The sequence below is a fragment of the Marmota monax genome, unplaced genomic scaffold (assembly GCF_021218885.2).
Source record: "Marmota monax isolate L192 unplaced genomic scaffold, Marmota_monax_Labrador192_F-V1.1 WCK01_AAM20220418_F8-fsc00017, whole genome shotgun sequence".
Classification (NCBI taxonomy): Eukaryota; Metazoa; Chordata; class Mammalia; order Rodentia; family Sciuridae; genus Marmota; species Marmota monax.
The window spans coordinates 8,293,185-8,352,678 of record NW_026695241.1 but is presented as its reverse complement, the minus strand read 5'-3'; the positions used below and the strand labels follow the sequence as shown (position 1 = coordinate 8,352,678).

Sequence of the window (59,494 nt, the reverse complement as noted above, 5' to 3'; positions counted from 1 at the left end):
TGAATCTTGAAGTTCAAGTATGCCCACTTATCTGTAAATTCTTGTATACTTTTATTAATGTATTACTTTTGTTGTTCTTAATGAAAGACCTACAAAGAAAGTATCAAAGACTCGTACATTCCTGATATACTCAATTAAGTCCAAGATGAATAATTGTGGTTGCATCACAAGATCACCTTTTCCTTCTCTGGGTAGAAAAGATCCTCCCAACAACCTTCAGTGTCCTCTTACACACAGAGACTCAGGGTGTGCTGATTCATGAAGCCAAAAATTCCCATCCCAGATTACGTCTGTCTGTATGATGTGATAGTCTCCCCTCCATTTCTAATAAAGGTTTATGAAGACAAGTTTCCAAAATGATGTCTAATGATATATATATATAAAAGAGGAAGTTCTAGGAAATAAGTAAACCATTTGTAAATTTGGCGGTAACTTTTAACTCATTACAGTACTACATGAGTTTCTATCATAACTATCTATATTAGTCTTAAACTATCTATGATCTTTCAAGGTTCATAAAATTATTTATTTACCCAAGACAGGAAGTTTAATTGGTTTTGAAAATCTCTGTTTTCTATTCTCAGAGGAGAGTTAAAAGACAATGAAATACTACACATATAAAACCATTAGCCCTAAAAAGAAAAAAAAAAAAAACTTTACAGAGTAGTCTGCCTTAGCCTCCCCAGGCTGCACCCCATCAGCTATTGAACCACGCTCTCCACCATCAAACACCCAACCCCCAGTCTCCTTCTTCTGTCTTGTTCCCCAGAACTTGATCACCCGCATCCACCTGCAGCATCATCTCTTATCTCACACTTTCCTGTTTATCATACCGTATCTGTACTTCTCCTTTACTAGGTGATAAGCTCCTAGTCATAGAGGGTCATAGACAGGTCTTATACGTCTCCCAGCACAGTGCCCTGAGAATAGCATAGAAATATGTACTGATGGAATGAATGAACGAGTGAAATATCTAGTGCATCTTCTATTAAGTAAAGATCTATAACATCAGTACATATTTGTAATTAGAATGCAAAGAGAAAAGTGAGTCATAAAAATTACACACAGTAAATGATAAAAACATGTTTTAGCATACTTAAGAGCTTGACTTTTTTTTTTAATTGTTCAAACTTGGACAATATAAACCTTCCCATTAAGATGCTGCTTCCTCATTGGTTTATGATGAAATGTGAGCTATGAGTGCAATTTCCTGTCCCCACTTCAAGAGTGGTGGTTTCTCTTCTCAATGCCAGATTTATCAGGCTCCTCAGTCGACAAAAGCATCACTCCAAGAAACAGGGTAAGTGTAAGATTACAAACAGAATAAGATTTTAAGCGAGATAACATACTTTGGCAGGATGGTCAGCAATGGTTGCAGCGTTTTATCTGGTTTAGGATGTATAAATGTAACAAGGCAGAGTATTGTAGAGAGACACAAAGAGGAAGACGCATGGTTTCCTCTGCTTTGAATATGGGTAAAGAGATGTCGAAATTTAAATTCATGAAGAGTTAAGTACAACTATGCATATACAAACAGGGAATGTAAGTGCTCCATTTCCTTTTCGGAAAGTGGTATATTGGAAAACTGCATTGTTTAGGAGGAAACCTATCAGCTCCTAGCTGTAGGACTACCTCACACCTTTCCTTAGCAAACAATGATCTAATGATATCTTTTATATTCATCAGAAATAACGTGAAGGGGCTGGAGTTGTGGCTCAGTGGAGTGCTTGCCTGGCATGTGTGAGACACTGAGTTGGATTCTCAGCACCACATATAAATAGATAGATAAAGTAAAGGTCCATAAACAACTAAAATATATATATATATGCATATATATATGCATATGTATATATATATGTGTGTGTGTGTGTATATATATGTATAAAATAATGTGAAGTTAGGAAATAACGTTTCTAAAATTAATAAGCATCAATTAATAACTATTTGTTAGTATGTGACTATCACAGTGTCTGGAACACAGTAGTCTTAATAAGCAGCTATTAAACTGATAACCGAACGTGAGCCTTCTTATAACACTACAGGAAAACAGTTTCCTTTTGGTAATTCTCATCAGTGATTCTTACTATTTTTAGAGCTGTTTAGAAATAGGTATACTTTAAGATACTATAGATTGTCTTTTGGCATTCAGTAAAGAGTAAAATAAAAATTCAAAACTCATCTAGATTTCTTAGTGGTTCTAAAAGCAATTTTCTCCAAATCTGATTAAAATAGACAAAATAACATTTGAAAAACGTATGAATAAGAGGACGTTTGTTTTCCACTAAAATTGTAGACTTGCATGCATTAAGTTAACAAGTTTATCTGCAAACCTTGGTATCATATGTGAAGCATTACCGTTCAAACCAGGCTGAGTTCCTCTGCTTCCTCTGCCATGCTCTGGCCAGGTGGTCAAAGTGAACTCCTTGTAAGAAACGTGGGGGACAGCACAGATGATAGCAGCATATTACCAATGTTGCCATTGAAACAACAGTGACAGTTAGCATAGAGAGAGGGCTTGTCATGTGCCAGGTTCTTTGCCTGGTGTCCATCCCGTTCAACCCTCACGACTACCCTGTGACTAATGGAACGCATGTGGAAATTAGAACTTAGGTCACAGATCCCCCAAAGACCATGGAGAGGCTTTCAAACTGTCTCCAGAGCCCACGCTCATAACCACAAGGGTTATAGGGCCTCTGTTGCCCAACAGAGAGGAGACCCAGTATCTGCTTCATCAAAACATCCTTTCTTGTGGTTATTTTCAGCAAGGAAGGAAACACTTCTACAGCTCAAGAAATTCATTCTATTGAGAACTTGATAAACTCTTCCAAAATCAGTTTGTCCATTTTATCCTTTTTTTTTAGAGAAAAAATGTATACTTATTGAGTAACATTGAGAAGGGGTACACACGGCCATCCTCCCACAGTTGTAGTCCCGGTCCCATGGGAGAATGTTTTCAGGATCCAGGTGTGTGAGCCTCGTGGGGAACACCATGTGGTCTCTTCTTCAGGTTGCATCTTTAATAGCTTCATCAATTCTTGGTGCTTCTCAGATTCCTCTCTGGTCCTTCAATTATATCCTATAGAAGCTGCTGAAGTGAGAAATTCAATGGGAGTAAATTTTCTCAGTGGTAGTTGGTCTTAAAATGTTCTTATTTTTCTCCAGTTCTAGCAATTTAGTTCTGTTGTGTACACCGTTATAGGTGACATATATTTTCTTAGCTGTTTAGGACTATTAATCCTCTGTCTACTATTATTGTTTTTATTAAATCCTTTGTCAGTCTAAATTTTATCCTCTGTCGGTAATCCATCTTTTCTCTCTGGCTATTTTTTATCAGTCTTTGGCGATCTGCAGTTTGATATAGATTTCCATTTCTGTTTGTTTTAATCCTATTTGGAATTTTTAAGTCTTCATAAATCCGAGGATTCCATATCCTTCATCAGTTCTAGAAAGTGCTGAAATATTATCTTTGCAAATATTGCCCCTTCCCTATTCTCTCTTCTCTACTTTTGTGCCACTTGAGTTACACACATGCTGACCATTATTTTCCATGTCTCTTTGGTGTTTTCTCATCTCTTTAACACTGATCATTTCATCTTCTTTCTTTAGTTCTGTCTTGCAAAATACTAATTCTCTCTTTAGCTATATCTAATCAATTCGTTGATTTGCAAATTTAAAGTATTATGTTTTTATGTCTAGACACTTTATTTCAATCTTTTAAAAATACATCTGGTCATTTTTATCTTCTCTTGCTCCTCACTTATGTGTTCCAATTCCTTCTTTCATTTCTTTAAACATATTAAACACACTTGTTTTTTGTTATATACTAATTTGCCTCTAAATCTTTGGTGGATCTAGTTCTTTCTTGTTTCTGCTCAGTCTCACACGTAGTGGCTTATTTCTGTGTGGGTGTGGGCGTGGGTGTGTACGCACATGTGTGTTTTAGTGAGGTCATAATTGTTAGAACCCTATCTATGGGATTTTTTTTTTTCTTTTTTGGTACCAGGGTTTGAACGCAAGGGCCTTAAACCACTGAACCACATCCCCACCCTTTTTTTGTATTTTATTTAGAGACAGGGTATTGCTGTGTTGCTTAGGGCCTCACTAAGTTGCTGAGGCTGGCTTTGAACTTCAGTCCTCCTACCTCAGTTTCCTGAGCCACTGGGATAACGTGTATGTACCTGGCTCTCTGGGCTTCTTTGAAGGGGATGTTAAGGAAGTTTTTCTCAAGGGAGGTTTTGTATTTACTTCTTCCAAATGCCTAGAATTTATTTATGTGTCATATAATAAATCTTTATCTTTGGTGAATTTATTTCTACAACTATTTAAATTATTTTTTGTTCTGTTTTAATTAATTTTTATGTTTTAAAAGAAGTAGAATTATATTTCCTAGGAAGGCATACATACTCCATCTGCATGTGCAATAGATGTTGTTTGTCAAGGTGCCTCACATCTCATCTCACACAGCTTTCCAATACCACTTTTTCAGGCAGAAAAAAAAAAAAAGCACATTTTCCAACCAAGCAGCCTGATAAATTTTTACACACTGGGCGTGGAAGAAGCACTATACCAAGAAACAGAACATCACCAAAATCTCAGAAGTTCCCATCATTCCCTCTTTGCATGGTATCTGGTTCCTTCCCAAATTCTAAATTCTAGCAGCATATATTAACCTTGCTTGGCTTTTATTAGCACATACTTTGCTGTCTTTGTCTTTCCTTTCACTCTGCATTCTTTTTGTGAGTTTCACCCATGTCATTAAGTGTAGCAATAATTTCTTCATTTTCATCATTATGTAGATTTCAATTGTATTAATATGCCACAATTTACTTTTCTAATCTACTGCTAATAGGCATTTAATTTGAAGGGTTTTAAACATAGTGCTACTGTGAATATTTTAATCTTGTGCACCGTTGTGGTAAACACATATGCACTCTTATATACCTAGAATTGCATGAATACTCAGGGAAGCATTCTTTTTTTATAGCTCCCCACAGAGACTAAGCTGAGATATGGAACTTGCCAACTTTTCTCTGCTGTCTGCAAAATGTCTGTGGAGTTTACTATTTTACTTTGTTTTCTGGCTCACCCTTCTGAGGGTGGAGGCTCCTGTTTACCAATGTGTGTGGGATGGTCGAGGACCTCCCTCCCTGCGTGGGTCCAAACTTAGTGTTTATCTGCTCCAAAGGCTTTAGCTATTTCCTCCAAAGCCACAGATGCCTTTAGATTCTCCAGAGCTTACCCTGCTCACTGACCTCCCTCATCTTAGCTCCAACTTTTATTTTTCTATCAGAAATATTTTTCTCTCTGGAAGAGACTGTTTTGATTTGAAAGGCTGTTTTTCACATTTCATTCATATTTGAGGTGTGATGAGACCGGAAGATCTCAGGAGTTTTTCTCCATTTTGTTTTGAGTGAGATATGTCATGTACTCTGGATATGGCTTGCTCTACAAGCAGGATCCTCATGCCTTATGAGGGCAGGTCCCTAGAGTGCTCAGGATCCATCGGCACTTGGAAGGCAAGAGATCTGATGCCCTGTCTGGTGTCCTCACAAAGCTTTTCTTTGAAGGCCTCCATCGGGTAAATCATCCAAACTACCAAGAGGCACCACTAACAGAGGAATACCAGAAGTATTTCTCCACCCCAGGATGGGGAGAAGGATGAATCCTTTACTCCTGTGTGAATCCATGACATCATAGCTTCACAAAGAAACTACCCTAATAAATAACCTGGGATAGCAGCAGAAATTGTTGATCACAAGATTTTACCTAGAACCCAGGACATTCTATCCTCTTGTTCATGGAAGTATAAAAGCCTTATGAAAGTTTCTCTTTCCCACTTGAATCAAAGTGTGAAATATGATATATCAAGAACTATGTAATGTTTTGAACAGCCAACAATAAAAAATTTAAAAAAAAAAGTTTCTCTTGATGGTGAAAGACAAAATGTAATAACTCACAAAGGAAGAAAAAGCTCAAAAACGTGGGCTCATCTATGTATTAAGGCTCAACAAACTGTTGTGTTTTAAAATTAAACTTTATTGTATTTCTTATGAAAATATTCGCTTGGCTAAAACGATTACTTTGAAAGTGCTTTACACCTAAATTGTATATGAAATGAAAAATGTAAAAGTGTGTAACCACAAAGTGTATCACACACTTGGAGGCATGTACTGATTGTAACCAAATAACTAAATTTTCTATTTTTAGCCACTTAAAATTGCCTGTTGGCTTTAGTGTGGGTTGTTATCTCATGTCTGGTGAGAAACATAATTCCCTTGGGTAATTCTTATTTGCAGTAAGTAAAATATCTCAGCTTGATTTTATTTACTAAAGCCTACTAAGTAATTTTCCCATTTAAGCACCTTCATTGTGATTTAAAGCATTTGCAAGATCTTCAATAATGAAATATAAGAATTCTTTAAAATCATGATTGTAAGGAGGTTATATATCTTGTAAACATCTAACCTATTCTAGTTCATCTTTCATTACAGACACAAAGCCATTTAAAAATAGATGTCAATCTCTGTGAAAATGAATTCTTTTTGCACCAATCTCTGTGAGATTCATGAAGAAAATTAAATTGAGACAATACTCCGTGGAAGTTGAAGGATATTCCAGTTGATCCTGGAGGGCTCTTTGCCAGCATTCTGTCCTTATGGACACATGGACTTCTCTTCATTGAATTTAGCTAACTGCCAGGAGTTTGGATTCTGACTTCCAGCAAGGCATCATCTGTAAAAACCGATCTGCACCCACCCTTTAAAAGCAGTGATGGATCAATTAGAACCTTAGAAACCAAAGGAAAATTGGAGGGGGCGGGGGTGCGCACAGTAAAAGAGAATTCAACGTTGAAAACAAACTACAAAAGACTAATTTTCCTGTTCTTACATCCCAAGAATTAATGTTATTGCCACCTGAAGAAGAAACAATGAACAGCACATGTATTGAAGAACAGCACGACCTGGAACACTATCTGTTTCCAACTGTTTACATCTTTGTGATTTTTGTCAGCATCCCAGCCAATATCGGGTCTCTGTGTGTGTCCTTTCTGCAAGCCAAGAAGGAGAACGAGCTGGGAATTTACCTCTTCAGCTTATCGCTGTCGGATTTGCTGTACGCCTTAACTCTCCCTCTGTGGATCGATTACACTTGGAATAAAGACAACTGGAGTTTCTCGCCTGCCTTGTGCAAAGGGAGCGCCTTCTGCATGTACATGAACTTCTACAGCAGCACGGGCTTCCTCACCTGCATTGCTGTTGATCGGTACTTAGCCGTCGTCTACCCTTTGAGATTCTCTTTTCTCAGGACCAGAAGATTCGCCTTCATGGTCAGCCTCTCTATCTGGGTGTTGGAATCTATCTTTAACGCTGTCATTTTGTGGGAAGATGAAACAACCATTGAATATTGTGACGCCAGACGGTCTAATTTCACCTTATGCTACGACAAATACCCTCTGGAGAAGTGGCAGATCAACCTCAACCTGTTCAGGACCTGCACGGGCTACGCGGTACCCTTGGTCATCATCGCCATTTGCAACCAGAAAGTCTATCAAGCTGTCAGGCACAATCAAGCCACAGAGAGCCGTGAAAAGACAAGGATCATTAAACTGCTGGTTAGCATCACCCTGACTTTCGTCCTCTGTTTCACTCCCTTTCATGTGATGCTGCTGGTCCGTTGCATCTTAGAGCGCAACATGAATCTGGAGGACAAGTCCGGGAGGCAGACGTACACCATGTACAGAATCTCCGTGGCCCTGACGAGTCTCAACTGTGTGGCCGACCCGATTCTGTACTGCTTTGTAACCGAAACAGGGAGGTCCGACATGTGGAGCATACTGAAACTCTGTACTGGGATCTGCAATAAATCCCAAAGGCAAAGGAACTGCACACTTTCCATGTCTACAAAAGACACTGTGGAGCTAGAGGTCCTGGAATAGAATGAGGGATGGGGGCACGGAGGGGAGGTCTGCGGCATCATTGCATCCAGATCACATTTTGTAAAGGGAATCGATCGCAGCCTGGGAGGCGACAGGTGTTCTCAGTGAAGATTTTAATCTGGTCCAATGGAAACGTTTAAAAGCACATTGTACATCTTCCTGCTCACCTTTTATTAAATGAGATGGATTAATAAAACCTAATATTTTCCCAATGAATTGGGATCATTATTGTTGATGATAATTTTTTTTTTTTTTGGCGGGGGACGCGTATCTGGGCTGTAATCCCTCAGAGGATAGTAAGATAGGTGCCTAGGACTGTTAGTCCTTTAAATTAGTGCCCTTTGTGTCTGTTTTTTCTTGTTGGTTTGTTTGTTTTGCTTGGTGCTAGAGATTGAACCCAAGGCTGCTTTACCACTGAGCTACATCCCCAGCCCTTTTTTTTAATGTTTTTATTTTGAAACAGGACCTCACTAAATTGCTGGCCTCCAACAACATGTGATCCTCCTCTCTCAGGCTCCCAAATCTTAGGGATTACATTTGTACACCACCACCAAACCAACCCATGAATGGATTTTATGGGTTTTCTTTCTTTGGATTTTGGGCCATCAACCATCAGATCTCTCGATTCTGTGACTGTCTCCCACAATCCCAAGTACTACTAACTACTGCTTCTTTTCTTCTCGTTTATTTACAAATATTTGTTGAACCTACTCTACCACTAGGTACTGGAGTCACAACAGAAACGATCTGGTGAAGCCTTCTGAGGTTTAGGTCAGTATGGAAACCTAGTCACTGAGCTTGTAAGGTTTTACAGGAAGCGGAAACAAGTGGACTCCCAGTTTTGATTTGATTCTTTTTCAGTCTACAGCTGAGTACGTGGTGGTTGAAATTACCAGAAGTTTATCTTTAGATAAATAGACAGTTATGTCAAATCTTCTACCCACAGTCTTCTTTGAGGACTTGGAATATTTGGAGTCTTGATAGATCAGTTTGAATCTTCATTGAGGAAATTGCTCTGCTCTAGAATTAGGTAGGCACTGAGTAAACATTTGTCCTAACCAAAGTGATTTTTTAAGACTCTTTATCCTACTCTTTCCTTTTCTCCTTTCCTGCCTTCTCTTTAACGCTGTCATTTTGTGGGAAGATGAAACAACCATTGAATATTGTGACGCCAGACGGTCTAATTTCACCTTATGCTATGACAACAGCTACTGTCCTGATACCATGTTGTGCCCTCACATTCCAAAACAATATCCTGATAATGAGATCAGTATTTTCTCAATAATGAATCAACATAAACTGACGGTGATACATGAGCACAATAGAAAACTGCCTGGTTTTGAGGCCCTATGAATCTTCTCTGTTCTTTGCATTTTTCTGGTTATAATGATGTTAGAGAATGAAGAGATTCTGGACAAGCACTCTGAGTGAGACACACTCACAACTGCTTAAGAGAGAAAGATTCAGCATTAAAACAAAGAATACAATAGTGTGAACTGCTTAATTATGAATACGTTATTGGCAACCTTTGAGTCAAACACATTTAAAGGTAAAAGATCCAGAAAGGACCACACAGTTGACTGATAGTGTTACTGCTGTTTACCGGCGACGAGTCCTTGCTTCCCTGAATGCTGGAGTCAAACACCAGAGAAGCAGCCGAGGCAAGTGGAGAGTGGAAAGTGGAAGCTTTATTAAAGGACAGCAGGAAAGACTTCTCCCCGGAGAAGAAGGGGACCCAAAAGGCAGAATCCGTGGAAGGGGGAGGTCTTCCCTTTTTTATATCTGAGGTTCTCTTCTAGTCCTCCCACATTCCTGTCCTTTGTTCCCCTCCGTCCTGCAGTGATAGAATGCAGGTGGGAAGGCCAGAAGGTCAGGGTCAGGGCCAGGCAAGAAGGGCCTGGGGTGGTTTGATTAACACCTCCCAGTTTGCTGAGAGCTACTTCATTAACAGTTCTTTAGGATGGATTTAGGGGCTTGGGACATTAACATTTCAATTTCCCCAGGTGCTGTTCTGGCTTCCTGGACTCCATTCCCAATAATGATCTCCACTCTCATTTTCCGTACTCTACATTAGACCTGATTTACCTAACTTCACTAACTACCTATCTTTAAATCTGGCTTCAAAAGCAGTGTCAGACCTTGAAGCCAAGGACCCTGAATTGCCTCCAGAGTAGATTTTCTCCCTTGAAAAAATTTTTAAAAATACTTCTCCCATTTCTTTCTCTAGGTGTGATGCAGACATATGCATAAAGAGTTGATCCGTGTCATTGTTGGGTTGAGGTCAGGATAAGGGGAAAGGGGAAAGTTAATCTCATTAATTATTACCTCTGAGAATATCATAAGTCTTATAGATAGTGATTAAAATGATCTGTTACAGAGACCTGATTGGGATTCTTCTTCAGTTGGTTATGCGAGGAGACTGGCAAATACAAATTTGTGCCACCCTTAATGAGAATGTCCTATTGAACAACTGATAGCAAAACACTGTTAAGATGTGGGATTAGCTCCCAAATGAGTCAAGCTGCCAAAATCTTCTCAGAGGAGGGCCAGTCAAGGAGAGATAAACTGGGAAGATGCTCAGGTGATTTAGGACAGAGGACCCTAGATACAATTATCTAAAATCTTCAACAGTGGAGAGTGAACCTTTTCGTTTCTAAAGACTTTTAGGTTCCAAAGTTCTCCATTAAGATGAAAATAATTCTGGAAGGGATAAGACCTTCCAGCTATTATTGCCTGGATCTTTGTCATCAGGAGACCCAGATTGGAATACCAGATCATCTACCGACTAGCTCTTTGAAAAACTTTCTTGAAATTATTATTATTTTTTGTCCCAAACTGCAGGGACAATTGTAACACTTGCTTTTTAACAAGTAGATTTGAAAATGCTTTATCCACTGTGGCGAGATAATTGTTCATTATTATGAGTTATTCCCATTTTATCAGGATATGGCCAACTACCTGAGAGAGAATTCCCTGGAAGGACCCTGGGCATAAGGACATAGTGATGTGGACTTGTAGGAGCTGGTTCCAGGACACTATTGTCATGGTCACTTTCTCTGGAGGGTTAAATACCTCTATTAAGGTAGTTCAGGAACCTTCATGGTTTATGGTTCTATAGGATATCCTCAGTGGCGCCTGCTCCTTGTCCATAATTCTGTGGAGACACACACTCGGCATTGTCAACATACAGGTTGACATCTATTTTAAATTTATTTACATTTTGAGTTTTTATTTTCTTATTCAAAGTGTCATTTTTTTTTTAATTTAAGTAACTCAAAATAGACATCTTGGATAGGCTGGAAATGAGACCAAGTTCAGGTCTGGGGAATCTTTATGGATGAAGAACTTAAACGACATAAAAAATAATCACCTCATTTCATCCAAATTACACAGCATTATCTCCCCGGGAGCATCCAGAGCAAATCTGCTTACCCACAATGATTATGCCTTTTCCTCTTCTCAAGCTGAGCTGACAGATCTCTCCAGGACATTAGATATCTATTCTTTAGAGTAATGATCAAATAAACAATTATTTATCAATCACCTCCATTGACTTCATTAACTTGTTTTTAGTTAGAGGCATTGATTTTAAAATAGCATTTGCAATACAGAGTGAGCAGGCATTTCTTTTTATAGTATATTTTCCGTTTTGCTCTGCCATCATTCTGTTATCTATGCAGGGCCTCTGTTCTTTTCCGGTTAAACCGGTCCATGGGTTGCCATGGAAACAACCGCTATAAAACCCCAACCCAATAAAGCTTTTGAGATAATAGACTTCTTTGTCGATGTCCATCCAGTGACCCTGCCAGGAACCAGAATTTCTCCAGCAGACACAAAAAGACTCAGACACACACAAACCACTTACTCCATCTCACAAAACTAAGAAAAAAAAAATCTCCCAAACCACTTGGTCCTTTGGCATGTGTTTGTACCATTTTGTAGGATGTCTAATGCCAACCAGGGGAACACCTGTTGTCTCCTGAACTTTTGAAAACCACCTGGGCTTTTTATTTTCGTGTTTACTATATCAGCAGCCAGGGGAGAGATTTTATTTACATTCTTTTTTTTTTCTCCCAGGAAGTGGCTGCCAAGGGAAATGAGGCAGGAAAACTTACATCTGTCTTTTTCATTGCCATACTGGTCTGAAAAAATCTAATTCTGATTGTGATGTTTATTTACATCTACTAAGTGGACACATCCTGGTGGGGGGGGTAATGAAAAATTAAACTTAAAATATAGCAATGTATGTTTCCAAATTTTCTTTATTCCTTAGCGTAAACCCCCTGACTCCATTCAAATAAAAAAGATATTTGAGCATTGTATCTCTTTTATTCTTTGAGGTTTATAACAGCTTTAAGATGTAACACACTGAGATTCTATTAGTGTAATTAGTTACATTTATTTAATGCACCTGGTTTGAGTTAATTAGCTGAAAATAACAAAAGCAGGTCAAATTGGAGGTGATGAGGGGTTGAAGATTCTTTTCCAGAGGTCCTATTCTTGCCACATCATTTATTGTTCATCTTACTCATGACCACTAGGTGGCAGTAATGCTCCATCATGGAACCTTGTAGTTCGCCGCTCCCTTTGTTGCTCTTGAAGAGCCAAGAGTAGGCCAGGCTGGCATTTTCCTATCCAAGAGACTGCTCCCTAGGAGCTGGAAATGAAGGCAGGGAGATGCTGCAATCCTCTGCACCATTTATTCCTCTGCACTCTGAAAAGCTCAGCAATGATCAGATGCTTTCTCTTGGTTTAAACTCCAAATGTCTTTTCAGTTTTTTTTTTCCCTAAGCTGGTTACATACAATTGGTCCGTTAAGGTGTAAGAAAACTTAGGCTAAATTGTGTAACTTCTGCAAGATTGTGGCTATAGCCTTGACAATTTGTCTTTGTTTAGTTTTCCTACCTATGTAAGAAAATACTAGCTACCTTTCAAATAAAAAGCAAAATTAAGCTTTAATCAGTTTGTCTTTTTGTCTACTATAAAATTAATATCTATGAAAGTCAAGAGGTAATTCAATATGTGTGGTTTTTGATTCTAATTTGATATTGTTAGATCTCTGCACCAAAAAAACCCCCCACAAAACCTTAACATCTGTTGTTTTGAATTGCTTAAAACCATTTTTCCCCAAAGAACAGTGATACAATCATGTTCTAATTTAATAGCATTTGCATATCATTAAACATATAATGTCCTGTAACCTATTTTTCTTCTGCTTATAATTTTCTGAAGCCCTTTATGCAGCACTAGTGGAATTTTACACGCTAAAAAAATACGTTGCGATTCCTCAAATGATGTTGCAATTAGGTGTTTAAAAAGCAAACTGTATACTCATCCAATAAGGGAATGAACTGGAGACTTCTCCATGTTGTTCAGAGTCAGTTATGGAATAGAAATCCAAATTTTATGTGTGCTTGGTTTCAAATCCAAACTGTGATCAAGAAACCCTAATCCACAGTGACTCGCCTAGCCTATGCTTGAAAATAATAACTTAGTCCTCTGCATTTCATTGAAAGTTCTTGGATAGTTGAATGGACTTGGAAATATTCTTTTCAGAAGTGTCCTAAAAGTTCTGGCCCTGCCTCCAAGACTCTTGACACTATTGAAACTCCAGCTTGAAAATTGGGTAACAACTATCATTCTGACCTGCAAAGTGTTTTTTTTTTTTTTTTTTTTTTTTTGTGTGTGTGTGTGTGTGTTGCTGGGGATTGAACCAGGGGTTGCTCTATCACTGAGCTATATCCCCCAAGACCTTTTTATTTTATTTTGAGACAGGGTCTCACCAAGTTGCCCAGGCCTCCAAATTGCAATCTGCCTGCCTCCTGAGTCACTGGGATTACAAGTATGGGCTACCACACTTGTTCCAGAAAGACTCAATTCTTATGGGTATTCTGTCTAGTAATTATAATTGTTTGTTGAATGAATAAACAAACAATATGTTGATTAATGAATAAACTAAGAAGTGCAATTTCAATGTCAGGGTTTGATTCTTGAAACCCTTGGAACTATTTTGTATTGGTGCTTGGAAATTTTAGGATTATATGGGAAAATATGATGAGCAAAAGAGAGAAAGAGTAAAACAATAGAAAAAGACACTATCGATGACCTTGTATTCACTGTCACTTGGCAGTTATAGGAGTTCTCATGTGGTTTCCTGATACCAACCCTTATGAGAAACATTTTTAGGATGTTTCACTCCTAAATTTTTGGTAAGATGTTCATAAATCGACTTAATTGTGTTACAGACTACACAGTGGCGTCAATCTCTGTTGACAGAGTCAGTGCTACCAAAAGTAGTGCTTCATTTTTCTTTGTCAACTTCATCTTAACTGCCAGCCCTCATGCCGACCAGCCACAGAGAATCCATCGCAATCGTGGCAGAACTTTCTTCCTCTTCTGGGTTCACCCCAGAATCAGGGAAGTTTACTTAATGCTATGAAAATCATGGAGAAATAGGAATTCAAATTTAAAAATTTTTTAAAAAATAATTTAAAATTTTTAAAAAAGGTGGAAGGTATCTCATAAAAATAGAAAGGAGACCCAAAGAGTAGAGGAAGGAGATCCTGAGGGAGGAGGGGAGGGCAGGGGGAAGTTTACAACTAAAACATAATGAATCCCACTGTTAAGTGTAATTATAATGCACCAACAAAATAAATTATGAAAATGAAAATAAAATGGGAGCGTGGAGGGACTTTTGATTGACGGTCTCTGACAGTCACCCACACCATCGGGTTGCCTAAGGTTTCAGTGGTCTTTGAATCATCACTGTGGTTCTATTCTCTTTGAATATTAGGGCACAGAGTTCATTGAGGAGACTGGGTAGGGACCCAGTTATTGACAGATTCCTGTACACTGGGTAGACATCACATCCTCCCGAGATGCCTCTTTGGAGAGATGCCTAACTTCCAGACTTGTGAGTTTTTTGGCTTTAGGAATGGAACATGTTCCTCATTAGCTAATTGAAACCATCAAAATGGTCTAATCCCCTGACCGCGGTGTAGGTTCAGTGGTGGGCATGTGACAACCTGCTTAGGTGCTGGTACAAAGGCTCTTTCTTGGCTCATGATGATGTGGTATGCAGATGAAGTGCCTGACTGCTTTGTGGGCCATTTTGTCATCATGAAATAGCCGACACATGGAAGAAAGGAATCGCAGAACTCTGGGGCTGTATCCTAGTGACATGGTGAGTCCCTGCATGTTGCAGTTACATGAACCAAGTAAACCTTCTTATGATTTACTTTAATCTGAACCAGATTTTTTTTTTTTTTTTTTTTTTTTTTGTCTCCTGAACACTAAAAGGTCCTAATTTGGACCTTTGGCGATGGGGTGATGTTACATTGTTGAGTAGGCAGAGATGGAGAGATCTAACAGAGAGGGCAAGGAGGGCATCTCTAGCTGGTGAAAGGAGCAGCTCTCATTAAACAATAGCAAAATGGTTCATTAAACCCCTTGGACTAAGACAATGTCTACCAAGACTCCATCAGAGAAATATTGGGGGGAAAAGTCAAGACATTAGAGTCTTTTGGTTTCTTCTTAGAGCTTTCTCTGTTTTCAAATCCAGAAGATACTGCTTCCCTGAGGGGCCTGGCCACTGGAGTAAGTGTCTTTTCATGCTTCAGGAAGAGGGTGAATTTTTGCTAGAAAATAGGAAGTCAACATTGTGAATCACTAGAGAGTGAAGTCTCAAAAATCAGTCATTGTGGAGAAAGAAAAGAATTTTGAATATCCTCCAGGCTCTGGTTTCATATGAAGAAGCAGGCCTGGGCTTAAACTGGAGTTTTCCGTCCATCAAAGGGAAATGAGGACCAACTATGATGTCCAAACTTGGATCACGCAGGAATCTGCCTGTGCTCCTGATCCAGTGCACTGTGGGGAAGACACAAGGAACAGCAGAAAAGAAGAGTCAGAGAGAAATGTTCACCTCATGGCCTTCAGAGTGGTAGGAATTTCTAGAGGGGGTGAGATAGTTAATGCTTTTGCAAGACTTTGGGAGAAACCTCATGTTCCATCTGATGCGCATCATTATGGTAAAAAATAGGGAGACGGATGAAGAGTTGTGCAGACTGAGCACAGCACAAAAAAAAAAAAGAAAAAGAAAACTACATCTATGGAAACATGATTCAGTTCAGACATTGTAAATTTTCACATTTACTGTGGCAGTTTTAAAGTATATGACAGTGATGTGTTTATTCTAAGAAAGTAAACATGACAATTTTCCAACAACTGAATAGAGAGTGTTATAAGGAACATGCACCTTTTCCTCTTTTGCACAGAATGCCATGTGAACAGCATAACCCCACCTGCCCCTGGCATCACAAGGTCATGTAAGTCTCTCCTACCCAGAGCCATCATGGGAGGAGCTGGCATAGTTGGAGTTTATCTGAAAGGCTCAAAATTTACCCCAAAGTAGTTGAGTTACCCTATAGAGATAGTTAAGGCAGGAAGAGGTGATAATGTCTTTAATTTACAAGTGAAATAATTTTTGACACCCTACTACCCAACAGGTTGGTAAGATAGGAGGAAGAAGAACAACAATAGAAATAAAGCTACTTTTTTGGTTTGTGCACAAGCGAGTTATAGTCTAACCACCGTCTCCCAGATGTCCAACCTTGGACTGGAGGTGGCCTGCTGGACACAGAGAGAGAAGAAAAGTTCCCTTCAACACTATCCCCCTCTAATCTACAATCCAGGTTGAGTACAGGTCCAATCATCAAGTAATGGGTCTCCAATTGGCTGTTTATAAGAATCACTGCAGAATCTCATTTCAAAGTTCTTAGCAATAATCTCAAGTGGAGCCTGACATTCTGCATTTCTAAATAATTTTCAGGCAAGGCCAGTGCTGCTGAGCCCAGGGTTCAAGCACTGAGTTGCATGGTTGAGAGTCTGAAGAGTGGGTCTCAGATTTTTGTGGTGGTCAGAATCCCCTGGGAGGCTTGTTAAAACTGAGTGCTGGATCTTGTCCCTAGAGAATCTGATTTGATAGACCTGAATTTGGACCTGAGAATTTGAATTTTTAAAATCTTTTTTTCTTTAAGTTGTAGATGGACACAATTTCTTTCTTTCTTTCTCTCTCTTTCTCTCTCTCTCTCTCTCTCTCTCTCTCTCTCTCTCTATCTCTCTCTCTCTCTCTTTGTGGTGCTGAGCATGGAACCCAGTGCCTTACACAAGCTAGGCAAGTTCTCTGCCACTGAGCCACAACCCCAGCCCCCGAATTTGTATTTTTGATGAGTCCTCTAACAACAGTGATGTTAATGGACTGTCTGATTCTAGGAGGAAACCATGAGAAGACAGGTTCCTGAGGTCAGATCAAGAGAGGTCAGCAAAGAAATCTAGAAGCAGAGAAGATCCATGCCCCATTTTGACTAAAGCTCGGGAAGAACATCACCTTTCAGTGACCCCCTGCACCAGAGTAGGAGAACTGAAACATAAGTGAGAAGAAGACATGGGGTACGCTGTGCTTAAGCAAAAGAAGATAGTTGAGAGAAGGCCAGCTCGTATGGGGCATTATCACACGCTCCCAGAGGTGGAAGGGTAAGAAATAGATGAGGGCCGGTGGGCTATCATGGATCATTGTGGAGAAACTTGGTTTAAATATCAAGGTAAAGGAGTATAACAAGAGGGGGGCACAGCAGACCCCCACCAGGCCACCAGATCATGAGTTATATTATTGTGGGCATCAAGAGGTTCTGACCAGTGAATAAGAAGGACATCTCAAAGGTCATAGAAGACCAGGATCAGCAGGTAGACATCACTCTTAACCTCACCACAAAATGTAAGATACCCTTTTCTCACCACCCAGGCGAAATCTAACGGAAGACTCTTTGTGGAAATTGTCTCTTGGGGAAGGCGCCATCTTGTGGATGTATAAGATGAGAAATATCTCTCAGAGGGACATGAACTTTAAAATTGCTTGATTATTTACCCATAAGATAGTAAGCAAGTCTTGATTACTTACCCAGAAGATAGTAAAATGATTGCTTTAGCCAACAGAGAATGAAATATTTTCCATGAACTAATTTAGATACTTTCCCACCATCATCAGGAATGGGGTTTTTAGGACAAGGTGACAAATAATGTCTTTCCCACATCTAAATGTGGTATGCAAATATGTGACCTCTCAACTCATGTTAGACAAATCACGCAAGACTATGCTGTTGCCTTTATCTTCCATAAGCCTAGTTATTTTAGCTAAATTTTCATTCACTGGAAAGCAGTAGCAAAATATATATAATTAAAGTAAAGAGCCCCCCAAAGCAATGCCCTGGCCATTGGGTAGTGGAAGAATGAATGGATGAACAATGAAGAGGATTAAGTACTGTTCAAAAATTTCCTTCATCTTTTTACTTCAAAACTCATTTGTTTCCCTGGCATTCATTTGATGAAAATGAATTCCGTCCCTTCCAAGGAGGATACACAAAAAGACAGGCTAATAAAATAATCACAGTACCTAGCACCTCATTTTACTTGGGTTATGCATTGAATATTTATTTGGTCATTTGACATGCTGAGTAGATTTGAGGAGGGAGATCATGAAAATTACATAGTGTACTTGGTTGGTTGAACTGACATGGAGAAGATGAGATGGGATCTCCTGGGAAGATCAATGGGACTAACAAGAGCAGGGTGTGGTCAGTGCTCACAGCAGCCTGTGTTGGATAGACAGCAGTGACTGACTGTCTGCTACGGTGAGTGTGCTGGGAATAGAGAAAGAGCTCACTCGGAAGCACGGCTTTTGCCTTAGTTCCAGCTGAGCTGGATGATTGGCCCCTGTTTTCCTTCTTCATATTCAGCCCAAGAAAGACATCTGAAGAACCTTCAATACAAAATTCTCATTTTGTACATGAAGCATGTGTGCCCCGAGAGGCAAAATAATTTGCCAAAAGTTACACGACTTCTAAGTAACAGACTGGGATAAACTTCACATCTGTCTCATCAGGAGTTTTTCCTTTATCGCAGATTCTTCTAGATGAAGATGACAGATCATACTGTCTATGAAAAAAATGGGGTTCCAGGGAAGAAAATTCCAGGTATGGCTAAATACTAATGTTCAACCTATGTTGCCAGGAAGAGATTTTTTTTAAATTTTTATTGTTGGTTGTTCAAAACATTACATAGTTCTTGATATATCATATTTCACACTTTGATTCAAGTGGGTTATGAACTCCCATTTTTACCCCGTATACAGAATGCAGAATCACATCAGTTACACATCCATTGATTTACATGTTGCCATACTAGTGTCTGTTGTATTCTGCTGCCTTTCCTATCCTCTACTATCCCCCCTCCCCTCCCCTCCCCTCCCCTCTTCTCTCTCTACCCCCTCTACTGTCATTCATTTGTCCCCCTTGTATTATTTTTCCCTTTCCCCTCACTTCCTCTTGTATGTAATTTTGTATAACCCTGAGGGTCTCCTTCCATTTCCATGCAATTTCCCTTCTCTCGCCCTTTCCCTCCCACCTCTCATCCCTGTTTAATGTTAATCTTCTTCTCATGCTCTTCGTCCCTACTCTGTTCTTAGTTACTGTCCTTATATCAAAGAAGACATTTGGCATTTGTTTTTTAGGGATTGGCTAGCTTCACTTAGCATAATCTGCTCTAATGCCATCCATTTCCCTGCAAATTCTATGATTTTGTCATTTTTTAATGCAGAGTAATACTCCATTGTGTATAAATGCCACATTTTTTTTTATCCATTCGTCTATTGAAGGGCATCTAGGTTGGTTCCACAGTCTTGCTATTGTGAAATGTGCTGCTATGAACATCGATGTAGCAGTGTCTCTGTAGCATGCTCTTTTTAGGTCTTTAGGGAATAGACCAAGAAGGGGAATAGCTGGGTCAAATGGTGGCTCCATTCCCAGCTTTCCAAGAAATCTCCATACTGCTTTCCAAATTGGCTGCACCAATTTGCAGTCCCACCAGCAATGTACAAGTGTACCCTTTTCCCCACATCCTCGCCAGCACTTTTTGTTGTTTGACTTCATAATGGCTGCCAATCGTACTGGAGTGAGATGGTGTCTTAGGGTGGTTTTGATTGCATTTCTCTGACTGCTAGAGATGGTGAGCATTTTTTCATGTACTTGTTGATTGGTTGTATGTCCTCCTCTGAGAAGTGTCTGTTCAGGTCCTTGGCCCATTTGTTGATTGGGTTATTTGTTATCTTATTGTCTAATTTTTTGAGTTCTTTATATACTCTGGATATTAGGGCTCTATCTGAAGTGTGAGGAGTAAAGATTTGTTCCCAGGGTGTAGGCTCCCTATTTACCTCTCTTATTATTTCTTTTGCTGAGAAAAAACTTTTTAGTTTGAGTAAGTCCCATTTGTTGATTCTAGTTATTAACTCTTGTGCTATGGGTGTCCTATTGAGAAAATTGGAGCCCGACCCCACAGTATGTAGATCATAGCCAACTTTTTCTTCTATCAGACGCCGTGTCTCTGATTTGATATCAAGCTCCTTGATCCATTTTGAGTTAACTTTTGTGCATGGCGAGAGGAGGGGATTCAGTTTCATTTTGTTGCATATGGATTTCCAGTTTTCCCAGCACCATTTGTTGAAGATGCTATCCTTCCTCCATTGCATGCTTTTAGCCCCTTTATCAAATATAAGATAGTTGTAGTTTTGTGGATTGGTTTCTGTGTCCTCTATTCTGTACCATTGGTCCACCCGCCTGTTTTGGTACCAGTACCATGCTGTTTTTGTTACTATTGCTCTGTAGTATAGTTTGAAGTCTGGTATCGCTATACTGCCTGATTCACACTTCCTGCTTAGCATTGTTTTTGCTATTCTGGGTCTTTTATTTTTCCATATGAATTTCATGATTGCTTTCTCTATTTCTACAAGAAATGCCGTTGGGATTTTGATTGGGATTGCATTAAACCTATAGAGAACTTTTGGTAATATTGCCATTTTGATGATGTTAGTTCTGCCTATCCATGAACAGGGTATTGTTGAGAGCCACAGCCGAAGGGGCCCCAGCAAACTTCCAGCTGCCAGCAAACTTCCAGCTGCCGGCTGATGATTGGCTCACAGCGGCCCCAGCAACATCTAGCTGATTGGCTCCTCTGCGGTGATGCTCATTGGGCTGTTTCCCTGCCCTTTCAGACCACGGAGCTGCTCATTGGGGGACTTTTTTGGCTCCGCCCACGTGACCCAGCCAATCGGCCTCAAGAGCAGGAGGATTGTGGGAGGTGGAGAGAAGCTTGTGTGGGAGAGAGAGGCTTGTGGAAAGCTGGTGGTGGCAGTTGGGGCTCTGAGGGTGTTTTCCTGAGAGGCTGTTTTGTTTGGTGTGTGTGGTTCTAAAAATAAAGTTAGTTTCTTTTGACAAGTGGCTCCTGATTGTGCCCAGCCAGACTGCGGCAGGGTATATTTTTCCATCTTCTAAGATCTTCTTCTATTTCTCTCTTTAGGGTTCTGTAGTTTTCATTGTATAAGTCTTTCACCTCTTTTGTTAGGTTGATTCCCAAGTATTTTATTTTTTTTTTGAGGATATTGTGAATGGAGTAGTTGTCCTCATTTCCATTTCAGAGGATTTGTCGCTGATATACAGGAATGCCTTTGATTTATGCGTGTTGATTTTATATCCTGCCACTTTGCTGAATTCATTTATTAGCTCTAATAGTTTCTTTGTAGACCCTTTTGGGTCTGCTAGGTATAGAATCATGTCACCTGCAAATAGTGATAATTTAAGTTCTTCTTTTCCTATTTTTATGCCTTTAATTTCTTTCGTCTGTCTAATTGCTCTGGCCAGTGTTTCGAGAACTATGTTGAACAGAAGTGGTGAGAGAGGGCATCCCTGTCTTGTTCCAGATTTTAGAGGGAATGCAGGAAGAGATTTTTGACACCTTCTGCTCTTTGACTTTAACATGATGTGAAGGAGGATTACCAGCATTTCCCAGTTTAGGTTCCACAGCTTAGAAAACCAGAGGGAAGAGGGAGGATCTTTTCTGGTGAAAGTCATGATTCTGGTTCACCTGCCCTATAGTTCACCGCAGCAACCGACTGACCCATTGATAGCTGGATAGACTGCCAGGAGGTGGTGCTGGAGGCTATGAGGTCAACCTAGTTGGAGGAAGTAGGTCACTGGGGGAATGACTTGGAAGAGTATTGCTTATCTCTGGCCCCTTTCTTGCACTAATGCTCTCTCTCCTGAGCAGCTTTCCTCCACCATGCCCTTCCATCATGATGTTCTGCCTTACCTCAGGCCCAAAAGCAATGAAGCTGGGTAACTGTGAACTGAAATATTTGAAATTGTGAGCCAAAGTAAAATGTTTCTCCTCTACGTCATTTCTCTCAGGTATTTGTCAGAGTGAGAAAAAAAGTTAACATCTGACCACAGCATTAGTGTGGTCCATTGGGGCTTCTTGATTTGGAGTTGTGAGGACATTGGTCCTCAAGATTAGTCACTAGTGTTCTTTCATTTCCAAGCCATGTGACCTTGAACAAATAAGATAACCACTTAGAAACTGTTTTCTCATCTTTAATATGAGGATGATACAATTCCCTCATGCACCTAATGATGTTATTCAGGGCAAATGAGATATGGAATATAAGTATTTCTAGTGATAAGGTATTAATTCTATATTGACAATTTCAACTTCAATATGTGAGCATAAGAAATAGAATAACCTGGTGTTTTTTTCATTTTTGTTTTTTTGCAATTTTTATGGCAGGAGAAGTTCTACAGACCATTTGGCTTCTTCCACATGTGAAAGCTGAAATGATTTAATGACAAATCGACCTCCAGTTAACTCCAAGCTTACATTAAGGACATGATTTACTACAATTCTGCTTATTGTGGAAAAACATTAATCAAGTTTTCTGTCTGACAGGTGAGTCACTGTGTTTATGTCTGTTTATGACTAGGCAAAAGCACAGAATGTCCCATGCATCCCAGTGAATTATGAAAGTCCTCTAGAAGATGTGCTTTGGCCATGGATCTTCCTGCTATCTCTCCCCTGCAGTAGACTGAGAATGTTTTTCCTGCTAGAACTAGGCTCATCACAGTTCATTTCTGCTTTGCTGGCTCCTAGGATGATCCCCATGAGTTCTGAACCCCAGATTGGAAGCTTTAGTTTAATAAAAAAAATACATTGGAGAAAATGGCCACACCTACTCCTTCCCATCTCACCTCTCCCAGTTCCTTGACGCTGCCACCCACCACCTTGTTTGTGCCGTGTTTTTAGGAATCCATCAGTGATCACTGCCATTTCTATACTGGAGTACACACATGGGCCAAGACCACCACATTTGATATTTAATTTTCCCCAAAATCTTATAAAGCAGATATTATTTTTCCCACTGTACATGAAGAGTATGAAGGTTAGAGAGACTAAAATCAGCATAAGAATTTGAGCTCAAATGTTTGAGTTGAGACCCTGTGAACTGAACACCAGACAGGTAGCCTACCTGTTTTCATGCTCTCTTATAGCACAGTGTGGCTAATCACTTTTGAGCAATAGATCCTACCTGGGTTGAAGTGAAGAGGGAGTTTTGCTCCTATAATTTCAGGAGATCCTTGGATACACATACTATTGCAAATAGATGGCATTTTATTAGGAAAGGGGTTATCAGGACTCCCTAGAGACCTCCCTTTAACAGCCAAGAAGGGGAACAGTCTTATTTGACTGCCATTTTCCATCAGTCACTATGAAATCTAAATTCTAATCATGATACCATACAAGGTTTAATGCCACCAGTGAGACAGATGTTTAAGAGCTCCGTGAGGCACTATTTGAGATTTTTAAAATACAAAACTATGGAAAGGGTAATAAATGGTTGTGAATCTATGTTTGAAACTTAACCTATTTTTCTGAAATTGCTGACTGCTGTGGTTTGAAAATGGTTTGTTTTCCCCAAAGGCTTATGAGCTGGAGGTTTGGTTCCCAATGTAACAGTGTTGAGGGGGTAGAACTTTTAAGAGGTGGGGCCCTGTGGGAGGTAATTAGGTCTTGGGAGCTCCACCTTCTTGAATGGATTAATGCTTTCTCTCTTGGAAGTGGACCAGATCCCACAGGGATGGATTAGTTTCCATGACAGTGGGTTTTCATGAAAAGAAGGAGCCTTGGCCAATCTGCCCCCCCCCCCACACACTCCTTTCTTGCTTCTTCATTCACACATGTATCCCTCTGCTCAAGGCCGGCTCCCTTTCTTCCTGTCATGTCCAGGGGACCCTTGCCAGGATTCTAGCACCATGTTGTCTGGGTCCTGCAGGCACTAGAATCATGAGTCAATAAAGCGCTTTACTTTTTAAAGTTCCTAGACTTAGGTATTTTGTTATCGCAACACAAAACAGGCAAAGATACTGATTGTAAGAGTTTAAGTCAAGTGATTTAAACTACCTCTGATAAAGTTTCCAGTCAATTTCATGTTGTTCATATACCATTTCATTTACTTCTTAAGTACATAGGAGACATACATGAGGGGAAAAAGTGCACTTATCTCTTTTAATGATACTATAAAAGATGGTGAAATATTTAATAGAAAGAAAAACACATGATTCATTTATTAACTATTTCAACAAACTTTTGTCAAGCATTTAATTTTTAAAACACACCAGTAGGATTGGAAAGCCTTCAGTCTGATAGGGGATCCAAAGATAAATGATACAAGAGAGTGAATATACCAGTTGGATAGAAGGATGAATGGAGATGGCCAGTGCTTGCTCAGTCTTGAAGAGTCAGGAAATGTCCCAGGACCCTAAAGGCAGCATAGGCCTTAACCAAGAGGGGAGAGCGTTTCCTGCCAAGGACTTGAACGTGCTGAGCCCTGGCTCCATTTTAAGGAAATGAAAGTAGTTCACTGCTATTGGAACTGACTATGAGGGAGGAAGTAGCAAACGACAAAGGCTGGAAATAAACAGAAGTTAATTTTTGGCAGAGATTCATAATTTGGACTTTTATGTTAAGGTCACCAAGTTGCCATGAAAAAGTGCTAAGCAGCGAATGACAACAGATTTGTCCATTATGAAGATGACTCTGGCTCAGTATCCAGGCGTGAAGGAAGGAGATGAGCTCTGGACACCGAGAGCTATAAGATGTTGGGAAGGAGAGCCATGGAAACAGTGAGGCAAGACTTGGTGCAGGCCTGAGTGAGGCGGTGGCATCTGGGATAGCAAGAAATGGACAGATGCAAGAGGTCTTAGGAGGACCTGTGGGTATTTGGGCTCAGCGGCATACGCATCAAAAGTGTAAGAAAGAAGAAAAATGATGTGGAAATAGTATCCAGACAGCCATCAGCCTTCATTTGACCACACTGCAATTATCCTTAGAAAACATCCACATTTCACTTAAGGTGCAATTAGAGGGACTGTTTGTTGTGACAGTCAAATCCCCAGAGGGCACACCATGTGGATCAGGTTGGGAGGTTAGAGACTATTCTAGCCTGAATGAGGTTGCGCCATCTCAGGTAGTGAGAGTGAGGAGCGAGGGAATGGAGGAGAGGAAGAGAGAGAGCAATATGACACCAGATCAGAGAGCTGACACTGTTTAGTGTGACAGATTGCTCCATCCCACTGATGACAGGTGGGTCTGCTGAGAAGGTGTATAATTTCAACATGAAGGAATAAAAAGGAAAAATTCAACCACTGCCTCCTGTCTCCTGGTGGCCAAAGCTTTATTTCATGGGGCACAAACCTCCCTGCGCTTCCATGATGGACATACGTGAGTACGATAGTTGTCATGTGGAGGTATCATAGGGTGGCCCCAGGCAGGAGGTGAAAAGTTGAAGTGCTGTCCAGTTGCACCTTCATGAAAGTAGTCAGAACATACCTCAAGAGTGGGACATCACAGTGGTGGCTTTGAAGGAAACAGGTGGAACAAAGAACAGAAAGTATCACATAAAAAGCACCAAACACAGTTGTGCCCCTTGTACTGTCCAGGTCCTCTTTGCCCCACTGTTATATCCAGCTCTCCAGGAGGACTGGAAAGCATTAGTCCAATCTGGCATGAGGTCCCCTTCAAGGTTAAGGTCAGTCAGTCTGGTTGAAGATAAGTAAAGCAAACTTCAGTCTATACAATTGTAGCTGGATTTGCAGTCATCATTAAGATTTATCTCCAATCTCTTCCAATAGCCTCTCCGTCCCTGACCATCATCCAGCACGTTAGCTGTATGGGTTAATGTCCTGGTAGGGCTGTATAGACCTTCAGTTTTAGGGGCTGGTGCCCTTATTTTCTTTGTTTTTAGTGGGCATCGTTGCAGCACAACTATATGTCAACTTGACAATATGCAACCATTGTCTCACTGGACATTGAATCACCAAGATGCACACATATTATGAAACCCTTGGGTTCCACACCTGCTTCTCCCCATCTCCATAAGGCACAGCAGACCTAGTTCTTCAGGGTAATCAGGGGCTATTACTTTCATAAGCAGAATATTTTTTTCTTAGCTGTTGCCTACAGGCATGCTGAATCCAACTGGCATCTCAGCTTCAAGTTCAGTAGATTTATACCTTTCTCCTGGTAGAATTGTTCTCTTCCCCATCCACCACTATCAAGACTTCTTATCCAATAGAGGCTAAGGTTGCAGGATAAGAAACACAAAACCTCTAACCATTCAATTCTTGGTCCTGTGAAACTGTGCTACTGAGGACTTGGAGCTTAATATTTATCTCCATATATGTCCATAGCACATCCTGGAAATCTGCATTCCATCCCTCCTAGGTGTTGTCCTCAAGCTGGCTTCTTAAGTGAGCTTTTAACAGGATTTCTACCACTCTATTAAAATGTCCACTTCTGAATGACAGGGTACAAGGAATAATTAGTGGATCCTGTGTGCAAATACCCACAGCTCTGCCTTTCCTACTAAAGAATATAACCTTCGGTGTGAGCAATGTTGTGTGAGACCTCATGTTGATAAATCAAGCATTGTCTAGAGCTTTGGATGTAACTTCAGACAGCAATGAAAACCCCTATTTTAAATTAAGGATTAAGTCCTATAAATACAAATTTTTATATACCCAATCCAGGATAAAAGATGTCTAATTGTAATCAACCCAATACCAAGAGACTGACTGATCTCTTCTGTCTGTGCTACTGACAGTTTGGGCATGCAAAAGTAACACAAGCTAGAGGAGAGGGATCCCATACAAGCCTCTATCCCTGCCAATGACCACCTTGTTTGGGGGCCTGCTGTCCAGCACAGGGGCAATCAATGACAGACATGGACTGAAATGTATGAGGCATGTCCTTCCTAACCAGTTGTTGATTGACCCTTCCTTCAGCAGCGCATGTTCGCATGTTCTCTGATAAGTAGTAATATCTATATATTTGGCCCATGGGCTATAGTTTGCCTGCCCCTGATATAGAAGAATGAATTCTCCAGTTCAGTAGCTGCATATGAAGAGCCAGAGACTGTGTTGATCTGCTCCATTAATGGTTCCATATTTTGCATGTAAGCCAAAATGGGAATTATTATCCAATTAAATTTATAATAGAGTTTACCATGGCTTGCCATAAGCCATCTTTTTTTTTTTTCAGGACCCAGGCAAATTAACTGAATAGGGATATGGTGCAAACACCACCTCTGCATACCTACAGTCTCTGATGACAGTTGAAATGTCTGCAATCCTCCTGGATACAGACTGCTTCTCATTTACCATGCAGGCCAGGAATGTGTATGTAGGGTGTGTGTGTGTGTGTGTGTGTGTGTGTGTGTGTGTGTGTGTTTAGGAGAAGTTTTAGGGGTTTCTAATTGGCCCTTCTTACCATGATGACTCTCAGGGAAATAATGTGTGTGAAAGTTCTGCCAGATGCCCAACATAACTGTATACTTGGTGACTAGGAAAAAAACTGAGATAAACTCAGGCTAAAATTTCATTTAGCACCTACACTCCATATACCACTACTTTAATCAAATTCCATACTTAACATTGCTCAAAAAAATCTATGTATTTTCCCTTCCCCAGAGTACAGTACTCTATCAACTGGCCTTGGGTCTCTCTGGTGGAAATATATATGCTCACACAGTGTGCCAAGGTTATTCTTCAAGGGTACTCAGCTTCCCTTTCAATAAGTGGATTCTAGGTCTTGAAACTGAAATAAGGGCCATAAATTTCCATTGTGGTGACTGATGTCACACTTCTGCTCCATGGTTCTCAATATTTATAAATATAACCACACAAGTCAGCAACTATAGTCAGCAGTCTAGCCATCTCAAGTCTAGGAACATCATGGTTTATTAGCCAACAACAAAGATCCCTGTTAAAGCATTTTGATTGACAGTCTGACTTTGCTGCCCATTATAGACATAATGTCTATAATGGATGGACAATCAGAGGCCCTCAGAGGTCCAGACTCTGCTATTCTGGAATTCTGTCATCCCCAATGATAATGTGGAGACCAGTTTTATGGCAATACCTCCAACCACCAGTCCTGTTTATGAAGACAGCGTCTATCAAATTTCTAGTCTGTCAGTACCCCTCTCACCTTTGTATTCCTTATTGATTTGATTAAGGGAGTGTTTTCCAGGTCCCCTCAGTGACCATAGCCAGGCGATAGATTTCTAGATCTTACATAATAAACTAATTCTAACAGCCTCGTCTCCAAAAAACCAAAAAAGTTCTAGCATCCCTTCCTCATTAACTGGAGCCCATTGGCACATACAAGCTTTAAGGACTCAGTTTAAGATTTTTAGAATTCTCTTGAGATTTTTATTGCCCAGCATTGAAATCCAAGTCATGAATGAACTCTCCTTTGTCAATAAATGTTCCCTATCCAGTCTTACCAGCTGCTTTCCTGTTCCAGGTTAGCACTCCTGAGATCTACCTCCCTGGGTCCTGCAAATGCTCGGGAATGCAGATCAACCCTCCTGAAGCATAGATTGTGCTGACATCAGTACCACCTGATCAGATTGTCCTGATCAGACTGGGAGGCAGGCCTGGGGGTACTGAGGAGGGGGTGTAGGGGAGAACCAGTTCCACAGTGTGGGGTACCTCAGGTGGTACCATTTCACTGACTCCAGGAAAGGGGAGGCTTCTCCCTTCTAGCAGGATGGAGATATGCTTCAGCCAGCCTGGAGAGCTGAGGGGAATTCTGGGGCTCACAATTCCCATGAATCCACCCAAATAGCCCTAACATGAATCACATCAGGGCATTGACACTGACAGATAAGACTTGTTGGAGCTCTGAGCTGAATCATCTGAGCTGCTCTGTCAGCTTTAAAATTAGAGACTTTTCAGCACGGTCTTCAGGAAATGAGAGTCTCCTTTGAAGTTACCACAGAACACACTGGCTTTTTAAAGAATGTTTTTTACTCAGCGTTTGGTTGTCATAACATCTCATTTTCTGGTGCAAGTCTTCAGTGCAGTTATCCCAGTCAAAATGAATCCTGTAATTATCTCAGCCCTCAGAAGGGCCAAGTACCTCATCTTCTGCCCGCACCTCACCTCAGTCAATTTCAGGTGAGTGCCTTGGTAATTGTATGTCACTGCAGGTCACAACAGGCCAGGGATTATCGCCACCCCACTCACCTCCAGCAGTGGAGTACTTAGTTACTGCCACCAGATCACTGAGTGATCTAGCTTGAAAGTTCCATCTCGGTGGTTTGATTGATAGGGCCACTCTTGGTACTAGTTGTTCAAGCCTGGGCTCCCTATTGTGGCACAGCTTAAAGAGGTGGCTTGAGTACGATCCCAGAGGTCAGAAGTGAAGGACAAGAAGAAAGAAGGGAGCAGAGGAGAGCCAATGGGAGGATGTGTTAGCAAGCAGGTTGCCTCTAGAGGGACTGATTGCTCAGTGAGTTGTGTCCATTCCTGAGAAGCTGTTTAAAAAGACCCTACATATCAGATTGTCTATTGATGGGGAGAGAAAAAGGGGAAGAGTTTACTTACTCATCTGTCTCCCACCTCCCATTGGTGAAAGCTTCACACTGGGGACTCCCCTGCACTTCCAGGTCTGCCTATCCGTGTGCCCAGCAGAGGCCCCAGCAATGTCAACAGGGAAGCCCCAGTCAGGAGATGAAAGGCCTGAGGCTGGCTATGCGATGAGGGCCTATCAGGCTGGCCTGCATGAAATCAGCCAGAATCTATGCCCAGTTGGTTGTCACAGGGGTGAAACTAGTGAGGCTTAGAGGACCTCACGTTAGATAAGGTAGGAAAGTCAGAGAGAAGTGTGTGTGCGAATGCAGGAGGAGCCAAATGGCTGCATCAATTGGAATACATTTGACAATAGGTGCATTTTGTCTGGAACACCCTGAAAAAAAAAATTGGAATCTGAACATCTTCAGGTAGAGCATACATTTTTCCCACTTACCAGGCTCCCTACTCAGCTCTGTGTGTGTTACACACTTCACACATTCCTGTTCCCTGCCTAACTCCTGAAGGCATTTGGGCTTAAGTCCCCTGAGGGTTGGGATCATAGCCTGCTAACAAGGCATGGCAGATTTAGCTGCTGCACATCTCCAGCTGGCTTGCTCTCAGAAGCCTGTGGATGGGAATGACTCAGGCCTGCAGGGGAAAAATAAGCCCAAGGCCTGATGCAAGGTTTGTAGCCCAGGTGAGCCGGAAAGTGAGGGGATTCGTTGGTTCCCAGAACACCGGCCACGTGCTGGAAAGAGCAGAGCCGCAGTCTCCTTTTAAGAAAACACTTGAACACTTTCCAGAGGATCAGAAGAAGACATTAGAGAGTTTTTTGATGTTTTTACAGTGTGGGGATCAAGCCAAGGGCGTCCACATACTAGCTACACTAGGCAAGAGCTCTACCACTGAGCCACATCCCTAGCCCTGCACTAGAGTATCATCAAGCAGGCTTCTTTAGTAAAGAGGTTTCAACCCTGTTTTCATTAAACAATGATGTTGGGCCTGGCTCTCTTCCCTTCCATTTTTCATGCTCAGCAGTGACCTTCATTTCAGTAATCATTTTCCCTCTATTTCAAAAACAAGTTAAGTTATAGATGCTGTATCATCAAAGCAGAGCTTGAAATCTGATAATAAGATAACTCCATTCTGTTAAGTGAACCGTCTGGATTTGTAAGGGATATTGAATTTCTTAAGTACATTATGAGGTGGAGAGTAGATACTATAGACATTTTATTAGGAAATTTATGTCATAGAGATATTTGAGGCATTGTATCAAGCCCTGTTGATACAAAATGAGGTAAGATATGAACTGGGAAGCTCGTAAGAAAACACATGTCGGGTCTGGGAAGGGTGTTGTGGAGAACCTAGGAAGGAGGGAAGGCTTTGCTGAGGAAGTGACATTTGTTCCAAGTCTTGAAGGGTAACTTGCTCCTGAGGCTGCAGTGGGAAGATGGAATGACCATTCAGAAGGGTGAGGCAAGGACAAGGTGTGGGACCTCTTGCCCTCCTGTCTAACCAGGCTGCCTTGACCACTATGGCCACTGCTCATCACCCCAGGTAGGGTGCTGCTATAGTCACCTTCATTAATAATCTCGGCCAAACTCTGCCTTCCCACACCTCAGAGGCAAGGAAGTTGTACCTGCTGCCTGCAAGTAGCAGGTTGGTCACCAATGCCTGGACTGGGTGCATAGGTACTGGCTGAATATCCATCCCTGGCTGGAAGTTTCCAAGTGTAAGATCACACCAACGACAGCTGTCAGTAAAGTCATAAATGTTCTAGATTTATTCTCCCATTTTCACAAATATGGAGTTCAATGGGAAGACATGAATTACTATGTTGTCACACTTTTCTGAGCATTCAGAAGGAAAGCTGTATCTGAAGAGCTGTGGGTGACCAGGTAAATAGCTGAGTAGGTGCTGTGGGTCATCAGGTATACGGATTCTTGGTGGAGTATTTGTTTCTTCTTTTTGACGATTTGATAACTGATGGCTATTTTCCAACTTCTGGATTCTGTTCTTGGTGCTTAAAAAGTTGTTGTGTGTACTCCATCATTTAAATCAGTATGTCTGTGAGCCCGGTTCTGATATTCGTATTTTAAGAGCTCCTTTGTAACGCTCACATGGTTGTAATGTGCAGCCAGAGTTGATTGCCACACTTCTAGATCCAGAGAAAGAGGAAGGGGTGGGGGAACTTACATTCAGTGAGCAAGAACTATTATCTTCCCTATATAGTTTCAGTGACATGGGGACCTGTAATCAGGAGCATTCCATTAGTTTGATACAAGTATTTTGATAAGCTGTTTGGAGTAAAAGGTGAGTCCTCCCAAGATTATGTTTAAGAAGCAAAGCAGTTACCCAAATCACATGTATGTGACAAGCCAGGAAATAGATGGCCTTTAAGCAGGAAAGAAAATGAGAAAAAAATGGATAAGAAAAGAAGAGGGGGGGAAATGACCTACTGTGAGCCTCTAGACCTCCCATGGCTGAACTCCTGGTGCTTGGGGTGAGGATTTCTTGTGGATACAGTTTGAGTGGAAGGTTTCTGCATGATTGATGGGGGAGGTCACGGAGGCAGGAACTGGGTCAGGAGTCTGCATGCAAGTCTGAGTCTCATTGTGTCATAGCCGACGTTCACATCATACATTCAGGAAGGCAAAGGTGCAAGATACTGTCACATTGTGACAGAATAGAATTTGCTGATGTCAAGAAGTCACCTTGGTGAGCCATGTTTATGAGTTTCCACAGAGAGCCACTGTGACCAAAATTCCCCCACTAAGCATTAAGTGTCTAAGGAGGAGTCCTAAGACAGGACTCCCAAAGAGCATTCTGTGGCTCTCAAATTCTAAAGTTACATGAAAAGAAAGAAAGAAAGAAAGACAGGGTTCCACAATCAAAGAAATTAAAGGACTTCCAAAGCATTTCATATGCTAATGTGCATAGTGACTTTCTAAGAGGTGAGGTATAGACACCAGGTCTCTCTTTTTGTTCTCTTTTACTATCTCAAAGAACCAGAATTTCTTGAATCACTTTGGAAAACACTATTGCAGTTCTATATCTCAGTAACTACTGCTGCATAGAATTTTTTCTTTTTCCAGAAATGACCAGGAGACACACATATAGAAAGACACACACATTTTAAATGTGCCTATTTTCTTTTTAAACCAAAAAGTTGTTTTCCTTTTGACTATCCTTTCCTAGAAAGAACACTTAAAAACAAATAAAAGCAAGTTGTTGTTGCTGCCCGAGACATTGTGCAAGTCTCTGGATGTTTGTCCCCAAATCATTGTTCATGATGTACTGGCTCTGCAGGTTTTATTTCACTCCTTGAAAACAAAGCTCCCTCTGGAGAATTAGAACAAGACATTTGAGGATGGGAGGGAGCCAGAAAATTAAGGATTCATCCTGCTGCATTTCTTTTGCTGAACCTTCATGATGTGAATAGGTAAGTCGAATGCAAAGTGAGACACAGTTGGCATTTCTTAGCAGGAGGTTAGGAACAGAGTGTGCTACTGCATCAAGGTAACTTCAGTGAAACGGAAGTGTGTGACAGAGATGGAGTAGGAGGTAGAAGACCCAAATTCTAGACCCAGGGATATCACATTTTGGGTATGTGACCTTGGCCAAATTCTCCATAAAATGATCCTGAATGTAAGTGAATGTAAGTGTATCTGGATAACTACACAATCATAAATGTAAACTATCTCAAAGTTACTAGGAAAAAAATTCTGGAGAAACCAGAACCTGCAAAAAAGGCCTATCTGAGGGCTCCAGGATTTTTACAGCCATGATTCTGTGGGGGTGGGGTAGGGATAGTGCAGAGCCTTCTTCTCTGAGAGAGCTTTCCCACCCTGTGAAGTTTTTGAGGCATCAGCCACTCCTGGGGCACCGACCCCTAATCCACTGGATCCCACAAAGTCCTGGGGTTACCTGTCGCTAGTAAAATGGTGGGAGATCCTGGCCCTGGGCCTCCACGTGATGTTGCTGTTGAGCTCTGGTCTTTGACTTAATTGCCTGGCCTGCTGCCCCTGCACTTGGCTATGCTGGCCCAGTGTCCCCCATGTCTGCTGTGTCCTCTCCAGCACCCTTGTGGCTGTTCCTGACATGGGACACTGTCCCTCTCTGTCCCTCTGCCCTTTATTTTTTCACAGATCACTGGGGATCGCACAATGAAGCAAAATATGTTTCTGTGGCTTGTGAAGAGTCCAATCTTTATAACTTTTCTCCCAACTCCCAAGAATAGTCAGCAAGCCTTTCCTTAGAAATAGTAAGCCAACACTACGGTTGGATTTTTCGTATGTTGTAATTTATTAAATGATCAATAATTCTCCCAATTTTGTCCCCCAGTAGAATTTCTGATATCTGAATTGGATAGTTAAGGTGTCCAGAATGTACATAATTTGAATGAAGCTCTCCCAGTCATTCTGGTATTCTATCTCTTCTTTTCCTTCTAAGCATAAGGAAGCAGGCCATTTTTAAAAAAGTTTTTTAAATTTATTTTTTAGGTGTAGATGGACACAACACAATGAATTTATTTTTATGTGGTGCTGAGGATCGAACCCGGGTCCCGCCCGCGCTAGGTGAGCGCTCTACCGCTGAGCCACAATCCCAGCCCAAGCTACAATCCTGATCTTTTTTTTAAACTTAGCAACTTTTTAAAGATTGCTTTTATTTGAGGCTTTAATCTCTCTTTCTAAAATTGGGAGGAACTGTAATAAAATACATTTTTGCTCACGTGATCTTTTCCCATCTTAGGTTATTCCTCCAGAATGTCAAACTCTCTCCTAAGACCACAGCTACCTCCACAGTTCAAGCCCTGGGCAACTGATGAGCCTCCATGTGGTCTTTCCATGTCGACTCTTGTTCTTCTTAGCCTTTCTTCATACTGCAGCTAGAGGGGTCTTTTTAAAAAATCTGATCAGTTCTCATCCCACTGAAAACTCTTCTGTTGCTCTTAAGAAAGATTCTCTCTCTTTAACATAGATAAGTGTTCTTCAAATCTCAGAGAATTATTATTCTTTGAAAAATTGTTAAAACTTGCCGGTGACATCATCTTGAAAAGTAAGTAGTTCTGTATGTTCCCCCCATTCCTTATTTTCTTTTACATTTGCAGATTTTCTTCCTTCTTTCTGAATTCAGCAAGCATGTTTTCACTTATATATAGAATCTTGCATTTCTATAGGTTATATAAATCTTTGTATTAATTTGGTGTTAACTTGTATTAACTTAATAAATCATCTGACCACTTGTTCCTAAGCTTCAATGATGCTGACACCTCATCCAAGCCTTGCCTGCTCTTTGTTGCATCAGGGTAGATGCTTGCCTTCTGTTCTGGAACCCTCTTTCCCGTACTTCCTTCTGTCACCAATTATAAATCATCATGTTGAGTTTAAGTACACCTCTTCATTAGTATGGGGAGCCCATGATAACCACTCAGCGGTGTGAGATTTATTTTTAATGAGTAGTGTATGGTAGCAATCAAAGTTACACTTTTATCTTTTGTATTTGTCCATATGGGAAGCCAGTCTTGGAGCACTGTGGATAGAGCAGCCCACCTCCTCTCCCTATGCAGACATCCTTCCCATGTTTCTTCATTCTGGTATGTGCCTAAGTCTGCACCTATGTTTTCCATTCTCTTTTACTCGATTTTTAAATCTACTCTTGCACCATTACTGCACTGAGTTAATTACCATACAACTTTATAATCAATCTTTGTATCTTACAAGGAGAGTCCCTGTCAGCCCTTACTAATTCATCTTCAGATTTATCTTTGCTATTCATGGCCCTTGATATTCATTAGACTTCTAGGATCACTTTTTCAAATTCTGTAAGTAGAACTTGCTGATTTTAATTGGAATTGCATGGAATATTACGGATAAATTTTGGGCAATCTTACATTTTCCGATTTTCATCAAGGAAGTATGCATATATTTCTATTTTATATAAATCTCTTATGCCCTTCAAGAAAATATTATAGTATTCTCCATAAAGACCTAAAGCATCTCTAATAAATGTATTCCTAGGTTTCTTATGAACTGATACTGTGAAAGGTATGTTTTAAATTTATCTTTTAATTGTTGATGTATAGGAATGAATTCATTTTTCATAAGGTAATCTAGTATTTAGCAACTTTAGTGAAATCTTAATAACTCAAGTTTTTTTCTTTAAATTTGCTTAGGTTTTCTATGGAGATATTAATTTTGAGTACAAATAAAGAAAGTTCTATTTTCTTTACCTGTCCTTTTAATAGTTACCTATTTAATAAATATTGTGCTAACTGGGACTTCCAAAATAATAATGTTGAATAAAATTGACATGGTAGATATTCTTGTCAGGTCTCACCATTAAATACAACATCTGCCCTTAGGGTTTTTTTTATGATTTTCTTTCTCAGGCTAAAGAAACCTGTCATAGTTTCTTATTATGAATTTTTATTGAATTTTACCAAATTCTTTCTCTATACCTATAAAGAAGTAAGATAGAGATTGTTCCTTCTTTTTCTATTTACTGAGTTAGGATGCATGAGAGAATTATTATTCTTTGAAGAATTGTTAAAATATGCCTGTAACATCAACTTGACTTTAAGTAGTTCTATATGTTCACCTACCCCATTCCTTATTTTCTTTTACACCTGCAGATTTTCTTCCTTCTTTCTGAATTCAGTATGCATGTTTTCACTTTTATATAGAATCTTGCATTTCTACAGGTTATATAAGTCTTTGTATTAACTTGGTTTTCCAGCTTTCTAAAATCAGAAATCCTAAATTATTTCTTTAAGAAAAAATATTTTAATTACTTTTGTAAATGAGTCCCGTATTACATATTCTTGCTAGTGAGTGCTGACAGAGAAGGCATATTTGCATTCTTTTCCCGTCAGTTCTCTAAAGTCCTCACTAAATACCCAGAATATTCCAGATTCAGTAGTCTATAACTGCAAAGTACTATTTTATTTTATTTTGTATTAAAAATGTAGAGGATTTCTAGGCTCATTGTATGGACTATCAGAAATTGATGCTTCTTCAGTATTACCCAGTAGACTTTTTGGAATCCCCAAGGAATATACCTATACAAATAGCTCTTTTCTTATTGAATTGCTCCTGCAGCCATGTTCTGAACCACCGCTTCTTCAGAGCCAGGAAAGTGTCCTCCCAGCACCTCATGATGCATGTTGTACTCCTCTCAGGTTTGACACCATTCTGTCTCATAATTCCCAAGGTAAAATTAAGAACAGCCTCTTGTATTTAACAAAATGTATTGGTGAGAATCTAGAGAAGATGTTCAAGTGACTTCCAATGGAAAGAAAATTAGATTGTCATCAGACTTTTCAAAAAGTAATATACAATATACTTAAGATACTCAAAGAAGTAATTAAGTAATATACTTAAGATACTCAAAGAAAAATAAGGTGAGCCAAAAGTTTTATAACCAGCCAAACTGGCTTTCAAAACTAAAGGCTGTAGACAAATCATTATCAACATCTGAGAATTCAGAGACTCTTTTCCCCTTAATCCTTTGCTGTGAAATCTGCTGGAGAACAAACTTCAGACATTCTTCAAATAGAGATAGTTACATGAATACACGTAACGAGCATGAAATTCATAGCCACTTACAGAGCTAAGTTGAGGTTAAAGTTTAAAAGACAAGCTTATAGTGCATAATAGTTATATGCTCTGATAATATAATTATAGAATCACTAAAAATGCAAATAGAATGGGTAGAGCATATACATAGTTTTGAAATTGTTTTCAGTAATCCTTTGGTGGAGGGTATTGATATAGGTATTGTGAGACAACGATTATGTACATAATGAAGAAGAAAACAAATGATAGTTGTGGCCTATTCTAACTCTATAATACATTGTCTACCTGAGAACCAAGATTCATAATATGGAGGAAAGAAGATACAGATTAAACAGAAGAGGTTAAGTAAAAACTCACTTGTCCTGAAGTTGAATTGGATGAGGTTATCATTCATATTTATACTTATGAATATATAGGTAAGTGTTCATGGGTATTCAAGATGTCCTCATTTCAAGGTGGCAATCTAGGTACTGGGAATCTCTCTCAGTTCTGGACATGTTCACTGAAAATTTTTGGAAACAAGCGTTCAACTCAGTAACAGAAAGCATCCCTAACACCCAGAATATTATTTGAAATGAAGGTTTCTTGGTGATACAACTAATTTTGAGGCAAAAGCAGGAAATATACAAATTGATCACAGAATGTGTTGTTATATCCCAAGAATCATGCCAAAAGCCATCAATTTAAAGGAACTTCCTATTCATCTATTGAAGGGCACCTAGGTTGGTTCCACAGTTGAGCTGTTGTGAATTGTGCTGCTATAAACATTGATGTGGTTGTGTTCCTGTAGTATACTGTTTTTAAGTCCATTGGGTATAGACTGAGAAGAGAGATATACCTGGGTCAAATTGTGGTTCCATTCCAAATTTTCCAAGAAATCTCCATAGGAATGGATGAAAAAAAGGTGGCATATATACATAATGGAATAGTACTCAGCAATAAAAGAGAATAAAATCATGGAATTTGCAGGTAAATGGATGGAGTTAGAGAAGATAATGCTAAGTGAAGTTAGCTAATCCCCCAAAACCAAATGCAGAAGTTTTCTTTGATATAAGGAGGCTGATTCATAGTTGGATAGGGAGCGGAAGCATGGGAGGAATAGATGAACTCTAGATAGGGCAGAGGAATTGGAGGGGAAGGGAGGAGGCATGGGGTTATTAATGATGGTGGAATGTGATGATCATTATTATCCAAAGTACAGGTATAAAGACATGAATTGGTGTGAATATACTGTGTATACAACCAGTGATATGAAAAATTGTGTTCTATATGTGTAATACGAATTGTAATGCATTCTGCTGTCATATATAAATTAACAGTAAATAAAAAAATTTAAAAAAAAACAAAGGTCCTTTCTATGGCCAGAATGGAGCCATTCAAGTTTTAATAAAGAGCTGGGCACAGTGGCACATACCTGTAATCCCAGTGACTCAGAATGCTGAGGCATGAGGATGGTGAGTTCAAAGCCAGCCTTAGCAATTTAGAGAAGTTCCAAGTAACTCAGTGAGACCTGTCTCCAGATGAAATATAAAAAAGGGTTGAGGATGTGGCTCAGTGGTTAAGCACCCTGGGTACAAAACAAAAAGTTTAATGAAGACATTAAAAGCAATGGATTGATACATATCAAATATATTTAAATCCATAAATTTATAGTAATTTAAAAAAATGATTGGTCATATTTGGAGAAGGATTTGGGAACCAACTCATTATTATGAAAACTAATAAAGGGGAAAATCAATTACTCATTAGGTCTCCCTATATGAATTTTATTTCAGTAACCAAATAGTAGATGAGTAAAGTGACCCTTCATAGAAAGATTTCAGTTAATTAAGAATGAATGAAATCTCCACCTTACAGCTCCTATTCAAACCACAGATCTAAACACTGAGCAGCAGTAGCTGCCAACCTTACCAAAGGAAAGGCAACCAGTCTAGGCTTCCTGATGAAACAACACAGTATCACCAATGGTCTTATCAAAGCAAATAAACCTGAATCAGATGGAACTACCAATTGACAGGGAACGCAGAGGACAGAGGAACACGTTAAACTCCACCACAGAGAAGCTCTGACGATCCAACATTTCAACAAATACCTTGCAAAGGATAAAAGGGACATGGGGCAAAACTTGAGATTAAAAGACAAATTTTAAAACAATCAAAATTAAACTACAGTGTTTTGGGGTGCTCAATTGAATGGTAAAACTACTTGTTAAAAAGGGAAGTGACTTCAATAAAATTAGGATAATGGTTTCTTTTAGGGAAGAGGGTCCCAGCATGTGAAGGGCTTCTTAGGTAGCTAGCAAAGTTCTGTTTCTTGACTTGGTGGTGATTACAAGAGGAAATGCCTCTAATGATTCAGTGAAGTAGAATTTTGTATCATGGAGTTGTCTGTATTTATGCTTCATTTCATAGTGAAAAATATTTTTAAAAATCATCTGAACATGCTTAGGGAATAATAGTACCACCATTCAAACTATGACTAAGTGCTATTAAAACTAATTAACTTTCAAGATCACAAGCCAACACCTAAATCTCGGCATTCTTGTCCAGCTCCTACTGGGTTTTAAGAAATAAAAACTAGTTTGAGTCCCACACAACCAAATAACCAAGCCTCTTTAACCTTCCACCTCCTGTTCTTTCATGTCAGCAAGAGGAAGTAGTCTGTCCTTTCCCTGGAAAAAAGCCTACTCATTCATCCTTGCCCTGGAATGATTGACACTGGGAACATCCAGTCCCTTTTTGAAAAATATCCACTTCCATTTACAAGGTGGAATCTGGCTTCAGGGTATCAGAAAAAAAAAAAGATAATAATAATGGCTGTTGATGTATTTCCCCACATCTGGGTCATTCAATATAAACAACAGCATGTGAGAGATGCCATCACTTGAGTCCAATCATATACTTAAGAAAAATCATTTATTTACCTGTTCAAAAGAATATTCAGACTAAAGCTAACTTTATGTCGTAACCAAAGCATTATCTTTCTATTCTGAAATGCATATTAAGATGTTTAATGCACTGCTTCTCCTTTAAAATAACTCCCCGTTGGGGATTTCCCTCCCTCAAATCCTATCTTGAGATTTTCTGAAAATAAGTTCTCAGAACAAAGGAAATCTCAAATTTTATAAGTAAGAAACTCTAACAGCCCTCAGAAGAGAGTTTCCTCCATTCACTCCTATAGTCACAAACTGGATAAAGTCCTAAGTTTTATCTTTATCAGGTACTCATTTTAACTAATCCCAGTCATCGATTTGAAAAAATTTCTATCATTTAGCCCTTAGCTCTGTGTATAAATCTTGTAACCTCCTCTAATTTTCCCAGAGTAATTATGACATGGTGTGAATCCATCCTACAGGAAACATTTTCCCCTTTGTTTGTTCTCACCCTTTACCATTGTCTGTGATAGAAACCACAAGCTGGCCACAACATCCACTCTTTTTTCTCCTTCCTGGAGCCGAGGCTGAAGTAGATTTTTCTATTTTTGTTGCACTTATTCCAGGGGACTAAGTTCTCACCAATGGAAACTCAACAAAAAAATTCTCCACTTACAGAATTTGCCCATTAAAACCTCCCACTCATGCTGTCCAGCTCTTTCCTCTTTTTGGCCAGCTGGACTTGTGACCTGAAGGAAACCTTGGCAACTGAGGATGGAACATGGCAAATTCACTGTCCCATTCCAATCCCTGAAGACCACAGTGTGCTGCTGCTGACCTGAACTGCCTCCTTGAGAGAGAAATACACTGATATTTCAGCTGTTGACTTTTTAAGGGTTTCTTTGCTTGTTACCTTCCTAATCAATATGGGAAGAGGCACCTAAAAGAGAATACCATAAACACACACACACACACACACACACACACACACACACACACCTGAAGAACACAGTGTTGGCTTCTTGTGTGGCCTGAAGGCAGATAGGAGATGGCTATCAAAGGCTAGAAAGCCAGAGCCCCAAGTTAACCATGAAAAACACTTTTAAAACACTTCATCTCTGATAGCTTGGAAAGTAGACCAAGAACTTACTGAGTCTGAAGCTCTAGGGAACATAGCTGGTAAGAGTAGGAATGCTAGTGTGCGAGGTTGAAAGCTGTGGCTTTTAGCCCAGTAATGCAAAAAAGAGACGAGCTCAGGCAAAAATTAACTAGATTGTCTACTGAAACAGAACAATCACTAAAATAATAATAATGGGACAGCCACAATAATAATGATGATAACAATCACAACAATAGTAATAATTCTTCAAGACTGCTCTGGGCTGGGAAAAAAAAAAAAAACACTGATGGTTTGTATAGCTCAAACAGTAGAAGATAAGATTTATAGGTTCAAAGAATAAAAGGAGATCCAGCCCAGTGGCAAAGATAAATATCAAGAGCGTTGGCACCCAAGCCTGTTTCAGACGTCAGTGATGGTTTGATCAAGGAAGACAAACCTCAGAAAAGATCAAGAAAATACTTTGGGGTTTATTTGCTAGCACATGAAACAGAATGGAAATAAGTAGGTCAGAAGCCCATCATATTTTTGAAAAAACAGTAGTGCCCCAGGAAACCACAAGCTTGAATCTGTAAATCACCCTCATGCAACAGCAGAGAGTGAGCTCTGAAAGGTGTTAGCTCCTAAACCCACATTTCCCCATGTCCACCTCTTATGTGGCCATGGAGAATAGCGGACAAGATTGTTCTCCAGGAGGACAGAGTCAAGGGCCACAGAGAATGCAGGCAAGGAAGTACCTTGCTCAGGACGACACTCGGTACATTGACATTTTATTCTAGGGTTTGGAGGGTCTTTGCAATACCTACCCAGCAGGAGTTCAGTGCTATGGCCCAGGACTGCTGTGGGCATTTCTATTCTTGTCCGCTTTTGTATATTGGGTAGGCAGTTGGGCCCGGATAACTTGTCTTTTAGTTCACAGGGTGCCAGATCTTGAGGAACCACGTCTGGACCTCAAGAAGAGATCTGAACACCATCTGGAGACCCCAGACTTTGATATAGATATAATAACTGGAGACATTTTTTTTTTCATGAGAAATAGGCGAATATGGCTTAATAAGGGATGATAGTGGCCCAAGGGACCAACTATGTTAGAGACGCTAGTTGTCTACCAAAAATACATTCTTCTCTTCTTTCTGGGCACCCAGCTGGACTGCATTTCTCAGCCTCTCCTGCAGGGAAGTGACTAAGTTTTCTTCAATGGAATATGATTACAGGGATAAATGGCACTTCTACTCTTGGCCCATAACAGTCTCTCATACTTGTCCCAGTATGTCCCTACCTTTTACTTGCTAACAGAAGTGGCAAAGCCTGGAATGACCTCTGGGTACCACAAGCCAAGAATGACACAGCCATCATCACCTGGGTCTTTAATTGACTGTGAAGGAGCTCTCCTATCAGTCCAAATCCTATTATAATGACTTCTGATTTTTTAAGCCACAGAAATTTGGATTTTATTTTAACAGCAGTGTAGCATAATCTAATAGATTCCATTAAAAATAGCAATTCCTTTTTTTTTAACAGAATTAACTGTTTCAAGAAAGGCTACAGTTCACACATTGAATTGAAAACCTTGACATTGTCCCTATTGGCCAGATGAGATTGCGTGATCCCTTCTCAAGACTCCTACCTGGAATAACTACAATCCTAATCATTTTACTCCTCTTTTGCCTCTTCTCTACCCCTTCCCGGACCCCTCTGTTGTGCTCTCCTGGCAAAACCCCAGCTCTGGATTCACCCAATCCTACCTCCTCCCATGCTTGCAAGCTTCCCACGGCTGGTTCCACTTTAAATTCAGGATTGCTGACGTAGTACTGATAGCCACAGTACTGTCCCAACAATCTCACTGCATTCCCTCAGTTCATTCATTCATCGAATCCCACATACAGATTTTCAGATGTTTTTGTCTCTCTACAATAATCTCCAGTTCCTTTCCCTTCCTCCTCACTGTTAGCTGATGAGTTTGAATTCTACCTCATTAAGAAAATAGAAGCCATCAGGGCGAGTTTCCTTTAGCTCCCACCATCTTCTCCTCGACTGCCTACCTGCATCTGTTCCTGTGTAATGTGCCTTCCTTCTTGGGTGAATTATCTGTTTTTTCTAAAGCCAAAACCTCCATATGTGCACTGGGCACCATTTCCTCTCATCTACTGAAGGCTCTTACTCTAAAAACTCTCTCCTCTTTTTTGCACCATCAAAATTTCTCTCTGAATTGGACGTTTCCCATCAACACACAAGGCACCTGGAAATCCTCTCATGTTTCAAAAAGAGTCAAAAGAACTTGACTCCACCTTGCCACCAACTTGTTAGAGTAGATGGTGGCCCGTTACGGGGAGCCCCGGGACACTCTGGGGTAAGTGATGAAAAAAAGCTGCCCGTCCATAGATAGGACAGGAGCAAATCTGCTCGTCCCTAGGCAGATAGGGCGAGAGGAAAAATGGCCATTTCGAGAAAATGGAGAAGATTGATACAGTATGTTTGTGTCTTGTTTTGTCTCAGTATATTGTATTGTCTCTGTGATGAAAACATGGAAGGGGTGTTAAGTAAATTGATAAGGGAAAGAGGCACCCCAGTGGAACCAAGAATAGTTAGGGCATGTGTTGATGGAAGCCCAGGAACTCTAGTCAGAAAGAAAAAGAAAGTTCAGAAGAAGAAAGATTATCAGGAAAAAAGTTACAGCGAAAGGCTATTACTGAATACTTTTCGTTACCGGAGGGTGCATCAATCGGCGCGGTGGCGGCTGCCACGTGCGCGAGCTGGTCATGGCGCAGCAAGGGCTTTCCAAGCAGCTGCAATCGGCTCTTCTCTGCCCCCCGCCCGGGGAGCGGGATGCCACTGCGAGAGCCCAAATCCAAACCTGTGCCGGGAAGCAGTTTGAGACCAGGACTCTCCCCAGGGCCATCTGGGGCTGCCCAGGACGCTACAGCCAGCAAAAGACGCTACTGGCGTCCCTGGTGTTTGGTCATTTCCAAGGCCAGTAACTACAATGGTTCTCCCACACCTGGAAGCTAATGAGTAATGAGCACTATTAAGGCTTATTTCAAATGTAAAAAACCTTGAGGTAATGTACTAAATTGTTCAGAAGGTTGTTTTCTTAGTAGAGTGCTACAGGATTTTCTTTAGCCATCTGGAGTTCCTGCCTTCGTCCCAGTGCCCATAAAGACCAAGGTGGAAGAATTTCCAGTGTTGCTGAGAACCGGAGGAGACTTCGGATTAAGCTAGTTGCCTGCAGAACTTACCTGGACTGTGATTTAAGCTACCTGCCTGCAGAATTTACCTGGACTGTGAGTTAATCTATTTGAGACACTGCTTTACCTGGACTGAGACAACAAACTGTAATCTACAACAAATTGTAACTTGGTATCTTTGCTAATGGTGTCATTGCTGGTATAATTTTTCCAAGGGCTTCTTGCATGGAGCCATCAATTGGCTTGGTATTGTGGCATTTTGTATCCTCCCTTTCTGTTTGTAGCAGGTTATTTATGGTGTTTCTGTCAAAACCACTATGGTCGTTATTTAAATTAAACAAAAGGGAAAAATGTTAGAGTCTGTAAACAAGTCAAAATAAACGGCTTCCACTTCTGCTGTATCAACGTACACAAGTTATTCGTCACCCCCCCCCCCCACCCCCGGTTATTTTGCTGCAGCCGGACTGCGGCACCAACTCCCATCCATATGCTATTTAAATAGATATATTTCTGAAAATAAATGTTCCAATTCACTCTTTCTTTCTTTCTCTAATCTCATTCTCTCTTGAGCTCACCCCAGGCAGGATTTTCTGTTGAAATAGTTTGTATGAAGATCATCAGTGACCTTCATGTTACCCAAATCCAATAGCTGATTGACCATCTTCATCTTTCCCAGCCTGTCAACAGCATTTGATAGGGTACATCACTCACTTTTAAAAAAAAATGCTTTATTATTTTGGCTTCTCAGGGATGTTTCTTTCTTGGTTCTTTGCCTTTTTTTAGTAGTTGCTCCTCTTAATCTTTGAAACATACTGCAGCACTCCATGCTTACTCCCTGATGTTGATTTTTTCCCACCTGCACTAGATGATCTGTTGAATTTTATAGCTTTAATACCGTGTCTATTAAATGGATGGATTCCATATATCTACTTCTGAACTGAATATCTCCATTTAACTCCAAGCTTGCCTATCTAGTTGCCTGTTGACAACTCTTCTTAGATGTCTAGTTATTTCAAAATTAACATTCCCCAAAATCAAATTCCTGATTATCTTTACCCTCAAGGATGTTCACTAAAAGTAACTCCATTTTTCAGCTATTTAAGCCAAGGCCTTCATCATTCTCTGTTTTTCCTAACACTCTCAACTGGTACATCAGCACATCCTCTCACCTCTACCTCAAACTATATCTAGAATTTGCTCACTTCTCTCCACCTCCGTCTCCATCATCTCTCATCTAGATTACTGTGATAGCATCCTGTGGCCAAAACTGCCCACTCCCTCCCAATCTTCTTATCTCCTCCATCCTTTCATACTAGTAGAATTTCTATCTGGGCATCCGTCTACCAGAATGTACCTGATACTTCCTAACATTTTTTGCAACTTGGTGTAGGTAAGGGTCTGTCTGTAAAAACGTCTATGGAAACTTCTTTAAAAGATAGATCAGAGATACCCTTTGTTGTTTCTTCTTTATCTTTTCCTCCATCCTGCTTTCTGGTACAGACATGACTCCTTCTACCTGAAGAATGCACCCTTTGGTTAACTCTTTCCTCTCTGTACTCAAGCCCTGGATGAGTGCTTAGAGCCATGGGTTGGAATGTCTTTTAACTCACCAGGGGCTTGATCAAACAAAGCTGAATTCAGACCTCTGGATTCAGACTCCTGGAATGTAAGACAGAAACCAACTTCTTGTTAAAGTCACAATCATTTGAATTTTATTGTCACCCTTGAATTTTATCCCAAATAATACATCCCCTAACTGGTCTCCTACTTCTGCTCTTGCTCCTTTTAAACTATTATTCCCAGAGCATCAGTCAGAGAAATCCTTTAAGACCAGGTTGACTATACTACCCTTGAACTCAAAGCTCCCCTTGCTAGTCCCATGTGCTCTCTTACTGGACATGTCTGTGTGTCCATGCTCTGTCTCCTCCTCCTCCTCTTCTGTTCTTGTCTGTCCATTCTTCACTCCATTTTGTCCATTACAGACAGCATGCTCCATGCACTATCTTGCAAACACATTTCTGCTGCAGGGACAGGCATTTCTTCCCTTTTCCTGGAAGACTCGCCCCCTCACTTTCCTCAAAACCTAGTTCCCAAAATGTTACTTCATCCAACAGGTCTTTTCTGACCACTCAAGTCTACATCATTACATCATTAACATCACAACCAGAACAGGTCCAATAAAAATTGGGACGCTCAGCTTCTTTAGAAGTGAATTTTTTTTTTCTTTCCTGACAATACTGGACCTAATTCTCACAGGGCAATAATGAACTTGAGCCAGGGAAAGCTTTGGGGTGGGGCTTAGTGGAGCCTTCTTGGTATGGACAATGGATGTTGTTTATTTAACATAAACTTCTATGACAACTTAGCTTCAAACACTGCCATTCCCACTCCACCCTCTCCATTCCTCTTCCTCTACCACCCTCATCCACCCCTGGCTGGATAATCCTCCTAATAAAGTTCTACTGGCTATAAAATTGATGCACAGGTCACAGTCCTCCTTTAAAAAAGTATGTAATACAAATGGACTAAAAAAGAAAAGTGCTCACAATGCCAGTATGCATGGAATTTTCCTCACATTTCTATCACCAGTTGCCTATCATCCTATACTCACTTGCTTTAATAATTCACAATAGTCACCTGGTTCTGGAGGCATGTGATTAGTAAACAATGACTTAGGGTATTTTAGTTCTCTCAGATTTATAGGGAAAACCCCAAATGATTAAAAGTCTCTATGAAACCCAGAGGAAAGACTCTTCAGTATAGCATTCCAGGCATCTCAAGAGCCAGTCACTCCACATAGCAGCTTTCTGTACCTGCTGTACTTAAAACTGGCCTCCATCTACCAGGTTATTTAACAAAGACAAATAATGACTCATCCCTGGGGAGTTGTTTGATTTGGTGCAGAATCAAAGTCTTTTTTTCTTTTGAAATGTCAAAACAGGTCGACCAGGCTTTGAACCTGCACAGAGATTATTGCAAACAGATTAATCTTTCCCAGGAAGGTATCAAGGAGCTAATATTTTAAACAAATAAAAGGTGAATTGCATTACTTAGCCGTCAAATGTTATATTTAGAATTTACTAAAGACATAAATTTGAGTGTAATTTAAATTCTTCAAACAGAATAACTCATAAGAGGTTTATATAGAGTTCAGTTTTCCCTATTACACATTTATGATGAATTTTTATTCATGAAAACTGTTTCTGGTAGCTCTGGTACTTTACCCTGTCTTTATGAATGCTTTCAAAACCAAATTCTAAGGAAATGGTTAAAAAAAAAAAGCAGGGGCGGACTTTGAATGGAGCTCATCAACTTATCAACTTTATTATTTAAAAGTTTGTCTGGGATTAAGAATTATGAAATAATTTCATTCATCCATTTATTCATTCAGCAAAATCATGTAACAGATGTTTTTCTAGCAAAGACAGTCATTGTTCTAGTCACTAAGTTCACAGCAGAAACAAAAGATCTAAGTCCCTGCTCTTATGGAGATTATAGTACCATTCAATAAAAAAGTATGTAATACAAATGGACTAAAAAAGAAAAGTGCTCACAATGCCAGTATGCATGGAATTTTCCTCACATTTCTATCACCAGAATCTGGACTTTAAGGGGATGAACAAATTAACAACGTAACCCATTAAGTCCCACATTTTCAATTCTGTGACTATTTCTTTCTTTCTTTTTTTTTTAAGAGAAACTTTTTTTTTTTTTTAGGTGTAGATGGACACAACACAATGCCTTTATTTTTTATGTGGTGCTGAGGATCGAACCCGGGTCCCGCCCATGCTAGGCGAACACTCCACCGCTGAGCCACAATCCCAGCCCAATTCTGTGACTATTTCAATGAAATTGACATGGGTACATTAAAATGGGATGGAAATCAGAATCTAGAGTTTATATATATTATTATATTAACTAATATTAACCAGCAGTATAACATTATGATTACTATAATTATATTACTACATAATTACATGCTATTTTTATATGTTTATGTTATTATAATACAATGATATTGTTACATGTTATTATATTATTATGTATTATATCATGTTATGTTATATTATTATATATAAATACTATTTCAGTTTTATAAGTATTTCACATCTGGGACAATGGGACTGAATGGGCTAATATTATCAGCTGCAGAATCTGTGATCAGAGAACATCAGCTCCATAATAAAACGGGGTGGTGTGGGGATACGCATGCTTTTAGCTATTTCTCCCACAAATTGCTGCCTTCTAAAAGGACACATTTAGGAACAAACAGGTCATTGCTTGGATTTCTGCTCTTCTCACACACTGAGAGCTACAGAGAAACTTCTTTACCTCCTCTAAAAAGTTGAGACTCCCGAAAATTGAGAAACTCCCCCACCCCTTGATTTTCTCTGTTATCTAAAGCAAATCAGACCTCCGTGTAAAGCAAAGTCTATCTTGTTGGATAAGCTTGCTTTCTTGTTCTGATAAGCTTGGTTTGCTCCTCTCAGTTCCCTTATGGGGAAGTAATCATTGCCCGGGGGCCCTTTCGTTCTCTCTGAGTTAGCTTATTCATCTAGTCATTTCTGGTATTTTCTAATTGCCTCATCTAACAAAGTCAGCACTTCTTGTTTCCAGCACTGTGCTGCATTGGCGGAGCTCCGCTGGGTCTTCTCTCCCTCAACAGTTTCAGGAAGATGTTTACATATAGACTTGTAAACTACCTGTTTACCCCAAGCAGAAGAAGAAACCCACCCAACGGCCCAACCTGACGTCAGTGTGAAAATCATGAACAATAATATCACCTTTAGCTTTGTCAGGAGACTCTGACAAGTCTACCCACAACCATCTCCATCAATGACAGAGGACATAGGTGCCCCCCAGGTCAACCCAGGAAGCTGAGAAATGGGCTGACCTAATTCATGGCCAGTGAATCTCACAGGAGGGACTAGATTATAAAGTCAGCAAAGTTTCTCATGCACGCCCTGCCCTGGGTACTTTTGCTATCACACCCTCTTTCTCTACTAAATAACATTAACAATTATATTTTATTACTGTGCCCATATACAGATGAAAATAACCCTAACTGGATTCATTATTATAGATTCCTTATGCCTATAGTCATTTTTTGTTGTTCTTTTTTAAAAACACAACATTTTTTGTTCTTTTTAAAAAAGTGAAATTTGAAAGATTTTTGTGGTCCCTGGATACTGTACCTCCTGTACCTAATGGAGAAGTGGCCTCCTTCTGCCAAGGCTCTTTACAGAAAAATGCCTCAGGCATCAAACCTTCCCATTCCTATTGCCTGTCCTGCCCACTGACCTGATCAAAACATCTTGGTCAGCAGCAGTTAGCAAGGCTGTGACAGTGGTGATGGGAAGGTCTCTTCTTCCTCTTCAGCCACTTGGGACTGGCTGCTGTTGAACTTCTCCACTGAAATGTCCCCATGAGATCGCCAGTGACCTCTAGGTGGACTAAACTCTTGGAGGGTGGTCAATCCTTAGACATAGACCTCTCTGCCTCCTTTGACACCATTTATCATTTAACCAGTTTTAAGGGAGTGCTCATGATATTTCAGACTGTGCCAGATTTTGAGGCAAAGTTATTAAATAAACAGACAAGATTCCAGCCCTCAGAGAGCCCTCATCTACTAGGGGTTACAGATAAATAAACAGCAAAGATGTGTTTGGGTATACTTCAGGCACACAGGAGTCTCTTGCTTGAACTCGAGAAACCCCAAAATGCTTCCTAAATTGTGCAACACTTAACACCTGAAAGGTGAATTTTGCCTGGTAAGGAGAGAGAAGAGCATTCTGGGAAGGACGAGCGGCTTGCACAGAGCCCCAGTGATAAGAGAAATGGCCGAACACTCTGGTAATAGAAAGTGATTACACACAGCTTTGTGTGGGTATGTGCTATGGTTTGAATGCTGCCCCCAAAGTTCTGCCATGGAAACCTAATTCTCAATGTGGCAAATTTGGAGGAAGGATGTTTTAGTCTGATTTTTTTTATTGCTATGACCAAAAAATCTGACAAGGACAATTTCAGAAGAGAAATATTTATTTGGGGCTCATGGTTTTAGAGGTCCCAGTCCATAGACAGCCAACTCCATAGCTCTAGGTCTAAAGTGAGGCAGAACATCATGATAGAAGGGCATGCAGGAGGGAAGCCTCTCAGGACATGACAATCAGGAAGCAGAGAGTGAGCTCCACTGAACAAGGACAAATGTAATTCCCCAAGGCACACCCCCAAGTGACCCACCTCCTCCAGCCACAACCCATCTACCTACAGTTACCACTCAGTTTAATCCATTCAAGTGGATTAACACACTGATCAGGTTAAGGCTCTCATAACCCAATCATTTCACCTCTGAACATTCTTGTGTTGTCTCACACATGAGTTTTTGGGGCACAGCTCCCATCCAAACCATAAAAAGGTCCTTTTAAGAGGTATTTAAGTGGTGAGGTGAGGGGTCCATCCTCATCCATCCTGATGAATGCATTAATGCATTTATTGCAGAAGTGAGTTCCTTTTAAAAGGATGGATTTCCCCCCATTTACTCTCCTCCTGTCCATGTGATGCTGTATACCACGTTATGATGCAGCAGGAAAGCCCTCCCCAGATGTGGGCTCCTTGATCTTGAACTTCCTAGACTTCATAACTGTAAGAAGATAAATTTCTGATCCTTATAAAATTACCCAGATGGGCTGGGGTGGTGGCTCAGTGGTAGAGCCCTTGTCTAGCATGTGTGAGGCACTGGGTTCAACTCTCAGCACCGCATATAAATAAGTAAATAAAATAAAAGTCCATGAACAACAAATAATTGTTAGGGTCTGTGAACAAGTCAGGATGGCGCCTGGCATTTTGCCAGAGGGAGTGGTTTGTGAAGTAACGCCAGCGAGCCATTAAGTGTGGAGATTCCTTATTGGTTGACTGCTGTATCTAGTTTATGTTAATTAAGATAAGCTGTGTGTAATGTATATATACCCCTCCTGTGCTACAATAAAGGGCTCCCACTCCTGCTGTATCAATGTACACAAGTTGTTCGTCACCCGCCGGTTATTTTGCTGCAGCAGGACTGCGACAAATAATAATTTTTTTTAAATTACCCAGACACTGGTATTTTATTATAGTAGCACAAAACAGACCAAGAAAGTGTGGGAAAGGAGTTTGTGCTGGAGTATGTCAGGAGAATAATGGCGTTTAAAAAAAGAGCTGACTCTGGCATCAGTGTGGAGAATTAATTGGACTAAGGTGATATTGAGATCAGAGAGAGTCACCAGGAGGCTGTGGAAGGAAGGCTGTGGCTGGGACCTGGGTAGGACATGATAGTGATTTGAACCAGGAAGCAGCAGAGGGGGAAGAGATGGGTAGATTCAACCCCAGCTCCTCTTGCTGCTTTTTTATAGTTACCTCTTCACCTACTCTCAACTCCTGACCACTATTTGTGTGTTTTCTCTCTCCATAGTTTTCTAGTTTGGGTTTTAATTTAATTTTATAATTGAAACTGTCCTATCCATATCTCAGTATAAACACAATATAAGGGAGAAGAGAAAGCAAGAAATAAAACAGGTGGTCTCAACAGTCCTGGAGATACCTTATATTTGAGGGTGCAGGGGAAGAAAGAATTAAGGATGACACTTGTGTCTGGTCTTTTACTGGCAGAAAATAGAATTCCTTTTGCTAGTTAAGCAGAAAGAGGATCTTTAGACAACAGTAAGAGGCAACAGAAAATCTGATTTGGAAGACCCACAACCAGGAACAAAGCAGTGGGGAGCAATGCCCGGCCACATACCACAGGACTTGTGGGCAGAATCACTGCTGCCTGTGGCTTGTCCACTGGGGAGAACAGGAAATGCACGCCAGAGCTCTGCTACATGTATCAAATGCTTCTGGATTTGCAATTGCCACAAAAGTCTGCAGCCTCTCACTCTGCAGCAGGGTGTGTTGCTCACTTCTGCCCCCTGGTCCCAGGAAGGTGCAAATGCTTGACTGAACCTGCAAGGGAGATTGGGAAATGTGGTTTCTAGCTTTCCAGAAAGAAACTACAGAGCACTAGGGATGGGTCCTGAGTGAGCCCCTTGTAACATCAGCCACGGTTGGCATCTGCACCACCCTCTCACTAGAGAAATAAAAGGAAAATGTTAGTGATGTCTTTCAGAGATGAGACTCAGGGTAGGTCATCCCAGGTCAGTGGTGGGTGCCAGCATCTGGATGTTTGTTACTCCCCAAATTCATGGGTTGAAACCTGATATAATAGTATGAAGAGGTGGGCAGTTAGGAGGTGACTAAGTCCTGAGGGCAGAGTCATGGTGAAGGGGATTAGTGCCCTTAAAATAGAGGCCTGAGGGAACTCATTTATCCCTTCTGCTATGTGAGGACACAACATGGAAGCAGAGAATGAGCCCTCACCAAATACTGAAGGTGCTGGCCCATTAATCTTGTACCTCCCAGCCTCCGGAACGGTGAACAATAAAATTCTGTTGTTAATAAATTACCCAGTCTGTGGCGTTTTGTTAGAGCAGGTTGCATGGATCCAGACAGTGGGGCAGAGATTTGAAGTCAGGTTTCCTTGACTCCAAAGCCAGCCTCTTTCAGCTCTCCCCTGCTGTTCTTTAAGACTCATCTCTGTCCTGACCTCCCCTGGAAAGGCTGCCCCCCACTCCCAGACTGAATGTTGGGTGATATGTCCTTCTACTGAGCTTCCTTCTACTGATGCCCTGAACAGAGAACGCTGTGCACCTTCTATTACACTTTATTCTCTTTTTAAGTTATATGTATGTTTCTCCTTTTAAGGTATCTCCTATTAAGGTATTAGGAGACAGTTGCACAGGTGTCTCTGCGGGGTAGATCTATGCACGCCAATGACAGTGCTAAATGCTGGGGAAACACTGCAGAAGGGAGAGCACAGAGGCTGGTTGCTTGATGCTGTAGGAAGAGGCTCCCTGAATTAGGAATTCAGAGGAGGAAGTTATGTTAATTGTGAAAGAACAAGTCCCGACACCCAGGGATCCGATGACAATAATTCTTATGCCCAGCAATATTGTTTGAGCCAAAAGCCAAAAAATGGAATCTTCGGGATCCATCCTAAACTTTGTTGCAGAAAAGGATCATCTGGTCCTGCTGTACCACTTTCCTTAACGAATGAGAAAGGGCTGAAAATGGAGCCATAAGTCAAGGTAGAGTCTTCAGATGCTTGGAAAAAAAGGTGGGGTGGGAGGAGTTTGTGTAGACAAGGAAGGAACGCAAGGTGGAATCTTCAAGCTAGTTTTTAATATGTCTTTGCATTCCCCAATAGTTAATATTTTAATGAGGATTGAATGAGCATACAAAGCTCTTGGCACAATAACTGCTACCTGGAAATTGTTGTTGTTAGTGCTTTTGTTATTCCTTCTGGCACCTAGTATTTGGCCCAGATAAGCTACTTAGTAACTATTTAATGCATGAATGAATGAGCCCAAGGAACTGACTATGATAGCTCTTCTTCTCTTTCAGGTATATTGACCTATTTAAATGAGAGCTCTATTCTTCCTTGAGAAGACTGAAGTTACAATGAGGTAATGCTGGGCTCTTGGGCCAGGTGTGTATTTCTGAAGGTCTTCCTTGAGTCACTGCAGTCACACACCATCAGCTACCTGGACCGGAAGCTCCCTAGCTTTCCGTCCAATGCTAGGTTTTGAATTGTTCAGCTCTAAGAGAAGACAGTTAGCCAGCAGCATTTTCAAACACAAGACCCACTGAGTAGCCCACATCCCCAGGCTCTGCACCTTCCCGGTGCATGGACCTTGCACAGTGGACTTCAATCTCACCCACTGAACCTGCGCTGATGTTTTTCTATTTATTGTTAAGAGTTTCACATGTGCACAAAGCAGAGGGAGGCGTGTGAGGAGCCCCTGTGCACTGCATGCAGCTTTGACAAGATCTGCATTTCGCCATGTATGACGTCCCAGTGCTCTTTATTCTGCCTTTGCCAGGACTCCTGGGCAGGCCTCTTTTCTCAACCCCTGTTCTCTGTTCTGTGAACCTTATGTCCTGACTCAGCAAACCTTGGAAGCTAACAGTTCCTTGTCTATACAAACTCCTCCCACCCCATCTTTTTTTTCCAAGCATCTGAAGACTCTACCTTGACTATGGCTCCATTTCCCCAGCCCTTTCTCATTTGTTAAGGAAAGTGGTACAGTGGGACCAGATGATCCTTTTCAGCAACAAAGTTTAGGATGGATCCTGGAGCTTCCATTTTTTGGCTCAAACAATATTGCTGGGCATAAGAATTATTGTCATGGGATCCCTGGGTGTCGGGACTTGTTCTTTCACAATTAACATACTTCCACCTCTGATTTCCTAATTCAGGGAGCCTCTTCCTACAGCGTCAAGCAACCAGCCTCTGTGCCCTCCCTTCTGCAGTGTTTCCCCAGCATTTAGCACTGTCATTGGCGTGCATAGATCTACCCCGCAGAGACACCTGTGCAACTGTCTCCTAATACCTTGCCTGCCACTCAAGTCCTAGGAAGCCAAATTCTTTGACATCTGACAATAGGTAATAAGGTCCTACTGATGGAGCTGAGTCCCTAATTTGGACTAGAAAATGGTGTGGGCTTTGTTAGGGAAACATTTTCAATTAAGACACAGAAATCTAGTTTCTAGCAAAAGATAGAAAACAGTGAGCACTTGAACTGGGAACTGGTCCTCTCATCTACCATACCTCCAGAGCAACGGAGTGACTTTTTCACAGCTGAGGCACAGATGGGAGATGATACCCCACAAGGATGAGTGCCGTCCTCCAGAATGTAGTGTGATCCCTAAATAAATGACCACTAGCACCATGTCCCAGTGTTAGAATCCACCCTCTCTGTGCCAAGGAATAGAAGTAGGAGCACTCTTTGCTGACTGTCAGCTGATACCATGGTATCCGTAGCCTGCTGGGAAATGTGTGCCTCTACGCCTCCGTTGCCCAGGACACTCACGCTCACTCTTCTTTTTACCCATTCTGGCTTCCTCTTTCCCTCGTATCATTTCCTAGCCCCTCACCCACCACACTACCTTCCGGATAAAGTACTTGAACCTGAACTTTTGCCTTGGTGTGTTTTAGGGAGACCCAAACTAAGGTACAGGGATAATTCTAGTATTCACCTCACAGGTTTATCAGGAGAAACAAGTAAAAGAAGGAACACATTGGTTTAGAGTATGTGCTCAATAAATGTCAACTAAATGCTGTCATCATCATCGTCGTCATCATCTTCTTTCCTAGAGAGCTGAGATTCTTTGTTCAAAGTGCTAAGAAAGGAATATTAACACACTGGGCTTACTCCCTCCTTTTCTTCCATCCAAGAAGTAAATTGCTGATAATATTAATGTCTTTCATTCATTGAGTGCCTACTCTGCAGCTGGGTACAGTGCCAGTTGCTTTGCATGCACTGCCTGTGGCACAAGTTTATCTTAGTGACTAACCAGATTACAGTAATTAGCAGCATAATTATAATCATAATAATAATGGAAAATGTATATTGAGATTTTACTTTAAACTGCTATGTCTTCTGAGTTCTTCACATGCAGGGAGTATCTTTCCATTTTAGGGAATAGACTCAGATGGGGAGTGACTTGGGACAAGGGATTGGTCCCTTGTTCACTCAGCCTGGATAAGGGACCACAACCAGGGCCTGATTGACTCCAGAGGGCTTGCTCTTTCCACCAGACTAATCTTCTCATGATAGCTTGTATTTCTCTAAAGGGGGCTGTGTATGTGTGTGATTTAAACTTTCGAGGGTAAAAAACTTTGTTTCACAGGAGCTGAAAGAAGACGGCCACTCAGCCCAAGGAAGCCGAGTTCACCAGAAATCTCACCCTGAGACAATCACTTTAAGGAACAAGGAGACATGAGTCACAATCTAAAATAGCAAAAATAAAGCACAAGATTCTGCTTATGTCAAAACATTGTCTCTGTAATTTATACAGACGTGGGAACTTAGTTTCACAGCAGTGGTGAGGAGAGGGAGAACCTCTGCTGCAAGGTGGGTGTCTGCAGAAAAATGGATACCCTTGGCTCACGGAAAGGTCAAGGTAAACACATGCTTAAGAGATGGAGATGGATGCATTTATTTATAAATTCTTGTCCTATTCTATTTAGAAGAATTATACTTAATAAATTGTGCTGATAATCATTCCTAGAAAAATCAAAATCTGACCTTACAAAACAGTTCACTGAAATGTTCCAATTTAAGATTATACTTGTCTGCCCCTATCTCAAAAATAAAAAAATAAAATAAAATAAAAGGTCTGGGCATGTAACTCAGTATTAAAGGACCCTAGGTTCAATCCCCAGTACAAAAAGAAAAATTATACACTATCCCAAAGCATTTTTAGTACATATAATTACAATAGGGAAACAGTCATTTTACCAGCTCTTTGGGCCACAGGAAACCAAATGTTATGAATTTTACTTCCCCCAATAATATTTACAATCATTGCAATAATTGATATTTTTCAAGAACTTGTTTATTGCCAACTGAGCTAAGAAATTTACACTCTTGAATTCTTGCAATGATATTAAGAGGAAAGTACTATTATTATCTTAATTGTAGAGAAAGAAAATTATAGATAAAAGACATTAGAGTTTTGCATAATATCACTCAATTAGCATGTAGAGAATCAAGACTCAAAATATAACAAATCAATGTTCTGGCTTAAAATAATTATTCATTCAGTCAGGATTCTTTCTATGTGGACCAAACATCCAAGTTCCAAGGCAGCTGAATTCAGGGTAGACGAAAGTGACTCAATATATGACTGGGTTCTGAACACGAAGATGAAAGTCACTTCTCCAAGTGATGTCTAAATAAACTGCTCTGTGAGTCGGCTTCTCCAAAGCGTTCATTCTTCCTCACTGTGATTTTAGATAAGTTGCCACCCTGACAGAATGAAGCCATCATGACAGGCTCAAAAATTGCATTCTTTTTCAGAAAGAGGCAGGATTCACTCCCACAGCATGAAGTTACAAATATCCTGCGCCACCCAGAGACCCTGCACCAAAGGTACAAGTGATCAAAGGTGACTCTAGATTGGCAGGATCCAGGGAATGGACTGTACCAAATACCTCAACAACCTTGGCCCACCTGAGATGTGCTGTTTCCACGTTGATGGTTGAAAACGGAAAGGTAAACTTGAAGAAGTAGAGGCACAAAATACACTAGCAGATATAAGGATCCCCCATTTGTCCACGACCATCACTGTTTTTCCTTGTCTGTTTCCTTGCCTGCTGCTGTCTCCCAGCTACATGAGTAGTTCTGGATGCTTCCACTAGAGGGCTTCTGCTTATGGTTTTTGGAGTCCACAGGCAGATGAATAAACATCCCCCAAACCAAGTTTACCCTTCTTCCCATGGCAGCCGCTCACTACAGAGGACAAAACCCATGACATATATCATCCATTAAAATCAGAGGTGGCCTTTTACTTTAAAAACAACAAAAGCTATCTCAGAGTTCTGTGTTTTCTGAGGGAAGATTGTTCACAAGAAGGCAACAGATTACTTACTCACAGCTAGTGATGGTGTAGTCTGCCCATTTGGAGAACAAATTTGTCTTCCTCGTAAAACTGTTAAATATCACGGCATGCAACCACTGATGAGATGATTCTAGGCCTACTCAGAACCTTGAGGAAAATGATCCACAGCAAAATTCTTCAACCCTAATAATAAGCACTATATGCTCTGGGGTGATCAAATCTGTTTCCTATTCTACACAAGAGAGACTAAGAGACAATCAATTTACTCATTTATAGTTCACCCTAGAAGGCAGAAGTGGAAATCCAGCAAAAGACTTTTAACAGGGCTGTGGCTGCGGCTCAGCGGTAGCGCGCTTGCCTAGCACGTGCAGGGCCCTGGGTTTGATTCTCAGCACCACATAAAAATAAATAAAAAATAAAGGTATTGTGTCCAACTACAACTAAAAAATTATTTAAAAAAAGACTTTTAACATCAAAGCTGATCCACTTCACGACTGCCAGATCCATTGCTGATATCCCAACTTACTCACTATTCAGCCATGACCCAAAGGTACTGTCACATTCCCACAGGCCTTCCTTGGTTGCTATCAGGCAGAGGTGAGATAGCTCTTGGATGGAGCCATCTGGTGGTCCAGGGTCTTAAGTAAATGAATTTCTGATTTCTCTTCTAACAGGGCTCCTCTATTAGATGGGTTCCTGGTCACAGTCCTGTGAAAGTACTGTGATCTACATCAAGGAGAAACGTCCCAAGGGTCATCCTAACCAACTCCTCTCTAACTCCAGCAGGTTTATCCCAGACTCTTCCACTACAATCTAGACTTATACCCTTTGTCTTTGGGAGAAAATAGTCACAAACAATACAAGATTTTTAGGGTCTCTAGTAACTGTCTTTGGCTATTAGGGATACTAATAAAGATCATGCTTCATAACCTAAATTGCAAGAGTCAAAAGATTTTACATGAAACCTCAAATATGTAAGAAGATGGTTTGAAAATCCAAGGAGAGTTTTGTCTTCCCTCCCCCCTTTCCTTTTTAAATTTTTTGACTCGTAACTTGATCCCATTCATAGACTTACCATCTGCCAAAAATAAAAAGAGTAAAACTAGCATTCATACATCCATGTACGATATGTGTTATGATTTAGATTTGAGGTGTCCCCGGAAAGCTCGTGTGTAAGACAATGCAGGAATTTTCAGAGGTGAGATGATTAGATGATGAGAGTTATGATCTAATCAGTGGATTGATCCACTGACGGATTAGCTGGGTGGTGACTATAGGTAGGTAAAGTGTGGCTGGAAGAAGGAGGTCACTGAGGGCATGCCTTTGGGGTTTCTATTTTGTTGTGGTAAGTGGAGCTCTTTTCCTGCTTCTTCATTGCATGGACTGAGTAGACTTCCTCCCCCAAGCGCTTCCACCATAATGTCCCGCCTCAGCTCAGCCCTAGAGATATAGAGTCAGTCCCACATGGATGGAGCCTCTGAAGCTATAAGCCAAAAAATCCTTTCTTCCTGTAAGATTGTTCTTGTTGGGTGTTTTAGTT

The 59,494-nt window shown here is 40.6% G+C and overlaps 1 protein-coding gene across 4 annotated transcripts; it reads left to right on the top strand.

Annotated features, from left to right (window-relative positions):
- The first annotated feature begins 1,222 nt into the window (after window positions 1–1,222).
- Gpr65 (G protein-coupled receptor 65) lies at window positions 1,223–44,879 on the top strand. 4 transcript variants are annotated; one of them, XR_009226371.1, is made up of 5 exons: window positions 1,223–1,300; window positions 17,207–17,467; window positions 18,893–18,963; window positions 22,604–22,762; window positions 33,037–44,879. XR_009226371.1 is itself a non-coding variant. In XM_046440713.2 (2 exons), the coding sequence occupies exon 2, from the start codon at window positions 6,902–6,904 to the stop codon at window positions 7,934–7,936; it is 1,035 nt and encodes a 344-aa protein (XP_046296669.1). In that variant the 5' UTR covers window positions 1,223–1,300; window positions 6,492–6,901; the 3' UTR covers window positions 7,937–8,164. The 4 variants fall into 4 exon arrangements, 2 of the variants coding, with proteins under 2 accessions (XP_046296669.1, XP_058433748.1); XR_009226372.1 differs by lacking the exon at window positions 33,037–44,879 and adding an exon at window positions 24,839–28,790; XM_046440713.2 differs by lacking the exons at window positions 17,207–17,467; window positions 18,893–18,963; window positions 22,604–22,762; window positions 33,037–44,879 and adding an exon at window positions 6,492–8,164.
- Window positions 44,880–59,494: the final 14,615 nt, after the last annotated feature.

What these genes read in the sequence shown, in the direction of transcription:
- Gpr65 (XM_046440713.2), top strand. Translation starts at nt 6,902, where the DNA reads ATGTTATTGCCACCTGAAGAAGAAACAATGAACAGCACATGTATTGAA.